This window comes from Pinus tabuliformis, chromosome 2_2, assembly GCF_031772625.1.
Source record: "Pinus tabuliformis cultivar Carrire ecotype Pingquan chromosome 2_2, CPIR1, whole genome shotgun sequence".
Classification (NCBI taxonomy): Eukaryota; Viridiplantae; Streptophyta; class Pinopsida; order Pinales; family Pinaceae; genus Pinus; species Pinus tabuliformis.
The window spans coordinates 1071922150-1071994238 of record NC_142300.1 but is presented as its reverse complement, the minus strand read 5'-3'; the positions used below and the strand labels follow the sequence as shown (position 1 = coordinate 1071994238).

Below are 72089 nucleotides of genomic sequence, written 5' to 3'. Positions count from 1 at the left end.
AGTTTGGGTGAGATTGCTAAGCCTACCCTTGCATCTCTGGAATCTCTCCTCGCTAAAGGCCATTGGAAATGCAATTGGGAAATTTTACTGCAGGTGCCCAGAAACAGAGGAATATTCCAGAACCACCTATGCATGCATCTGTGGAAATGGACTTCAACACCGAATTCCGAGCGGAAATAAACGTAACAAGTAAATACTATGTGTGGAACTAGAAACTCAATTATGAAGGTGTCCTCTTCAGATGTCGATCCTACTTTGAGACAGGCCATCTAGCCAAAAATTGCCCAAAAGCCTCCCAGAAAAATTTTGCTAGAAAAAACCACCATAGATCTACATGGTGAAAAGGAGCACAAAAAGAACACTACACTGTCATCAAAGAAGAATACTCTAGAGAAAAATCTGAATCACAAGAAATCGGGCAAGAAAGAAACAACTCTTAAGGCAAGAATGAAGAAAGCCCCGCCCCCTCAAACATCAATAGTTATGAGGATTCGAATATCGCACAAAATAAATCTTCATTTAAAAGCAAAGCAGATCTCCTAGACCAAACTTCTTCTCCAACTATATTCAAAAGGACGAACACAATAGATCGCGAAGCTAAGACACCAATGTCCCAAGAACCAGTAGAGATGAAGGAGATGCAAGATAAAGGAAGTTGGAAGACCGTAGAGAAAAAAAGAAAGCTATAGCATCAATCTCGCCAAGAAAGAAAAGGAGTCAGACAATTAAAAACTAAGAAAATTATAGGTCTCATAGACCAATTTGGTCTCAGTGGACGTTAACCACTATCATCATCATCATCATTATTCATGGTGATATGGGAAAGTTCAAAGAAATTTTGAGTCGAAAAAGTTATCATGTTACGAAAAACCAATGTCACATGGTTCGGGTTCAGAATTTTTTTATGAGGTTCGTCATTAGGTTCGTCTACATATATTAATTTAAAATGATTTATAGGATAAAATATTAAGAAATCAACAATAAACATCAAAAATGCTATCACGGACATGGAAACTACAAGGATGAATTAGAAGCTTCAGTTGTAACATGAATTTATGAGTTTTGATCTATGGATTTGATCAATGGCTATGAGGTTCGATGAGGTTTTCCGAACTTCAACATTTTTTTAAGGTTCGCCAAAATTCGAACCTCAAGGTTAAAGTTCGACAAACCTTGTGACATAGTGAAAAACTATCGGAAATTATTTTACCTCTTTAACACCCTCAAGTCACATAAAATCACTGAAGTTACTAAGTTGATTTGTGTTAAATGTTAATTTAGATTTTATTACATGTTGATGATTGAATATTGACTGACTGAGGCTAGAAAGCTAAGAAACATGTGTTGTGTTTTCCAAAATTATTGGTAATGGTATTTTAATAAAATAGCCATTGTTTAAGGCCCAAGGTACTGATTGTAACTGGACAATAAGCTCTCTGATAAATGCATATATTTATAAATTCCAGATAGCAAATCAGAAAGTCTAACAGTAAACATTTTAATAATTATCAGACCCATTATCAAATTTTAATTTTTGTATAGATAACCTAGCCACAGATAAATATATTTATAGACAAATTAACAAGCTTGCAAGAAACTATATGTTCATGAATAGAAAGGCAGACAAAACAATTAAGTAAGATATAATAAATTTCTGTAAGTAGAGTACAATTCGGAAAGTAATGCTACCGTAAGATTTATTGATTGTCATAAGTAAGTAAATATTTAAATGCTAAGACAGAGTATAGTCTAAGATGAAACAGTTAAATCACAGCCTCAAACTATAACAAACAACGCATGCGAATGCTACCCTTGTCGAGGGTATTTCCTCTATACATATGTTAATCATGGAAACTATAAAGATCTTATAGAAATCTCGAACTTTATAGCCTGTACTATCATTATTATTTTCCACAGAATTCTTGAAGAAGTTACTATCTATATCATAGAGTTTCTGACCCTACTCTTTATAATCAATAATTCCAGTCGGCCAGCATGATTACTCAAATTGAATACCACAAAAATAGGAGCAGAGAAGCATTGAAAACCTTCATTCGATTATGTAAATTGCAAGCTAGAAAATAGAAATTGGAAAATTCATTAAAGAAACCAAAGATATACACGGTATATGTTAACCGTCGAATAGGTTCAGAATAGTATAGCATCTTGGCCGTGTAGGGAAAATATAAAAATAAATATAAAAGTAATTCTCCCCGGCCTTCGTTGTTCGAGCTAGTAGCTACACTCACCACACCATTATATCACATACATATCTGCATTCACCACACCACGATACAACTTTACAATGTAGCTCTCAAAATTCTCATTTTGGATGCTGCCCAACTAGATCCTTCAGATTTACAGGGTTTAAAATATTGGTATTATTTTTTAAGATTTGCTCTTTTTGCTTTCCAATTATATATATTCCAAATGTTTGCTCTTTGGTATTTCTCAAAACATAACACGACTTAAATTTTTCTTCATAATCTTTTTTTTTTTTTTTTTTTTATTTTATTAAAGAATTATTGAAATCAGAGATATGAAATTGAGATATTTAACGTATAAATGGTTAAGATTGAGATGACATAATGAAATTATAATATAAATGGTTAAGATTGAGATAGTATAATCAAATTATAATTAAAACTTTTAAAAATATTAAATCTATTTAATACAATTTTAAAAATGAATTTTTTTAATTCCAATCATTTTTCTTTAATACTATATTCAAATAATAGTTAAAAATAAAAATCTAAAATATATAAAGTTTAGATTTCACCTTTTAGGTATGAGTTTGTAATTTCATTTTAGTTGAAAAGGAAAAATCAAAAGCAAAAAAATACTAAAAACTATTTTGATATTACTAGAAATAAAAGTTGATGGTTAATTTTTTTACATTGAAAAAAAAAATAATAAAATATTATTAATGATAATATTATAAATATTATTATAAAGATCATACATATATTATTAATGACTGATATTATAAATATTATTATTCATATTAGAGATTCAATATATCAATATTATATTATGTTATATATATGAAATTTTAATACAATAAATATGTATTTTTAGATATATGTTGTCAATAGTTTAAGTATATATAGATATAAGTCACGAATAATTTAAGTGATATTTTCTAGAAAATTATATATATATATATATATATATAGTTTTAAGTTAATAATTTTTAAATAAAAGTTATTGCAATAATTTAATTTAATAGATGTTATAATTTAATAATTTATTTATTTTAATATTATAAATAAATCTAAAGGTTATTAATTTTATAAATTGAAGGGATTAGTTATTTGAATGGATAAATATAAATATTGTGAATGAAAAGGATTGATAGTTAAAATTCAATGGATTAATATTATAAATTATTGTCATTAATATTATAAATCGAAGGGATTATTAATATTATAAACGTAAGGGATTCATAAACCAAATAAATTAATATTAAAAAATTAAAGAATTAATATTATAAATCTAAGGGATTAACATAAAACTCAAGCGTTAATATTAAAATCCCAAGGATTAAAAACCCTGGGGATTGTTAATATTACAAATCCAAGTGAGTTATATTAAACCCAAGGGATTAATATTATTAACCCTTGAGATTAATATTATAAACCAAAGGGATCAATATTATAAACCAAAGGGTTTAATACTAAGTCTATGATATTAGAGTTTTATAATCTTAGTTTTATAATATTAAAAATTAATATTGATTTATAATTTATAATATTAGGGTTTATAATATTAATCAATTTCACAATCATCCTTCTAATGTTTATAATTAGTTGGGTTTATAATATTAATCTTAGGGTTTATATTCTTATGGTTTAGTATTGATCCTAAGGTTTATATTATTAATCCTAGGGTTTAGTGTCAATCCCCTGTGTTTATAATCTCTTGGGTCTATAATATTAATATTAAGGTTTATAATCTTAAGGTTTATAATGACAGTGTTTATAAAGATTGTCTCAATATGAAAATGAACGATTGTAAGCCATGACCAACCATGTTTATTTTAGGGTTTATAGTATTTATCTTAAGGTTTTATACCCTGGGTTTATAATATCTATCCCTTCGTTTTAATATTATTCCTTTGGGTTTATAATCCCTTGGGTTTTTAGTATTAATCCCTTGTGTTTTTAGTATTAATCCCTTAGGTTTATAATATCAATCCCTTGGGTTTATTAATCTAAGGGTTCATATTCCTAGGGTATAATATTATTCATAGGGTTTATAATATTAATCTTTGGGTTTAATATAAATCCATTGGGTTTATAATCATGGTCAACCATGGTCCAATGTCACATTGTGACAAATATTTTCTTAATAAGATAATCAACCATTGTCGCATTGTGACAAGGATTGTTTCAATATGAAAATCAACCATGTTCAACCATGTTCCAACGCCTCATTGTGACAAAGATTGTCTCAATATGGAAATCAACCATAGTCAACCATGGTCACATTGTGACAAAGATTGTCTCTTGGTCCAACGTTACATTGTGACAACCATGGCCATCCATGGTCAACCATGGTCCAATGTCGCATTATGAAAAAGATTGTCTCAATATGAAAATCAACCATGGTCAACCATTGCCCAACGTCGCATTATGACAATGGTTGTCTCAATATGAAAATTAATCACAGTCAACCATAGTCCAACGTCACATTGTGACAAATATTGTGTCAATATGAAAATCAGTCGTGGTCAACCATGCTTATTTTATGGTTTATAATATTTATCTTAGGGCTTCACGGGGGTTTCACTCAATGAACCTATGACATATCACATGAGTCTGTGACATACTAAAAAAAATCCTTAATTTGACTACATATTGGAAAATACCTCTAAAAATCACATTATTTAACCCCCTACCAATACTAACTCAATAAACCTTATCAATTAAAAAAACCCCTACTTTCTCTAGATATGGTAAGTATCCAATTTTTCATTAACATTTTTTATACGCCTTTATGTTTTTTCATTAACTTTGAGCTACATTTTTTATACCTACCAATATAAGAACCATTTAACCCCTATTATATGCTCAATATATTATGTCCTTTTTCCCTCAATATATACCCCCCAATATGAATGCATGTGGTATGGTATTTCCCCCCTAGTGAAGCCCCTGTGTAAGGTTTATACACCTTTGGTTTATAATATTTATCCCTCAGGTTGATATTATTCCCTTAGATTTATAGTCCCTTGGGTTTAACATTATTTCCTTGGGTTTATAATCCCTTGAGTTTATAATATCAATCCCTTGGGTTTATCAATCTAAGGGATCATATTCCTAGAGTATAATATTATTCATAAGGTTTATAATATTAATCATAAGGTTTAATATAAATCCCTTCGGTTTATAATGATGGTCATCCATGCGCAACCATGGTCCTATATCACTTTGTGACAAAGATTGTCTCAATATGAAAATCAACCATGGTCAAATGTCGCATTATGACAAATATTGTCTCAATATGAAAATCAACCATGGTAAAACATGGTCAACCATGGTAAAACATGAACAACTATGTTTATTTTACGGTTTATAGTTTTTATCTTGGGGTTTATATACCTAGGATTTATAATATTAATCTCTTGGGTTTATCCCTTGACTTTATAATCCCTTGGGTTTTTAGTATTAATCCCTTGGGTTTATAACATTGATCCGTTAAGTTTATTAATCTCAGGATTCATTTTCCTAGGGTGTAATATTATTCATAGTGTTTATAATACAAATCCTCGAGTTTAATATAAATCCCTTGGGTTTATAATCATGGTCAACCATGCACATTGTGACAAAGATTTTCTCAATATGAAAAATCCACCATGGTCCAACGTCACAATGTGACAAAGATTGTCTCGATATGAAAACCAATCATCAGCCATGGTCCAACATCGCTTTGTGACAAAGATTGTCTTAATATGAAAATGATCCACTGTCAACCATGTTTATTTTAGGGTTATAATATTTATCTTAGGGTTTATATACCTTGCATTTATAATATTAATCCAGTGGGTTTACAATGAGTTTTAGAATTAATCCATTGGGTTTACAATATCAATCCCTTGGGTTTATTAATCTAAGGGTTCATATTTCTAGGGTATAATATTATTAATAGGGTTTATAATATTAATCCTAGTGTTTAATATAAATCCCTTGGGTTTACAATCATGGTCAACAATGGTCTAATGTCACATTGTTCCAAATCTTTTCCTCAATATGAAAATCAACCATGGTCAACCATGGTCCAACATCGCATTGTGACAAAGATTGTCTCAGTATGAAAATCAACGATGGTAAACCATGGTCTACCATGTTTATATTAGGGTTTATGATATTTATCTTAAGTTTTTTATACCTTTGGTTTATAATATTTATCCCTTGGGTTTAATATTATTCCTTGGGTTTATAATCTCTTGGGGTGTTAGTATATATCAATCCCTTGGGTTTATAATATCAATCATTTGGGTTTATTAATTTAAGGGTTCATATTCCTAAGGTATAATATTATTCATAGGGTTTATAATATTAATCTTTGGGTTTAATATAAATCCATTGGGTTTATAATCATGGTCAACCATGGTCCAACGTCACATTGTGACAAAGATTTTCTCGATATGAAAATCAACTAATGTCGTATTGTGACAAGGACCATCTGAATATGAAAATCAACCATGTGCCAATGTCACGTTGTGACAAAGATTGTCTCAATATGGAAATCAAACATGGTTAACCATGGTCGATAGCCTTGGTCACATTGTGACAAATATTGTCTCTTGGTCCAAAGTCACATTGTGACAAACATGGTCAACCATGGTCCAACATCGCATTGTGACAAAGATTGTCTCAATATAAAAATAAATCATGGTAAACCATGACCAACCATTGTCCAACGTCATAATGTGACAAATGTTTTCTCAATATGAAAATCAATCATGGTCAACTATAGTCCAATGTCACATTGTGACAAATATTATGTCAATATGAAATTCAACCGTGGTCAACCATTGTCAACCATGTTTATTTTAGGGTTTATAATATTTATCTTAGGGTTTATATACCTTGGGTTTATAATATTTATCCCTTGGATTTAATATTATTCCCTTGGGTTTTTAATATTAATCCCTTGGGTTTATAATATCAATCCATTGGGTTTATTAATCTAAGGGTTCATATCCCTAGGGTGTAATATTATTCATAGGGTTTATCATATTAATCTTTGGGTTTATAATCATGGTCAACTATGGTCCAACGTCACATTGTGACAAATATTTTCTCAATATGAAAATCAACCATGGTTCAATGTCACATTGTTACAATGAAAACCAATATGAAAATAAATCATGGTCAACCATATGAAAATCAATCGTGGTCAACTATGGTCTAACATCGCATTGTGACGAAGATTGTCTCAATATGAAAATCAACCATGGTAAACCATGATTGGTTTAGGATTTATAATATTTATCTTTGGATTTATATACCTTGAGCTTATAATATTGATCCATTGTGTTTAATATTATTTCCTTATATTTATAATCCCTTGGGTTTTTAGTATAAATTTCTTGGGTTTACAATATCAATCTCTTAAGTTTATTAATCTAAAAGTTCATATTCGTAGGATATAATATTATTTATAGGGTTTATAATATTTTTCCTTGGATTAAAAATAAATCTCTTGAGTTTCATTAATTAACAATTATATATATAAATAATAATAATAATAAGTAGTTAATTATTATTATGATTTATTAATTAATTATTGATAATGAATTATTATTAATATTTATTAATTAAAATATCATTAAATTTAATTAGCAATAAAAATAATAATATTAATTATTAATAATAGCAATATTAAATAGTAATAATAATTATTTAGTAATAACAATAATTTTAAAATGAATATAATAGTAATTAAATTAATAATAATAATAATAATAATTAAATTAATAATAATAATAATAACAATAATAATAATAATAATATTTTTATTAAAATAGTTGTTTTTATATTATCATTATTATTATGTATTTATATAAATATTAATATTAATATTAGACGTATATCATTAAGATTTATTGGTTTTTTTCAACCACATAATTGTGCTAATTATTTCTTAATTTTAAAAATATTTAAAATATTATCTTAACCATTTAAATTATCAATTTAAAATAATTATTTTATTTTAAAATCTATATTTATATAAATCTATAATATTGTATAATAATAATATATACGAATTATGTTTAAAAATTTAAAATTCTATTTTGATGAGACTATCTCACGGGAGAGCCCACAAATTTCTTAATATACCAGAAATGTAATTTAAAAAAAATTTAAATCAAGGCATGCTTAAGAATAGATGAAAATTCATGTTCCACGACAATAAGGATGAGGGAAAATGGCTTTCTTTTCATTCAGTCTCTTCCGTTAGTTATATTAACATTTTCTCTTTCATTCATTCAAATTTGAAAGAGGTATTAATTATGATGTTTATACTTATTAAATTTTACAAATTTAAAATAAAATAATGTTTTTTATTATAAATATGAAACACATTTTTTTGTTAATATTTTTTATTATAAATATGAAAGAAGGAAATTTGTCAAATAAAAAAATTAAATTTATAAAAGAAATTCATAACACCATTTATTTTAGAAATTAACAAGAAAAAAGCAAATAAATATATATCTTAAATGATATTAGCCTCAATTTTATTTAAAAACAATATCGTGCTTATTAACTAATATCAAAACATCCAAACCAATCTCCCTCATACCTTGACAAAATGTTGAGCTTCATACATGGATTGAGGCTAAACCAAATATTATAACAAGTGTAAATTATAACTTATTTTACATGGTGGTCATCTCATTGACATCATATGCACTTAAAAGTGAAAGCACAATTTCTAAGTTATGTCCTATCAGTGTTATACTCAACCTCTTATCCTATAATAATATTCTTAATATTTCTATTATATTATTTAATATTCTCATCTATAAAACTACAAGAAATATAACCATAAAAATATAAAAATATAGATAATATGAAAGAAAAATTCTCTTTTAGTTAAAAACACAAACCTATAATAACAAAAATTAAAAATAACATATTCCTTGTAAATAAATTTTAAATAGAATTTCAAAATACATAACTACTTTACACGGATATAAATCTGTACTCTAAACTCCTTTTTAATTATTCTAAAAGAAACATATTCTCATTAGATATAACATTTTACTGAATTTTCCAAAAACAAAGCCAAACATATAATGCCAAAATTCTCTTGTTTTGTTTTGGAAAAGTAACATATTCATTTATATAACTTTTTCCATGGATTTTCAAAATATATATCTACTCTCTTTTTCCATGGATTTTCAAAGTATACATCGACTTTATGAGTTTGTTGCCTTTGATTTGACACAATGACTACTTCCCGGTGTTTATCTTTAGGAAGACCCAACTCATACCTAAATAACTTCCCTAAAGATTTTATTTCCATGCTTTGTAATGTTAAAAAATCGAAAACGATTATCATTTTAAACAAGGGGAGTTGCCCAGTAGCAAGTCCTTGCTAATATTTTTAAAAAACTATTATTAAAAACCAATGTACTTAAAATATTATTATTATAAACTATTTTATATTTATGGAAAACGATAAACTATTTTATGTTTATGGAAAAAGATTTAAAGGGTTTTAGGAAAAGAGCATTTTCCTTTATCTAATGGCATGAAGTTTCAATAACCTCAATAAGTTTCAAAATAAAGTTGAAAAATAACTCAAGGGCGATCTAATTAATTCTAAGGGAAATATGATATTAGTTCAACCAAAAATGTAATAGGATTGTAACTCCTCGAAATTCACTGAAAATACTTCTAAGGGGAATTTGATATCAGTTCAACCAGAAATGTAATGGGATTGTAACTCCTTGAAATCCATTGAAAAGACAATGTTAAGGGAGTATACAATATGTTCCTTATTCACGAAATAAGACATATTTTTTGTAACATTCTTGCAAATCGTAGCATGAGCATTAAACCACAAGTTTGGTAGGTATCCCTCAAGTTTTGATACCCCTTGGAGGTGGAAAGCTAGCAACAGGGTATACTGATATACACCTTTGATTATAAGGGTTTAAGATAAAATGGAAGATATGAGTATGCAACTAACACCTCGTAGGTCCCTGTGACTATTTGGTTGGCTTGCAGATTTTTCATACTAGGAGTATTGTTGATGTCCTCTTTCGATGACAATGTCTGTCAAGCCAATTCTTGCAAATAAGCTTTGGGCGGTTATGGTTCATCAAGGTGTGTTTTTCGCAGTCAAAAGTTGTTTGGTTACTCCAACTGATGTTCTCGGTGAGAATCTGTTGTAGCAGCTACAACCACCCTCCAAATTTTTTCCTTAGCTTTGTTTTCAAGCCTCCCTACCAACCATCCTCAGCAACATGTCTTGCACTATCAAGTACATAAGCTTCAGTGGTTTTCTAGCAGCATAACTACCTGTGCATGAAATCTTATTGCATCCCCCACATAGGTTGTTTCCCCAGACTTGGTTTAGTTGCAGGCTGAACAACTCCCTCAAGAAATTGCGCAATTCTGGAGGGGAACCAACCTTCCCTCTAGAAATTGTGCAATCCTGACTGGCAGCCTGTTGGCCTCAGGAATTGCATAATTCTGCCTGTCAACCTTCCCTGGAAAATCTACGCAATCTGGCCCAGCAGGACTGCTCATCCTAGAAAATGTGCAATCATGGGCAGCAATGAGGTATTGAGCCTAGAAATTGCATAATCCTTTTGGGCAGCTAGCCTAGCTTCCTCCTAGAAACTACGCAAAAGCTTCCCTCAATTAGGTAGGTTGTTGCATGTGCCATCGAGTTGAAAGGTTCCACCTGGGACCGAGAAAACTTGACTTGCATGTATGGGCTACCTTTTCCCAAAATAGCAAAAATCAACATGCAAAAAGAATCCCTAGATTTTAGGGATCTATTTTTAGCAACTGGAGGTTACATGCAAAGATCATTTTAGATTTTTTCCTAGATTTGTGGCATGCGCATCGAGCCTCAAACTTATTTATTTGATGCTTCATAACTCACTTATTCACATTGATATTGGAGCTCTGACATCCCACAACACATCCAAGAGTCTTCGACACATCCAACTCAATTATTTACGGGTAAGTCCTCTTAACTTGTCTTTTGCAACATTTCTATCACGTTTTGTGTTTTGGCTTGTGTGAGTGTTTTCTGTTTGATTTCTATGAACGCTTGTTGTCATTTGCATGCATATTAGCTTGTACTAGCATCATTTCAGTTTTCGTTAGCATCTCACTGTTGTCGCATGCATGACACTGTTTTGCACGAACGGTCGCTGATTCGGTGACTTGCTTCACACACATGCATGTTGTTCCATTTTCTGAATCTTTCATTCATTGTTTGCATGCACGATCATTCACTCCTACTTACACTCAGTATTGTGATGCATTCACATTTACATTTTCTTTCAATTGCCCGTCAGCGAGTCTGGGCAGCCTTGGCCCAGACTCTACCTCACCAAGACAGCAATGCGTAATCCTGAGAGGGAAGGATCTACCTTCCTCCCTAAAAATGTGCATTTATTCCGAGTGAATGTCCTCCAGTCTTGAATTGCACAATTCTAAGAGGTAGTGACTACTGGCCTAGAAAATTGCGCAATGCAGTCACTTGGCCTGCAACCCTTGCCAGTTGGAATTGCGCATTGCACAATCCCAGCAGCCAGCATGCCAGTATGGATTATGCATTGCACAATTCCAATAGCCAGCTAGCCTCCCAGCAACCCGGTCTACCTTTTGTGCAGTTTCAAAAGCCAGTCTCCTAGCCTCCCAAACAAAATTGCACAATCCTTGCCAGTCAATCCCCACACATGTTGCATGTCGTTCCTCAAGTTTTCTTTGGTTTTAGCTGACATATTTCTTGCCATGCATGTCGCTATGTCTCCAAACCTAGTAGGTGTTCGTTTGCTTCTCAGCAGTTCAGGATCAATGGCCTCCAAGAGAGTAGGATCAAAGGACACTAATGGAAGTGCAACTGGAGCAGCAGTTGAGTGAGTGTCTACAAGTTTACTGATCTATGAAGACACCAAGTTGATTTTAGACAAGGACATCAAGCAGAAATGGTAAGTGGTCAATGATGCATTTTCAGGCACATTCGGGGAAGACCTTGAAGACCGGCAAGTCTATGTGAACATCCACAAGTCCGGTTTGCATCGGATTGCATGCAGGTATCCCATGTTCCCATCTGCGAACATGATACATTGGATCATCTCGTACATTGATCCCGAGAGGATGAAATTGAGCAGTGTCAGTGAGACGAAGATTGCTACATTCAGGGCACAGGATTATGAATAGATTCATCATACATTGAAGCTAGTGGTCACCATGGAAACACCCTTCAGCATACCCAACAACAATTCCAACTCGAGAGATATCTTGAAGAACTAGGTGAAGGAGCCGACCAAATTCAAAATGACACCCAACCAGATATACAAGACGAAGATAATGTGGAAGGCGTATCAACACTTGGTCATCTTTGCATGTTGCTTATATGGCCAAGAGAGCACAGAGACCTTCCCGCAGAGTTGGGTGATCGCGTTGGACCAACTGGCCAGTGAAGGTAAAGCATGCAATCAGTCCGACATGTTAGCTCACAGGTTGAAGGAATAGGTAACAAGAGCTCGATAGCCGCCCAAAGGTCAGAAAGCAGAAATTTACATGTCCTCTTACATATTGGATGTAATTTGTGCCTGTCAGGAGTTCCCGGGCTTGATGTTGGGTGTGGAGCCTGATTATGTTCTTTATTTAGAGGTATCATCACATAGGACCCCAGTTCATAAGGTGGGGGAAACACCACCCGTAAATGTGCACCACCAGGGGGGTCCAGGAGGGGGTGGCGACGATTATTTGGAGCCCCCCCTGGTGAGGGATTGGGGGCAGCGCCCCCGAAGCTGAAAATAGATGTAAAATTTCCTTATAGAATGTTATAATTTAGTAGTCAATATGGGCTGTTCATTAGGTGGAGATTTGACAGTAGAAGTTATGTTTAATTTATTTTTTTTTTGCCTAGAAGGCAACCCCTCACTATATATGAGGGAATTGTATTGTGTCTATGTAGATCTGTATTTTGAGCGAGAAAGAGAGAGGAGATGGTGCAAGAGAGAAGCGAGAATTATAGCAGATCTTCTGTAGGTTGTATCTCTTCATTTTGTTGGATAATATAAAAGGAAGGACTAGCTATTTCTTCGTGGACGTAGCCCAAATTGTGTGAACCAGGTATATCTGTGTCTCTCTTGTTTTATGTATTTTCTGTGTTTATATTTCTACAATAATTTTATGTGTTCCATTGCTCTGTAATGTATAATTTTCTAACACTTGAAGTGGGCATGGACATTGGCGGAGACCTCTGTAGTGTTCTATCTAGGGTACTAGACTAGACCATATTTATTATCGACCAGGATGCGTAAGCTTAGAGGCATGCGTCTAAAGTATATAGACATAAAGGATTATTAGCTAAGTGGTTATGATGTAGGTCACAGAACTTCTTTATGGAAGATTGGGGTATGTTCCCTATCATCCAAACACTTAGGTCACTCTACTAATATACCTGATTACAACACTGTCATTAAATTCATTTACCGAATTAAGCACTGTGTATCACTGCAAACGAGGATTTCAACCTCCTTACAGAGACATTATACATAAAACCCTTGTTTAGCAAATACCCAGCATTCACTAATATTCATACAAGATAAAAATACACAGAGATCATAAACAGATTTTGAAATGAAAACAAAGTTCATTACATTGCTTTAAAAGACAACACAGGGATTGAATCCCTTACAGGACACGATTCACGATCTCAGTGATGGGCTGTTCAAGCATTATCACAAACACAAACCATATGCATTCGATTGAAATCAACAACCAATCTTAACTATTGAAATTGGAAACCAATCTTAATTACTGTGCATGTTATGTAATACCCTAAGTTGCGAATAAAATGAAAATGACAGTATACCAGTTTAACGCAGGGCCCGTCCACGTTCCAGAGGTATACTGGACTGTATTCAACCGGTTATCAAATCAACGCAACAAGACAAGGGTCGTGACTGTAACTGGATTCTTGATATTAAGTTCAAAACTATGTTTCAAATGATACAACGATTAACCATTCATTGATTACCCAGACTCTATTTACATATGTCTTTTTACAACCCTTACATTTCGAAAACGAATGTACATTCATGATATGGTTGTTGCCGCTTTTACTACGTCGAGATTTTAAAATGTTTCCATCCTAAACTGATTTCAAAAAGGAACAAAAACTAAATCAATTTAGAATGCTCTGTTGTTGCTGCCTTTGTCGCCAGCATGCCATACTTTGACCTGTGTTGACCGCGCATGTAGGAGGGTCGATTCTGCTATAGGATAGGTGTTCGTCCATGCTTGGACATTCTACTTTTCATCCCCGCCTTTCGCTCTAGCCTAGCTGTTGTGCCACATGTCAAACAATGAGCTAATTACAGGATGTTGGAACTTCCTGTAACCATTTTACCAAAAACTTCTAATTCTTTAACATAAAACTCCTAAATCAATTTCAATGCATTTTAATAACTATAGGACTATTAACTAATCAATTTTCAAGGAATCTAAGAGATATATGATGAAAAGAAGTAGGCAAATGATATGTTTTAGGAGGAAAAAGGAGGTCATGGGATGGTACCAACATCTCTCCCCGACTTAAGGAATTAGCATGTCCTCATGCTAGCCCCGAAGTGCTTCCCTTGAACTCTATCCCTGCCTGGATCTCTGATGCCTTTAGCAATGTGTCCACATTCTTTTTCACCTGGGTATCTTTCTGACCCTTGAGCTCCTGCTTTAATCTTTTGTATTTTTCTTTGAGGGTCTTCTTCTGATTGTACCACTTAGTGGCCCAATTACAAATATCTGTTTGCTCAGCCTCCAGTTCACTGATTCTTTCCCTTAACTTTTCATTCTTCTTTTGAGTTTCTTTACTCTGCACTCGGAGCATTTCATTTTCTTTCTTGATAACTTTTTCTAGCATATTAGCCTCCATGAGATCTTCCTTTAATTCTTCAATTTGTTTCTCCAATTTCTTCTGTCTCTTAATGGGAGGTGGTGAACATTTTTCCTGCCTGTTATTGCTTTCTACCTCTATATCAACTCCTGGCCCTGGTGGTGAGTGGTCACCACTCTCAACATCCATTGGTATAGGTGCATTGGATTCAAGCTGGTCTTCTTGTAACTGGGCTTTTGGTGTCCTCCTTGTTCTTCGTGAGTAAGTGGTGAAAATTTTATCTTGTTCTGCACTCTTAGTATCTTCCTTTCTCATTTTCCTGGTCCTTATGCTGCTCACAGGTAGAGGTGCCTTGCTGGCTTTGGATACTGGGATTTCTTCATCAATATCCTTCATGAACCCTGAGTCCTCCTGCAATTCTTCTTTGTCTTCCTCATCTCTAATTTGGTTAGCAGCTAAGAACTCCTTCCACATTTTCCCTCTTATTTGCAATTCATGCTCAATAAGAATTTTAATTAAGCCAAAGTGGTATAGGCTCTTGTCTTCATTGCCCTTCTGCTTTTGAATGGTCTTCGACATCTTAGTTAGGCTTTGTAATAGAAAATATGGTAGATTGATAACACATTGTCTTTTCAAGTGGAGCAGTAATTTAATATGGTATAGATAGACAATACTGTAACGGCCTTCGCAGGTTATGAATTTTTGAAGGATATAGACCATCTCATCCCAGGGATGCATCAACCAACTTCTTGGAACACCTTTCTTCCAGTTAACTGATGAGACTCTGGATCTAGACATAAACTACGTCCACGATTTCTCTTTAAATTGCTTTGTTTTAAAGTACTTCTCCCCTTCTGGGCTAATCCCTATTGACTGGGCTATAGTGTCCTTTGAAACCCTAAATGAGAAGTTACCTATCAGGGCTTTCTCTCCATTGAATGTGAAAGCAAATTGTTTGGTAACCTCTTCATTACTTCCATGAAATTTTTCTAAAAAGGGTAACCACTGTATCTCTCTGAGAATGGAAATGCAATCTTCATGATATTGAGAGCTGTCAAACATGCTCGGTTCGACCCTATTAGTCATCTTGGCAGAGGGTCGTGCCCTAACTCTTCTTTGTTTATGTCTTGCAATTTCAACAAAGAAATTTCAATTTGTTACCTGGTGGTGTCGCTCCAATATGATGCTCGGTTGACTGTCTTATGACTTTGGTGGGAGTCGAAACCGAGTGGTTATATTTCCCTCTTGTGGCGCTCACTGCTTCCGATTCTTGTCAAAACCAAATGGTAATATTTCCTTCGGCGCTCACTGCTTCTGATTCTTACTGTGGAAGTCACGGGAATCAAATGCCAGCGTAAGATAACTGAGAATGATGGTGGGATAACCAGCTGTACTTACTTCATAGCGTATTCATTCTTTTAGAACAGAGGAGTGTTGTACCGGTTGTATAGATGTCATCATAAGAGCGCTGAAGGCGTATATGCAATACTGGGTATGATTTCAGGGAGTCCTCTGAATCATTTGGCTACGTCGGGTGGTGGAGTCATAATTCGGCCGTGTGGAATACAATGAATAGGCCGCTTTACATTTGTTTCTTTCCCTTTTATTTTTTAAAACACAATCCACCACGTGTCCTGTTTCGGTTGGCATTCGGTCAAATGGAAGATGTTGGTATGGCTGTAGGATGCATTTAGCATAACAAGGTTGATGTGTTGGTAATGGGTTTAGAGGTATGAATAGGTTGAAGTATGAAAAATGATAAGAATCGGTGGAATAAGGGATGATGGAAAATGTAGGTGTCCTTGAAATCGATCATAACAGTCACAGTCATTAAATTTACATTAAAAATTAATCTAAGAAATTAAATGTTAAGAATAAGAAACATATTACTCTTTTGTTGGTTGTTGTTGTACTGACATGCTGAGTAGGACTAGTCCCTTTTGACTGTTCTTTTGCTTGTTGTAACAGGTCCCCTGAGAAAGATTGAATGCAACAGGTCCCTTGAGAAAAATTTGAAGATGTTCATGCAGCTCCTTATATGTATACAGGTTCTTTGAGCTTGGGTATTTGATGGAGTCTTAGTGCCCAGCAACCTGTGAATGAAGCTTTGTTGAAGTAACCCTGAAGTAACAATTTCTTAACAGGTCCCTTTGATGTGTCTTAAACAGGTCCCATTACTGCTGGTGTTAATAGCATGGTCTTCTGGACAGAACAGGTCCCCCTGCATAATGTTTATAACCAGGTCCCTCTGAGATAAAACAATGACAAAACAACTTATTTATTGAAATCTGGAATGCTGGAACAAACTGCTGTGGAAATTTACAGTCAGGAGATGAGATAGGAAATCTTTAAGAATTTACAATGGAGAGATAAAAGAATAAAATGCTGATGCCTCTCTCCCCGACTAAAATTTTGACTTGTCCTCAAGTCATGATTCAGTTGATACATGAAACAGTGAGCAAAAGAAAGAGAATTCTTACCCGCCAACGAATTGGTTTTCAAGTAGGAATTCGGGGTTAGAGTGTGCCAGAGGCTAGTTTTCACATCTAACCCATTGTTATTAAATTTTTTTTTTTTTTTATATTTTTTTTAGTTTTTGTTTTGTGTGTGTGTGTGTGTGTGTTTTTTTTTTTGATTTTCTAAATTGAAAGGAAATGAACCAAGGCAGGGATACTGCAGTCAAGGGCTGCAATATCTCAACCTCTCTTTGCTGAGATACTGTATGGAGAAAATCTTGCTTGCTAATGGGCTTGGTGTATAGTTTCAGGCGATGACCATTGACAGTAAAGGAGTGACCTTCTCCATCAATGGTTTTGAGCTTGACTGAACCATTGTCATAAGCCTGAACAATTTGGTATGGGCCCATCCAATGGGTGGTAAACTTGGCTTTATGATCTCTGAATTTATAGTCAAAAAGTAAAGCCCAGTCACCTTCCTTGAACTGCTTCTTCTTGATATGTGCATCATGCCACTGCTTCCTTTGTTTTTGCATGAGGATTGTGGTTTCCTCTGCCTGCTGCCTCATTTCATCCAGCTGGTTCAACTGCTGAATTCTTTCTTGTTGTGCTTGGTCCAAGTCAATTTGCAAATCTGCAGCCAGTTTAAAAGTATGTATTTGAAACTCAATAGGAAGCATTACCTCTTTGCCGTACACCAATTGATATGGTGTAAATCCTGTAGTATCTTTCCACGTAATTCTGTAAGCCCAGAGTGCATCTTTGAGCTTCTCTTCCCAATTCTTCCTATTCATTGCAACAGTTTTAGTAATGATCCCTTCCAAGGTTTTGTTTGTGGATTCCACCTGCCCATTGGCCTGTGGATGGTAAGGGGTACTTTTCCTATGCTTGATTTGGTATTTGTCTGTGATGTCCTTCACTAGCTTTGAGGTGAATTGAGTACCTTGATCAGTCACAATTTCCCTTGGTATTCCATACCTCACAAAAATCTCTTCAAAAAGGAAATTTACTACTGTGTGTTCGGTGGCTCTAACCAGTGCTTTTGCTTCAGCCCACTTTGTGACGTAATCAGTACATACTAAGATGTACTTCTTACCATTGGAGGTTGGGTTAATGGGTCCTATAAAGTCTAGAGCCCATTTGTCAAATGGCTCTAGGTGAACTTGGGGCTAAAGGGGCATCTCATCGGTAGCTGTTGGCCTGCCCATTCTTTGGCAGCTGTCACAACTCTTTACATACTTCTTGGCATCCTTGAAAATGGATGGCCAGTAGTATCCAAGAGTAAGAACTTTGAATGCTGTCTGCTTAGCTGCAAAATTCCCACCACACGGTTCATCATGGCAAGATTTTAAAATATCAATTACCTCATCATTTCTTACACATCTTCTAATGATCATATCATAACCAATGTAAAATAAATCGCCATTAAGCCATGAATATCTAGCACTTTTTTTGAATAGTCTCTTCCTTTCCTTTGCAGTAAAGTGTGGAGGTGTCCTTCCTGTAGACAAATAATTGGCCAAATCAGCATACCAAGGAGTTACTATGGAAATTGCAAATAGATTTTCATCTGGAAAAGAATCTTCAACCGGAACAACCTCACCTAGATTTTGTAGTCTAGAAAGAAAATCTGCCACCTGGTTCTCTTTGCCTGGTCTATCTAACACTGTGATGTTAAATTCCTGTAACAATAATAACCATCTGGTAACTCTGCCACTAGTTATTGGTTTATTCATTAAATGTCTAATGGCAGAATGATCAATATGTACAAAGACTTCATAACCAGTTATGTAATTTCGGAATTTATTCACAGCATATATGATAGCAAGTGTTTCCTTTTCTATGACTGTGTAGTTTAACTCTGCAGGTGTTAGATTTTTGCTAATGAAATAAATGGCATAAGTACAAGAGTCCTCTTTTTGGCCTAATGAGGCACCCACTGTGGTGTCATATGCATCCTTGAAGATATGAAATGGTAGGCTCCAATTAGGCCCTCTCAAGACTGGTGCAGTTGATAACTTCTTTTTGAGTTGTTCGAATGCTTGTTGACAGTTCTCATTCCAGTTGAAAAGTACATCTTTGGTTAGAAGTTTAAACAAAGGTAAAGGTATTTTACTAAAATGTTTAATAAATCTTCTGTAATAGCTTGCATACCCAAGGAAACTTCTTACCTCTCTCTGATTCTGTGGAATTGGCAAATCAGCAATGATCTGGATCTTTGCTGGGTCAACCTTGATGCCTTGAAAAGAAATATAGTGGCCTAACACTATCCCTTCGTTTAACATCATAAAGCACTTTTCATTGCTGAGGGACCGATTAGCTTCAATACATCTTTTCAAAACTCTCTCAAGGTTTTCTAATGCATGTTCAAATGAATTTCCATATACTGAAAAATCATCCATGTAAACTTCAACAGAATCATGAATTAAATCAGCGAAAATAGCTAACACAGCTCTCTGAAATGTAGCTGGAGCGTTGCAAAGTCCAAATGGCAAAACATTGTAAGCATAAGTGCCCCAAGGACAGGTGAATGTGGTTTTGTCCTGGTCTTCGGAGGCTATCCTGATCTGGTTGTAGCCACTGAAACCATCAAGAAAAGAAAATGATGATTTGCCAGCTAGGGTGTCTAACACTTGGTCAATAAATGGTAGTGGGAAATAATCTTTGAGCGTTGCTTTGTTCAGCTGTCTGTAATCAACACAAATGCGCCACTTACCATTTTTCTTGGGCACTATAACCAATGGGGATACCCACTGACTGTCAGAAATAGGATATATAAAATTAACTCTCAAAAGATTTTGCAATTCTTCTCTGACAATATCTTGGAGCATGGGGTTCATTCTTCTCTGTGGTTGCCTCACTGGTTTAATGGTGCTATCTGTATAGATATGGTGAGTGCATGTGTCGGGGTGAATCCCATGCATATCGGTGTAGTCCCAAGCAAAGGCTTTTTGGTATTTTCTCAAGAGTCGAATCAATTTCTCTTGCTGAGATGAGTCTAGGTGATTGCCTATGTTCAAAGTTTTCCCTGGACTAATCTCTATGATCTGACTCTGTGTGTTGGTGATGGATTGAACTGGAAAAATGTTGTAAAATGTGGTTTGCAAAGATTGAATGGTGCATGTTTCCTGAAAGTTTTGGGCCAAAAGTACATCTGCAGCATGATATTGTTCATTTCTCAAATTTTCAGACATATCAGGTTGAGAAAGGAATAATTCTACCAAATCATTATGGTCTTGTTCTTGGAAATCATAGATTTGGTCAATGCTAAAAACAGATTGTACTTCTTCTTTATCATTAAATTTATCATCAAGCCACAAATTGTGTGTTACTGCTGGTGATTATGCCGATGGATAATGGGTGAGTTGTTTTCTTTCGATCCCTCTTGAAATGATCATGTTGCCCGATCGACATCCTATGAATGCATCAGCAGTCGCTAACCATGGTCTACCAAGGATGATAGGGTGTCCTCCTAAATTGGATTTGGGTTGAAGAACTAAGAAATCCACTGGATACTCCCAAGAGTCGAGTGAGACAATTATGTCCTCCAAAATCCCTTCAGGAATCACTTTAGACCTATCAGCTAGTTCTAGAACAATCGGTGTATGTTGCAAATTTATGAGAAGGAGTGTTCTCATGGTTTCAAGAATCATGACATTGATTGCGGCCCCGAGATATATCAAAGTGTTTGGAATCCGTATGTTGTTAATGATGGTGGTCACTCTGGGGATGCCAGGATCAACATACTTCTCCATGGAGATGGTATTGGTCATAAGGCCTGCTAAATGTCCTAAAACATGAATGGTTTGAGGATCAATCCTTTTTCTAGCAGGCTTCTTGAGGCACATGTCTTTGATGGCTTTGGTATATATGGGAATGTCTTTTATAGCTTGCAGCAGTGGAATTTTTATGTAGACATTCTTGAGTTCATCTAAGACATCAAATTGTGGTATAGACAGTGGAGGTTTTATTTGGACCAATCGGTTTGGAAAAGGTGGATGCAGTGGTTGCATCTGTTTATCTTTGGTATCATTGTTTGGTTTTCTTTGATTTGTCATTTCATTTTCATTTTCTGTGTTTTCTTCTTGCTTATCTGTTATTGGAGAATCTTTGTGGAGTACCCTACCAGACCTCAAGTTAATATTTTGCAAAGGCAGTGTGGAATATGAGGTTCCCTCTTCTACATTGTAGGCTGGCCTCTCTGCTCTATTATTTGGATTTGGGACAGTTTGAGCAGGAATTTGAGTGGGTCTGGGAGGTTGTGAGTTAGCTGGAAATTGCAGTTGTGGTGGATTTATTGGTGGAGGAGCAGGCAATGCTTGTTGAGGAGGTTGGGGCTGATAAACAACTTGCTGAGGATACTGCTGATATGGTTGAGAATGTGATGAATACGACTGTTGGTATTGTTGATATGGTTGTGAGTATGGTGGGTATGATTGAGGATATGTATGATAAGATTGAGAGTACTGTTGAGACGGTCTCCATTGGTGTTGTGGTTGGTTTTGGTGCTGCCATGGCATGGGTACATTCCATGAGTTTTGTGCATACATTTGATCATTCATAGGAAATTGCAAATTTTGATTTGGAAACATACCTTGAGGTGCTGGCCTTGGCTGCCATGGTCGCTTTGTGCCCATGTAATACACGTTTTCCATCTTTGTATTGGCTGCCATATTACAGTTCTGCAAAACCTTAACTTTGGGACAGTTAAACATATCATGATGTTCAGTACAGAAAGCACAAACTTGGATGTTTTCTAGAGGGCAGTCTTTTAATGCATGTTTCTTCCGGCATTTTGGGCAGAAGATAGCCATTATCTGATCTTCATCTTCTTGTTTCTTCTTGGCTTTTAAAGTGTCAATTTGGTTCCCTAGAGTGCTTAACAGATCTGTTTTAAACTCTTCTAAAAGATTCCCTATTTCAGCCCTTGTGACACTTGCAGAGGCAGATTTTGTGACTTTGGATGACAGGGTTCTCTTTCCCATTTTAGCTTTACTCCTTGAATACTTTTCGCACAACTCAGCGATTTCTTCAAAGGGTAAGGCAAAAATGTCACCTTTGCCCATCAAATTGAGATCATCCATGTATTCCTCTCGGATACCTTTCAAGAATATTGTGCGGATCAGATCAAGAGGCATAGTTCGGTGTTTAGATTTTTGTAAGTTGTAGACAAACCGTTCTAAATATTCCTCTAAGGTTTCATCCTCTTGCTGGCTCATTCTAAAGATATCATCTTTAGAATCTTTGGATCTGCAATAAGGCTGATATTTCCTAAGAAATATTCTCCTCATGCCATCCCAATCAACTATAGCATGCTCACCAAGCCTCATGAACCATCTTAAGGCTGATGCCTTTAATGTCGCTGGGAATAGTCTAAGCCTATGAGCATCATCTGTATAGCCATATGTTCGACATACAATGTCAAACTCGAACAAGAATGAGTCTGGATCCTCCGAAGACATCCCATAGAAGTTTGGTAGCACGGATGGGGGTATGTTTTTCATTTTGATCTCATCATCTTCCTGTGGTTCATGTATAGGAAACTTAAAAGTTGACTCCTCTTCATCTCCTTGACGTGGTACTGATCCAGATCCTTCCTCAGCCATTCCAATAGGTCTCTCTGTGTCAGTGTCACTTGTTTGAAAAAGGAGATTAAAGAAAGATTGTTCGGTCACTGTGCTACTTTCTCCTTGAGTGGAAGTTCTAGGAAAGTGCTTCTTCTACGATTTATGTGTGAATAAAGTTTTCCTTTCAATAAGAGTAAGTCTCTGTCCTGACTTTTGTTTTTCTTCTAATGCTTGGATAACTTCCTCAGCTGGTGTTGTATTCCCTAGAGAGTCTGCTCCTGATGATGATGGGTTAGTTTTTAGATGGTGGGGGGTTTTTACAAATCTACCATGACTGTCTCTAAATCTAGGCATAAATGAACATGATTTCTAACTGTGTTTTTGCTTGTTTTTGTTTATTGATTTTTTTTTTTTTTTAATCCTTTAAATACGCCTCCCCGGCAACGGCGCCAAAATGTAGTGTTTTATCTAGGGTACTAGACTAGACCATATTTATTATCGACCAGGATGCGTAAGCTTAGAGGCATGCGTCTAAAGTTTATAGACATAAAGGATTATTAGCTAAGTGGTTATGATGTAGGTCACAGAACTTCTTTACGGAAGATTGGGGTATGTTCCCTATCATCCAAACACTTAGGTAACTCTGCTAATATACCTGATTACAACACTGTCATTAAATTCATTTACCGAATTAAGCACTGTGTATCACTTGAAACCAAGATTTCAACCTCCTTACAGAGACATTATACATAAAACCCTTGTTTAGCAAATACCCAGCATTCACTAATATTCATACAAGATAAAAATACACAAAGATCATAAACAGATTTTGAAATGAAAACAAAGTTCATGACATTGCTTTAAAAGACAACACAGGGATCGAATCCCTTACAGGACACGATTCATGATCTCAGTGATGGGCTGTTCAAGCATATCACAAACACAAACCATATGCATTCGATTGAAATCAACAACCAATCTTAACTATTGAAATCAGAAACCAATATTAATTACTGTGCATGTTATGTAATACCCTAAGTTGCGAATAAAACGAAAATGACAATATACCAGTTTAACGTAGGGCCCGTCCGCGTTCCAAAGGTATACTGGACTGTATTCAACCGGTTATCAAATCAACGCAACAAGACAAGGGTCGTGACTGTAACTGGATTCTTGATATTAAGTTCAAAACTCTGTTTCAAATGATACAACGATTAACCATTCATTGATTACCCGGACTCTATTTACATATGTCTTTTTACAACCCTTACATTTCGAAAACGAATGTACATTCATGATATGGCTGTTGCCACTTTTACTACGTCGAGATTTTAAAATGTTTCCATCCTAAACTGATTTCAAAAAGGAACAAAAACTAAATCAATTTAGAATGCTCTGTTGTTGCTGCCTTTGTCGTCAGTATGCCATACTTTGACCTGTGTTGACCACGCATGTAGGAGGGCCGATTCTGCTGTAGGATAGGTATTCATCCATGCTTGGACATTCTACTTTTCATCCCTGCCTTTCGCTCTAGCCTAGCTGTTGTGCCACATGTCAAACAATGAGCTAATTACAAGATGTTGGAACTTCTTGTAACCATTTTACCAAAAACTTCTAATTCTTTAACATAAAACTCCTAAATCAATTTCAATGCATTTTAATAACTATAGGACTATTAACTAATCAATTTTCAAGGAATCTAAGAGATATATGATGAAAAGAAGTAGGCAAATGATATGTTTTAGGAGGAAAAAGGAGGTCATGGGATGGTACCAACAACCTCTGTGAATAGTTATTGTAAAATGTTGTCCGAATGCAGCTTTAAAGGAGTTATCACATAGCTGACCGATCATTTTGTCACCCTGGTGTACAAGATGATATTTGAATAGGATCCATCTTGCATGTCGAAGGAAGAAATGGAGGCACTAATCGATATCGCAGATTGGTATGCCTCACCGCCTGACACCTTGATACAGATGTACAATGCGGAGAAAGCTCCAGTTCTGTTAGCTACCTATACCAATAGGTTTCATATTTCATGATTGGAAATGAAAAGGTCCAAATATGCTCTGCTTTGATGATGCAAAGATCACATATTTCCATAAGAATACAATCTGTGCTTATAGCTTGATGGGGACTACATTTTGATGGATGGTCCAACAGTCTAAGCTGGATCATGTCATGTTTTAAATTTTCAGTTGTAGAATAGAGAAAGGAGTCTGTCCAAACTGTTTAATCTTGGCAGACAGGTAGTTTAGGTAGAGAAGAAAAGGCTCCCAACAGCTTAATCTGGGACCTTGGAAGAAATAAGGGTAGAAGTAGATAGAAAAACAAAAGAAAAAGCCAAAGAAAAGAAAAGGCAAGTAAGGGTCTGCAAGCCTAAATGCACCCTTCAAGAAGAAACAAAAAATGCTAGGCAAAGTAGCTGGGTAAGTAGATGGGGTTGCAGAAGTGGTATTCATTTCAGATTTAACCATGATGGTCAAGATGAGAAAAGAAAAACAAAGAAGCATGTCTAACTTCCCAATTATCCCTTTTTCCCACTCATTACTAACATCCCCTCATCAATTGAATTGCTTAGAAAACTTGAGGTTTGATGCTGGTTTTATTCATTGAAAAGCCACATTTCTTGTCTAAATTTCTTTTCATTTTGATCTACTCCCTAAAAACTAAGTAAGTTTCAAATAAACTTAGTGATTTCCCCCTTCATTCACATTTTCCCCCATATTAACTCTAACTCTACTATGTAATTCCCCTATGTTACCCTTCCCTTACTATTATTAACACCATGGTGTATAAACCCCAAATTTTGTATATATATCCCTCCCCTTGGCATTATAGCCAATAAGTCCTCTGTCAGGGATCAAATTGGCATCTGGTCACTTTGATGAACCTAAAACCTCACCCTTCTCCCTTCTTTCAAGTCATTCTACCCATTAAACCTCCGTTTGTAAAGAAAAACCTTATAAAAACCCCCTCTTACCCATAAACCCCTTGAAATTGTGAAAAAAACCCAAAAAACCCACATTATGCCACTTATCCAAAGTTTCGGCGCATATGTTTGATTTTCCAAAATACATTGAAAAAACTTTACAAAAACCCATATCCTAAGGTTTTCCATCGGGCGCATATTCCAAAACAAACAATAAATTAATCCCGCCCCCCATCCGTATTGTTCGTTCACATCACCCTTCCGTCAACCGTCGGATCGGACCCATGAGATCCGACGGCCCTCGTTGATATCGGAGCGGCCCCGACGTCCGACAGATACCTTCCGATATCTGTCAGAAGGTGACGTCAGGGGCCCGCCACGCGCCTTCTCCACAATACATCGGAGGTACGCTTGACAAATTTCACCTCCGTAGCTATAGCAGTGCGATATAAAACCACCAACCGTTTCCGGTTTCTGTCAATCCGCTCATCCAACGTCATCCCCACGTCATTGCCACCCCGCCATCGCGTCAACCTTTTTGTCCGCCCCCGTGCCAATGTGTCTGCCACCGCATCATCCCCGTGGACCAATAGCAGCTCGCCACCTCACCCGATGACGTCATGCTGACGTCATCCGTCTCCGACCCCACCCGATGACGTCATGCTGACGTCATCCCAAAACGCGCCAATATTGCCAAAAATCCATTTTTAGCCCAAAATCTCATGTTTTTTCCACTTTTGGCAAAAAACACTATTGTTTCTTCTACATGCTGCTCACGTCCAAACCAGCACCAGCTTGCTAAAAGACGATTCCGAGACCGCCAGAGCCTCCATTGCACCTGCATTCGCAACTCTTGCCGACGAATTCACCAGGTGTTTTCACTGCCAAGCACACAAGTGGGAGCAGTTACATCCTCCTCAACTGCAAACCAGCAACCACCCAAAGACACTGAAGATATATCTGGCAAGGGCAAGGAAAAAGAAATGGATACTGAACGGCCACAGCATGAGAAGGAGCAGCAACAGCAGCAACAGGTACAGCAACAACAACAGGAAATGCAGCAAGAAGAAGGGCAGCACAATAAAGAGCAGCCCACACAGCAAGAAGGGACAGTTGAAGCCCCCATTTCCACAGAACAACAGGCACAAAATACAGTGCCTCCAAGGCAAGAAACATCAGTTGATGCCTCAATCCTCCAAACTCCACAAAAGGAGGATACTAGCAGAAAAAGGGACAGAGAGACTCCCTTGACCACATCAGAAAGTCATGGTGAGAAAAGACAAAGAATGAACCCTTTCTCTGATGAGGAAATGCCAACAGGGCAGTCTCTGGGCATGGGACCACCTAGCAGGGAAGTATCTGCAAGTTCCTTCCAAGGGGAACAGAACAGAACTGTGGGAGGAGAAGTCAGCTCCTCTAGCCAGCAGAGGAAGGGTGAACTGAGCATCAAGCAGCAGTTCATAGACATAAAGAAGAGGAGCGAGCCCATAAAAATACAGCTGTATAATCACTTGCTGAAGATGGCTCCCACCAACTAGCAAAGACTGATGTCTGCTTTTGATGTCAGTGAAGGAAAGATAATCATGAGTCATTTTTTACCAGCTGTAGCACAGCCCCAAACTCATGCAGATTATATAAGGACCAATCTTGAGGTCCTTGCCAAAGACATCCACCCAATGGATAAAATTGAGTTGCACAAACAAACAGGTGAGATGGTCTATGCCTCCTTGGCAGACAAAACCTTGGACAACTACAGGCTGGAAAATAGCCTTAATAATACAGCTGCCCAACTTGAGTTGGAAAGGGCATCATCACAGGCTAAGGACAACAGAATTAGGTCCTTAGAAGATATAATTATTGAAATTGGGCATGATCCCAAAGATATCAAGGGCATCCAGGAGATATTGAAATTAAGGGATGCAGACATGGCTGCCTTGAAGAAAAAGATAAAAATGCCAACCACAATCCACCCTCAAACAGATGAGGTTGCCCAGCAGAGGCATGATAAAGAAGCCACAGATTTGCTGGTGTCTCTCTACAAACAGCTCATCTAGGCACAAGAAAAGCTGGGAGAATCAGAGGTTGCACAGGCAGCATTACAGGCAGCTTTGAAACAAAGAGAAGAAGGACAGACCTCCCAGCCTCCTCCTGAAGTAATAAATCCTGAGGAAACTTCTCCACCTACTGTTCCTCCTCCTCAACAGCCAGAACAAGTAGCAACATCCACCTCAGCAGCACCACCAGCAACAGAGCAGGCCCCAAGCCTGGACATGCAAAAGCTGAGGAATGAGATCCAGGCCCTAGAAGCCCAAATGACAGAGCTGAATGAGACCAGAGATAAATTGGCCAAAGTGAATGACAGATATGATAAATCCAAGCAGTCTGTGGCAGAAAAGGGCAGGGAGATAAAAGCCCTCAAAGATAAAATCAAAGAGCTAGAAAATGAGCTCAAATTAGATAAAGTGATGGCTGAGCTAAAAATAGTGCTGTGGGCTAACATTGGTCAATCTATCAATGAGTAATGGCAATTTATTGAAACCATCCATGAGTAGTTGGACCTCATTCCAAAAGCACACACTGAAATTCAGAGAGCAAGAGCTGCTCTAAGCAACATGCCTGAGATAGCCACCAGGATGATCAATGTGCTTAACAATAGGACAAGCACTCAGTTGGCTGCCATGGGAATTCCAAACAGAACTGAGCACATTCAGTTGATCAAAAGGGTTCTCACACCGAGAAACTTAGTGCAGACATTGGAAAGAAGAACCCAGGATATGCAGACTGAGGTGAACAGGTTTTTGGAAAAGTTTCAGGTGTTGGAACACAGAGGGCTCCCTAGCTTACTAAACAGCGCAGGGAAATTGTTTACACATGACCAATATGCCAAAAGAGTTAACACATTTTCCACTAGTCAGATCAATGAGAAGCCCAGCACCTCAGAGGAAACGGGGCCAGCCACAGGACAGACTCTCTATAACAGAGTAGAGAATTTATTTTTTATAATGAATGAAATCAAACACCTGTTTGAGGCCCCTCCCAATTTTTATAAGTATACAGAGGCAGAGGAGACTATAGATGCAATCCTCAGGCATCAATTACCTACACATGACTGGTGGACCAAAGCGATAAAAACAATTTTGTAAATGGTGAGCCATTCACCAAATTTTGTTTATAAAAATATGAATTGTTATGCAAAGCACAGTTTAATAAAATCAGCATACAAAGGAAAGATGAAAAGGCTGAGCCAACTCAGCAGGGCTATTCGGTCACCACAGCAGCAAGCACAGTCACAGGTGGCAGGGCCGAGAAAATACAGCACAGCAAACGTAAAGGCACATTTTCCAGCATTAAAGCAAAGCGTTCCAACCGACCCAGTGACCTCCAAAGGTCAAAATATCCTCTGACAGACTTAAAGAGCAGTTATGTTGCATTCAAAGCTGCAATAACTTCTTTTCTACTTTTCTGTACGAAGTAATGAAGATATTTCTCTCTCAGATGACTCAATGCCTGAGATATTTTGTATAAACATTTCTATAAAGTCCCCTTCGCATGTTTTTGCAAAGGGTTGTTGTTGATTTCTCCTGAAGAAGTTCTTAGACTGTAATCCTTTCAGAGTTTAATAAAGAAAGTGATGGAATTTCTCGGATTTCTGGAGTGTTGAATGCGTTCTGGTGTCTGTTGAAAACTGCAGGATTCCTGTGTACTTCACAATACAATAAGTTTCTGTAACTCTCTTTGTTATGTGCTTTAATCTTTTACAACCCATATATGTTTCTAATTTCTAAGTGTTTAGCAACAAGGAAAAATAATAACCTTCAGGACTTATTCAAGGAATACCCTGACTTCAATCTGTGTTGTTAATGAATGTTTTTCTTCAGCTGTATTCTTGATAAGTGTAATTCTTAATTGCTGCACTTTCAGGATATATCTTTCACAGTGAGCTTTGTTTCAGGAATTCAAGTTTGCTCCTGTGCAACATGTTTCACTTTCATATCACCAGCTCAATAGAGAATTCTTAATTGCTTTCTGTTGGCTGACCATGCTTCACCCCTTAAGTTTAAATTTGTTTGTTTAAGATACACAATAGGCCCTGCAGTCCGAACATCACCAAACCTGCAATTCAAATCATTTCACAACTCCAGACTCCATTGCCCAATGATATACTATTCTCTGAACACTACACCTTAAGCCCTGAAAGAAATCCTTCAACCAAAACATAAACCAAAACCTGAGCATAATAACTAGCCTAAAACACCATCAAAACAGAGACAAATTATAAAGAGAGAGCCCTCTCTGATTACAGTTTGGCTAGGAACTGTGATCCAAAGATTGGTTAGTGGTTACCCCGGCCGTATTCCCTTGGGAGTCAAAGGGAACAACCTGGGTGTTAACATAATTGGCGACTCCGCTGGGGACCTCTTAGGATTTTCCAATTTCTATACATCTCTCAAAGCTACAGATCAAGCCTGAAATCAGTCAGGAGGCCTTCAAAGTTGTTTCTGTGTCACATTGACAGCTTTAGGGAAGAGCGTTTTCAGTGAGTCTTCATCTCAGCTTTGAAATATATATAGCCATTCCAAAATCTCTATCCAGTCCTTGAAGATATAAAAATTTCCTATAAAATCCTAAAAACAGTTAGAAGCTGGCTCCCAAGAAAAATCCACGGCACACTAGGGCAAATCCTGACCCTAATCCACCCATCATTGTTGACAATCCAAATACCATCCCTAGAAACATTAGGAGGCAGCAAAGGTAGGAGCAACCTGCTGATCTAACCTCAGATTCAGATCATCCCAGCCTTATCTCTACTCCATGCAAGGTCCTTTTCCGGTCTACCCCTAATTCCCCTAGTTCACCATCCACATCTCAAAGTCCTCCTCTCACATCTTCATCCACTGCACATATCCCCTTGACCAACACTCTAGGTTCACCCCTACTTATCACCCCTGTGGTACCCACTGTTCCTATTATCCCAGCTGCCCCTGTTAATCCTCTAAACCCTGTAAATATGGCTAACAGATATGCACCCTTGCAGATACCAGCTAATGCTGCAGCTCTACCCCAAGATTACCAAACCAAAATCTCATATTTTGACTCCAATGGCCCTCTGACAGCTGTCCAGCATGCCAAAAGGATGCAAGACCATTTTGAGACCTATGAAATAGATGATGACAGTGTCAGAATGAGGATGTTTGTTCAAAGCCTAACTGGGGATGTAAGAACTTGGTTTAGATCCCTGAATGCAAATTCCATCACAACTCCTGATGAACTGTATCAAGCCTTTACCAGCAGATGGGAGAAGAAGAAAGATCCTCTGCACATACTTGGGGAATATGACACTATCAAAAGAGGTCCCCAAGAGACTGTTTTGGAGTATTGTGCAAGATTTAACAATGTATATAACGTGATCCCACAAAATTTAAGACCCCCTCCTGATTTAGCTTTGTACAAATTCCCTGATGGTTTTGACTCGGACATGGCCTATCAGTTGAAGGAAAGAGATCCTCAATCCCTTGCAGAGGCCCAAAGGGTTGCTGTCACAGTGGAAGCCAACCTAATTGCCAAAAGAAACAGGGCAAGGTTGGAAAAGAGGACTGTTTTCAAAGAGGAACCCTCTGCCTTTGATCAAAATCTAGATGCAATACTTAATGGAATGAAAAGATTAGGTGACAGAGTGGAATCGGTTGAAAGAAAATCATCATGGGAAGCACCACAAAACAACCCTCCTAGGAATCCAAATTTCAGGAGAACTCAAAACCCAGGCATTGGGAAAGCCAGTGCTGATCAAGACATAAGACCCCCTTTCCAAGAAAATTATGCAGAAACTTCCACATCAACAGAGCCCAATGAAGATCCTGAGATTAATTTAATGGGTCTAGATGGTGAAAGTCAAGTTTTCTTAACACAAGAAGATCATGAGGATGATGAAATCAAACTGTTCCAAACTAAATCAGGTGAATCCTTTGACTTCAAACAAGGCTATGATACTGCTGTCTATGAAGTCCATAAACAGTACAAGCTAAGGAGCAGAACTGTGAATGTAAACCAGCCTGAAAAGATAAAGGATAATCAGCAGCCTGAAAGAGTCACAGTCACAGAACCTAATGACAAAACAAATTCACCTGCAGAAGAAGTGATTATTGAAGAGATCACTGAACCACTGTCCTTAAAACAACAACCTGTGGCCACTTCATCCTCTCACCCCAATTCAACTATTACTCCTCAAGAGATGAGTAAAAAGGATAAGTCCCAAAGTCAAGATAAAAATCAAGAAATAGATTTAATGAACAAGGAAAGGACTGTTATCCATAACCCCAAGACCCAATCTGAAAAACCCTTTGACCTAGAAACTGAAATTGGCAAACTAAAAGTAGCAATCCCTCTCTCAGAACTAGCCAAGCATGACATCTACAAACTACAGATCAAAAAGTCCCTTCAACTCACTGGCAACAAAGATGATGTCAATGTGCTGGATGACACCCCAGAATTACTGTTTGGCCCAGAAGTGGATGGAAAAACGGTAGTCACAGGGGTATTACCTTTCTATGTCAGTTTACATATTCATGATAAAATATTACATAATGCAATGTTTGACTCAGGTGCCTCTCACAATCTCATGCCAAAAGCAGTCATGGAGAGATTGAATCTAGATATAACAAGACCATACAAAGACCTGTTTTCCTTTGACTCCAGCCAAGTCAAGTGTCTGGGTCTCATAAAATATTTATGTGTGTCTCTGGTTCAATACCCAAACAAAACAATCCTAATGGATGTGGTAGTTGCTGATATCCCACCTAAGTATGGGATGCTGTTATCAAGATCATGGGGAGCTAAACTCCAAGGTTCCCTACAATTAGACATGTCATATGCCACCATCTCTGTTTTTGGGCAACCAAAAAGACTGTACAGAGAAACACTCATGAAATATATGGTCAGCAGTGAAGAAAAGCCTCAAAACTTTCCCATATATGCTGTCCATTCTGACATAGACTCATACATTCTCTTCAATGATAACACAACTCCCTCAAAAGGTGAGGTTGAAACCAAGATACTCATACAGGAGAAAGACTCAAAGGAAAGAACTACCACTCATGAAACAACAGTCAATCAAACACTAGAGACTGCTGCTGTTCTAAATATCAAGCATACCCAATCAAATGATGAAACTGTCCTAGAAGAGAAGCTAGAGGAAAAACCACAACTTCTACTCACATTGCCAGCCCATGAACAGATCATTAAATCTCCTTCCCAACAGGACATTCTATGGTTCCTTGAATTTGATGGCTCAGTCAACAAGTTAGGGGCAGGAGCTGGAGTTTGGGTACACAACAAAGAAAATAGTCATGCGGAAGGCAGAGCCTATAGATTAAACTTCAGATGTACTAATAACATGGCAGAGTATGAAGCTCTTTTACTAGGCCTCAAGTTAGTAAAGTTCTTACAAGCTGCCAGGGTTTCAATCATGGGTGATTCAGATCTAGTTGTTCAACAAGTGAAGGGAAACTTTGTCACCAATGACAAAAGACTAAGGACTTATAGGTCTGCTGTCGCTGAGGTACTAAACTTTTTCTCTGAATTCCAAATCACTAAAATTCCTAGAACCCACAATCTGCACGCTCATAGTTTGGCCACCTTTGCAAGTACCTGCAAACTGCCTTTTGAGCCCCATCATTGTTTTACAGCTGAGGTAAAACACAGACCCTCCATTCGAAACAATGTTAATGATTGGCAAGTATTTGAGGATGACAAGCAAATAAACCATTTTTTGACTCTGCAACAAGAATTTGCAGGATTAAATATTGACACTGATACAGCAAGTCAATCACAAATACTTGATACAACAAGTCAATCACAAATACTTGAAAGAGCAAGTCCATCACAAATACAGTTTCAGAAAACTACTCACCCAATATCACCCAGAACAGCAAAACAAATGCTAAATCCAACTATTTTCAATAAGGACAACATTCAGCAAATTCAATCAACCAATTGTGAGGAAGTGGCCAATGCTGAAACTGAAATCATAGAGCTGAAAGACAATTTTCTACCAACAGGCCTAACTCCACTAGAAGACATCTTTGACTCAAATGATATCCCCAGAAAACCAAAAATGCAGCCCTTAAATGCAGCCATTGAAGAATGCAACATAGGTACAATTGATAAACCCAAAATAATTAAATTGTCTGCTTCTTTACCTCCTGACCAAAAGCCCAAATACATTGACCTCTTTAAAGAGTTCCAGGATGTCTTTCCATGGAGTTATGAGGACCTAAAATCTTATGACACCTCTGTTATCCAGCATACAATCCCTCTCAAACCTGATCAAAATCCCTTTAAACAAAAATTGAGGAGAATCAATCCTATGCTTCTCCCAGCAATGGAACAAGAAGTACAGAAAATGTTCAATGCTGGCATCATAGCACCAATCAGATTCTCTGAATGGATCTCCAACTTAGTCCCTACAAGGAAGAAGACTGGTGAAATAAGGCTGTGTGTGGATTTGAGAAATCTGAACCAAGTATCCCTCAAAGACAACTATCCATTACCCAAGATGGATCACATTCTCCAAAGAGTGGTAGGGGCCTCAAGGATCTCATTACTGGATGGATTTTCAGGCTTCAATCAAATCCTGGTGCACCCTGATGATCAAGACAAAACAACATTCACTACCCCATGGGGAACTTTCAAATATGTAAAGATGCCTTTTGGATTGAAAAATGCAGGGGCAACTTTTCAAAGAGAAATTGATATTGCTTTTTCCAAAGAGATTCATGACTTCCTTGTCATTTGCCTAGATGACCTTACACCTTTCTCAAAATCAGACCAAGAACATATAAAACATTTGAGACAGATCTTCCTAAAATGCAGAAAATATGGAATCTCCTTGAATCCCAAGAAGTCTCTATTTGGTTTGGAGGAAGGTAAGCTATTGGGCCACATCATTTCTAAAGATGGCATTAGAATTGACCCAGATAGAATACAGGCTATCCTACAAATGCCCCACCCAAGAAATGTCAAAGAGTTGCAAGGATTCTTGGGAAAAATCAATTTCTTGAGAAGGTTTATCCCAAACTTAGCAGAACTAATCAGATTATTAAATAATATGCTAAAGAAAGATTCAAAAGTCAAATGGACTGTTGAATCCAATCAAGCCTTTGAAGGTATAAAACTGGCCCTTACCCAAACCCCAGTCTTGACCAATCCTCAGTTTGACAGAGAATTTATCATTTTCTCTTTTGCCTCACAGCATACTATTGCTGCTGTTTTATTGCAAAAAGATGACCAAGGAAATGAGAAGCCATTTGCTTTCTTTAGCAAAGCCCTTAGAGATGCACCTTTAAAGTATCAAATCATGGAAAAGCAAGCTTATGCTTTGGTCAAAGCCATTAAAGACTTTAGGATTTATATCCTTTATTCCCATGTTATAGCATATGTGCCAAGTCCTATTGTCAAAGACATTCTCACCCAAGAAAATTTAGAGGGCAGAAGAGGAAAGTGGATTGCCAACATCTTGGAATTTGATATTGAGATAAAACCTACAAAACTAATAAAAGGGCAAGGCTTGGCCAAACTAATGACAGAAGCAAATTTCCAAGCCTTAGACATTAACCAGCTGGACAGTGAACCGGAGCTGGCGACTCCAAAGATCAATGTAGCCTTTGAACAATCCCCTTGGTACTCTGATATAAGTTATGTATTGCAAAACCTGTGTGCTCCCCTAGGATTGTCCAGAACTAAATGTAGGTTCCTAAAAATGAAAGCTTCTAAATTTTGTGTTATGGATGGAAATTTATTGTGGAGAAACCATGAAGGAATATTGCTAAACTGCCTAATTGAGAATGAAACTGACAATATCATAAAGGAATTTCATGCAGGTGACTGTGGTGGACACGTGTACTGGAAGTCCACTGTGGATAAAATACTAAGGGCTGGGTACTACTGGCCTACCATGTTCTCTGATGTCAAGAAATTCACCACCTCATGTCATAAATGTCAAGTGTTTGAGGGAAAGAGACAATTGCTGCCACTTCCCTTAAGGCCTATTGCAACAGAGAGACCTTTTCAACAATGGGGCTTGGATTTCATTGGGGAAGTTCATCCCTCATCTTCAGGCCAACATAGATGGATCTTAACAGCCACAGACTACTTCACCAAGTGGATTTAAGCTGTTCCATGCAGACAAGCAAATGATTCCACTATCATTCAGTTCTTGGAGAACAACATATTGGGTAGATTTGGTTGTCCTGACAAAATAATAACAGACAATGCTACTGCTTTTAGATCCAAGAAAATGGTGAACTTCTACCATAAATTTCACATCACCTCGGGCCATTCTACTGCATACTATCCCCAAGGAAATGGCCTTGCTGAGTCATCAAATAAAAGTCTGGTAAACATCATAAAGAAAGTACTAGAAGAGAACAAAAAGAATTGGCATAAGAAGCTTGTGAATGCCCTATGGGAAGATAGACTGACAACCAAAAGATCAATTGGGACCAGCCCATATGAGTTGGTTTATGGATTAGAGGCCAAATTTCCTTCATCACTAGGAGTGCCTGTTATGAAACTTCTTCAAGAAAGCCAAGCTGAACCAAATGATATGCAAAGAAGAATCAATCAGATCATATGTTTACAGCAAACTAGAGACCAAGTTTTCAGCAGAGTTCAAGTTCTACAAGAAAAATTAAAGAAGGCCTTTGATAGAAGAACTAAGGCAGAAGATTTCAACATTGGTGACAAAGTCCTCAAGTGGGATTCAAGAAGAGAGGATAAGGGAAAACATGGAAAATTTGATTCCCTTTGGAGAGGACCATTTGCTGTCCAAGAAGTACAAGGAAACAACACTTATTTCCTTAAGAGTCTCAATGAAACTGATCTGGATGAAGGTCCTGTGAATGGCAGGATGCTGAAGCACTATTTTGAATATCACCCATAAGTGCAGCCTCAGTTTTCCCTTGTACATATCCAGATGTATATATTATTTTTGTCAACATGTAAAAATGCAATTTCTCAAAGTTTTCTTAAACTGCCAGCAAAAGGTGAGTAGAATCAGAGGTCTACCAAGAAGAGAAGCACACAATTTTGGCATTTCAAAGCAACAAACTTCAAGATTGGCAAGAGCAGTCAAGGAGCAAGGCAATCTGACCTGCTGTTCTTGGTCTTTCAAATGAAACACCATCCCCATGTGGAGCCACTGTTAGCTACCTATACCAATAGGTTTCATATTTCATGATTGGAAATGAAAAGGTCCAAATATGCTCTGCTTTGATGATGCAAAGATCACATATTTCCATAAGAATACAATCTGTGCTTATAGCTTGATGGGGACTACATTTTGATGGATGGTCCAACAGTCTAAGCTGGATCATGTCATGTTTTAAATTTTCAGTTGTAGAATAGAGAAAGGAGTCTGTCCAAACTGTTTAATCTTGGCAGACAGGTAGTTCAGGTAGAGAAGAAAAGGCTCCCAACAGCTTAATCTGGGACCTTGGAAGAAATAAGGGTAGAAGTAGATAGAAAAACAAAAGAAAAAGCCAAAGAAAAGAAAAGGCAAGTAAGGGTCTGCAAGCCTAAATGCACCCTTCAAGAAGAAACAAAAAATGCTAGGCAAAGTAGCTGGGTAAGTAGATGGGGTTGCAGAAGTGGTATTCATTTCAGATTTAACCTTGATGGTCAAGATGAGAAAAGAAAAACAAAGAAGCATGTCTAACTTCCCAATTATCCCTTTTTCCCACTCATTACTAACATCCCCTCATCAATTGAATTACTTAGAAAACTTGAGGTTTGATGCTGGTTTTATTCATTGAAAAGCCACATTTCTTGTCTAAATTTCTTTTCATTTTGATCTACTCCCTAAAAACTAAGTAAGTTTCAAATAAACTTAGTGATTTCCCCCTTCATTCACATTTCCCCCCATATTAACTCTAACTCTACTATGTAATTCCCCTATGTTACCCTTCCCCTACTATTATTAACACCATGGTGTATAAACCCCAAATTTTGTATATATATCCCTCCCCTTGGCATTATAGCCAATAAGTCCTCTGTCAGGGATCAAATTGGCATCTGGTCACTTTGATGAACCTAAAACCTCACCCCTCTCCCTTCTTTCAAGTCATTCTACCCATTAAACCTCCGTTTGTAAAGAAAAACCTTATAAAAACCCCCTCTTACCCATAAACCCCTTGAAATTGTGAAAAAACCCAAAAAACCCACATTATGCCGCTTATCCAAAGTTTCGGCGCATATGTTTGATTTTCCAAAATACATTGAAAAAACTTTACAAAAACCCATATCCTAAGGTTTTCCGCCGGGCGCATATTCCAAAACAAACAATAAATTAATCCCGCCCCCCATCCGTATTTTTCGGTCACATCACCCTTCTGTCAACCGTCGGATCAGACCCATGAGATCCGACGGCCCTCGTTGATATCGGAGCGGCCCCGACGTCTGACAAATACCTTCCGATATCTGTCAGAAGGTGACGTCAGGGGCCCGCCACGCGCCTTCTCCACAATACATCGGAGGTACGCCTGACAGATTTCACCTCCGTAGCTATAGCGGTGCGATATAAAACCACCAACCGTTTCCGGTTTCTCTCAATCCGCTCATCCAACGTCATCCCCACATCATTGCCACCTTGCCATCGCGTCAACCTTTTTGTCCGCCCCCGTGCCAATGTGTCTGCCACCGCATCATCCCCGTGGACCAATAGCTGCTCGCCACCTCACCCGATGACGTCATGCTGACGTCATCCGTCTCCGACCCCACCCGATGACGTCATCCCAAAACGCGCCAATATTGCCAAAAATCCATTTTTAGGCCAAAATCTCGTGTTTTTTCCACTTTTGGCAAAAAACACTACTGTTTCTTCTGCATGCTGCTCACATCCAAACCAGCACCAGCTTGCTAAAAGACAATTCCGAGACCGCCAGAGCCTCCATTGCACCTGCATTCGCAACTCTTGCCGACGAATTCACCAGGTGTTTTCACTGCCAAGCACACAAGTGGGAGCAGTTGCATCCTCCTCAACTGCAAACCAGCAACCACCCAAAGCCACTGAAGATATATCTGGCAAGGGCAAGGAAAAAGAAATGGATACTGAACGGCCACAGCATGAGAAGGAGCAGCAACAACAGCAACAGGTACAGCAACAACAACAGGAAATGCAGCAAGAAGAAGGGCAGCACAATAAAGAGCAGCCCACACAGCAAGAAGGGACAGTTGAAGCCCCCATTTCCACAGAACAACAGGCACAAAATACAGTGCCTCCAAGGCAAGAAACATCAGTTGATGCCTCAATCCTCCAAACTCCACAAAAGGAGGATACTAGCAGAAAAAGGGACAGAGAGACTCCCTTGACCACATCAGAAAGTCATGGTGAGAAAAGACAAAGAATGAACCCTTTCTCTGATGAGGAAATTCCAACAGGGCAGTCTCTGGGCATGGGCCCACCTAGCAGGGAAGTATCTGCAAGTTCCTTCCAAGGGGAACAGAACAAAACTGTGGGAGGAGAAGTCAGCTCCTCTAGCCAGCAGAGGGAGGGTGAACTGAGCATCAAGCAGCAGTTCATAGACATAAAGAAGAGGAGCGAGCCCATAAAAATACAGCTGTATAATCACTTGCTGAAGATGTCTCCCACCAACCAGCAAAGACTGATGTCTGCTTTTGATGTCAGTGAAGGAAAGATGATCATGAGTCATTTTTTACCAGCTGTAGCACAGCCCCAAACTCATGCAGATTATATAAGGACCAATCTTGAGGTCCTTGCCAAAGACATCCACCCAATGGATAAAATTGAGTTGCACAAACAAACAGGTGAGATGGTCTATGCCTCCTTGGCAGACAAAACCTTGGACAACTACAGGCTGGAAAATAGCCTTAATAATACAGCTGCCCAACTTGAGTTGGAAAGGGCATCATCACAGGCTAATGACAACAGAATTAGGTCCTTAGAAGATATAATTATTGAAATTGGGCATGATCCCAAAGATATCAAGGGCATCCAGGAGATATTGAAATTAAGGGATGCAGACATGGCTACCTTGAAGAAAAAGATAAAAATGCCAGCCACAATCCACCCTCAAACAGATGAGGTTGCCCAGCAGAGGCATGATAAAGAAGCCACAGATTTGCTGGTGTCTCTCTACAAACAGCTCATCCAGGCACAAGAAAAGCTGGGAGAATCAGAGGCTGCACAGGCAGCATTACAGGCAGCTTTGAAACAAAGAGAAGAAGGACAGACCTCCCAGCCTCCTCCTGAAGTAATAAATCTTGAGGAAACTGCTCCACCTACTGTTCCTCCTCCTCAACAACCAGAACAAGTAGCAACATCCACCTCAGCACCACCACCAGCAACAGAGCAAGCCCCAAGCCTAGACATGCAAAAGCTGAGGAATGAGATCCAGGCCCTAGAAGCCCAAATGACAGAGCTGAATGAGACCAGAGATAAATTGGCCAAAGTGAATGACAGATATGATAAATCCAAGCAGTCTATGGTAGAAAAGGGCAGGGAGATAAAAGCCCTCAAAGATAAAATCAAAGAGCTAGAAAATGAGCTCAAATTAGATAAAGTGATGGCTGAGCTAAAAATAGTGCTGTGGGATAACATTGGTCAATCTATCAATGAGCAATGGCAATTTATTGAAACCATCCATGAGTAGTTGGACCTCATTCCAAAAGCACACACTGAAATTCAGAGAGCAAAAGCTGCTCTAAGCAACATGCCTGAGATAGCCACCAGGATGATCAATGTGCTTAACAATAGGACAAGCACTCAGTTGGCTGCCATGGGAATTCCAAACAGAACTGAGCACATTCAGTTGATCAAAAGGGTTCTCACACTGAGAAACTTAGTGCAGACATTGGAAAGAAGAACCCAGGATATGTAGACTGAGGTGAACAGGTTTTTGGAAAAGTTTCAGGTGTTGGAACACAGAGGGCTCCTTAGCTTACTGAACAGTGCAGGGAAATTGTTTACACATGACCAATATGCCAAAAGAGTTAACACATTTGCCACTAGTCAGATCAATGAGAAGCCCAGCACCTCAGAGGAAACGGGGCCAGCCACAGGACAGACTCTCTATAACAGAGTAGAGAATTTATTTTTTATAATGAATGAAATCAAACACATGTTTGAGGCCCCTCCCAATTTTTATAAGTATACAGAGGCAGAGGAGACTATAGATGCAATCCTCAGGCATCAATTACCTACACATGACTGGTGGACCAAAGCGATAAAAACAATTTTGTAAACGGTGAGCCATTCACCAAATTTTGTTTATAAAAATATGAATTGTTATGCAAAGCACAGTTTAATAAAATCAGCATACAAAGGAAAGATGAAAAGGCTGAGCCAACTCAGCAGGGCTATTCGGTCACCACAGCAGCAAGCACAGTCACAGGTGGCAGGGTCGAGAAAATACAGCGCAACAAACGTAAAGGCACATTTTCCAGCATTAAAGCAAAGCGTTCCAACCGACTCAGTGACCTCCAAAGGTCAAAATATCCTCTGACAGACTTAAAGAGCAGTTATGTTGCATTCAAAGCTGCAATAACTTCTTTTCTACTTTTCTGTACGAAGTAATGAAGATATTTCTCTCTCAGATGACTCAATGCCTGAGATATTTTGTATAAACATTTCTATAAAGTCCCCTTCGCATGTTTTTGCAAAGGGTTGTTGTTGATTTCTCCTAAAGAAGTTCTTAGACTGTAATCCTTTCAGAGTTTAATAAAGAAAGTGATGGAATTTCTCGGATTTCTGGAGTGTTGAATGCGTTCTGGTGTCTGTTGAAAACTGCAGGATTCCTGTGTACTTCACAATACAATAAGTTTCTGTAACTCTCTTTGTTATGTGCTTTAATCTTTTACAACCCATATATGTTTCTAATTTCTAAGTGTTTAGCAACAAGGAAAAAGAATAACCTTCAGGACTTATTCAAGGAATACCCTGACTTCAATCTGTGTTGTTAATGAATGTTTTTCTTCAGCTGTATTCTTGATAAGTGTAATTCTTAATTGCTGCACTTTCAGGATATGTCTTTCACAGTGAGCTTTGTTTTAGGAATTCAAGTTTGCTCCTGTGCAACATGTTTCACTTTCATATCACCAGCTCAATAGAGAATTCTTAATTGCTTTCTGTTGGCTGACCATGCTTCACCCCTTAAGTTTAAATTTGTTTGTTTAAGATACACAATAGGCCCTGCAGTCCGAACATCACCAAACCTGCAATTCAAAGAATTTCACAACTCCAGACTCCATTGCCCAATGATATACTATTCTCTGAACACTACACCTTAAGCCCTGAAAGAAATCCTTCAACCAAAACATAAACCAAAACCTGAGCATAATAACTAGCCTAAAACACCATCAAAACAGAGACAAATTATAAAGAGAGAGCCCTCTCTGATTACAGTTTGGTTAGGAACTGTGATCCAAAGATTGGTTAGTGGTTACCCCGGCGGTATTCCCTTGGGAGTCAAAGGGAACAACCTGGGTGTTAACAAGTTCTATCGAAGTTTTCCTTGGACAAGCTCATCATTCAGGAAGTATCATACCACATCTTGGCAGGACTATCATCTAGGCTGCATGGGAAGAATAAAGCAACTTGGCCTGCTCTTCCTTTCCAGATCAGGTTATACAAGATACAGAATTTCAAGCATGCGTATGTCGAAGCAGAGGAGATCAATAAATATCCATTTGACGTCCGAAGCTACAATCCGTATGACCCACATTGTCTTGTAAAGGATCATTGCACGAGAGTACAGTTTCAGTGGATCCATAGGGCATGTCATTGGGTGGAGGAAGACCCATGGAGATATTGTTACAACTTCTCCATGCCTAATGAACCGGTTGACATCGTTGTGGAATGGTTAATGAAACAATGTGAAGCAGCATCCTGGAGAGCACCAACAACAACAGCAGCAGAGGTAAACATACCGGCACGCGACAAAGGAAATAATCTATTGCAGACAGTTACCAAAGAATGCTTAATTTCATTAAAAGAGTAATCTAATGAAAAGGAATCAATCTGCAAAGGAAAGCACTAACTATGTTGTACCAGAGAACAGGACCCTATTCCCAAAGCAGGAATCTTCAGCACTTGTTTCTGATTACCATGCTTTCCAACTCACTCTGTAAACTCAATTGCCAATGAAGCACTCATGAATTAATTGTAGATGAACTAAATAATGCAGCAATCAATTGGAAAAACAGAGTTCAACAATAATGCATAAGCAATATTCAGTAAACAGAACTTTTAACAAAGTATGGATAAGAAACACACTTAACGCACTGCAGAAATATAATGGGTGAATCTTGTGATGAAGGTGGGCCCTGTCCTTCTCACAAGATTCTGTTGGAAATAATACTGAGAGGGGGGGTGAATCAATATTATCAGATCAATAAAACTTTTTCAATACTCAGAAACATATACGCTACTTCAGTTAAGTGAACCAGCGTGTACACGCTACTGTGTCTAAAGCAACCAGCGTATAACCAGAAATCTTATGATTCAGTTAGTTTATCTTCAGTAAATGCATCATGACATTATTAACCATATTAAAAGTAAATAGGTGCAGTGTAACAGAACAGATCATCACACAAAAGCCACACACATGAACACCATGATATAAGGTGGAAACCCAATGTGGGTGAAAACCACCTGCTGCAAGTCGTCTCTATCTTTATTTAATAAGAAACTTTAGTTTACAATCTTTTGTACTGGTGAAGCCTTATACCAGTACGCAGGCTACAACCTGCAGAAGGCTACAACCTTCTCTCGTTTTCCAAACTCTCCTGGAAGGGAGCTTCAACCCCCTTTGCTCTTGTACTAGCTAAGATACTAGTACGTAGGTGTTGGCCTACAATCTTCTTTCCTTCAGGTACCACTTTTCATCAATTTTCAGACTGGATACTCCTGAAGCACAACATTTCAATCTGAAGACCATGATTCATTCACTTTTCATAGCAAATCATAGAAGCACAAAACAACCAATACTAGCATCATCAAAATTTGAATCACTGAACCACTGAAACCCTATCAACACCCAGTCACCAGAACACAGAGCAGACTACAGAACCCTCTAATAATAGACAGACCCAACTGCAACCCAAAAATTAAGCTTCAAAAGATATACGCTGCTTCAATGAAACAAACCCGCGCATACAAGCTCTTTTACCGAAGCCAACCTGCGTACAGATCTAAAAATAATTTCTCATAACTTGCAGCTGTACCAGTCATCAGTCATACTCAGAACATAACATTGCGTCAGTATGCAGATCTAAAAATATGCGTAATCAACCATATACCGATAGTTCATTTCAAACAATTTGATCCCGATCTATCCTTCCATCAACCGATGTGATCTCTCCTTAGCTCAGATCAAGCAATGTATCATCAACCCAGAACCTGCATACTAGATCTCTTTCTTCATTAGATATTCAAGACTTCTTCAATGCCCTAGCCTAATGATCTTCTTCTCCTTATATAGCATTAGGCCCTCCTCAATACCACAGGCCAAAACCATAGTAATACAATACCATCAACTTCAAAACTCGGGATCAACACGACTGTCGAGATACCTTGGTCCAAAAACATAGGCTCAAGTACCGAGGACTAACTACCACGGACCAAAGGGAAGCTTCTCAACATGTACGCTCTTTTCTGTTCATGAAACTGCGTGTATACGTGACTTCGTATATAGCAATCCTGCGTATCCGCAACTTAGTATATAGCGTACCGGCGTGTATACGCATCTTGGGCTTAATGAACCTGCGTATATGAAATTTCTCTTCATTCTTGTAGTCTGTACTGAGATCTGTCATCAAAGAGAGTTTCCATCAAGGACAACACATGTACCGTAGCGCCACACCTGTGCCAAAATGCCAACAATCTCCCCCTTTGGACTTGATGGCAACCCCAAGATCCTTAGAATCATTCTCCCCCTTTGTCATCAAGGGCAAAGGGTTGTGCTCCCCCTGTGAATGTGCTGATATCTCTGCTCTGCTGTGCTGAACATGCTCCCCCTGACTGTAGGCAAGATCTGCAAAAGATGTTCTTCAAAAAGAACCAAGACTTATACATCATAAAGGATCTTCCTATCACCAAAAGACTCAATACATACATCCATACTCCCAACCAAGAGGGGATACATCAGAAATTTACATATAACAACCAATTACATTACATCATTCATCCCACGCATAGTGGGGAAACCAACATAGGCCGTTACATGACCTTGACACCATAGAAGAGATATCACAAAAGAGATACATGACATAGAGACGAAAGAACTAGACCAAGACTTATGAAAGCCACCAGCAGCATCTGATAATCATCTTTTTAGATCAGCAACCAAGATTTCCTTCTGTGCTCCTTCTTCAACAATAGTTGTGAACTAGGACCAAAAGCATCTAAATGCCAACAATGCTTTATTAGACTTTAAGCTGCTCCCCCTGAAACTGTGCCTGCTGCTCCCCCTGAACTTGTGCCTGAAGGACTCTGTCATACCCATCTCAGACCTTCTCCAATCAGAATCTGCCCTTGCTGTTCAGAACTCCATATACGCGACTTCACCTGCATAAATCAACGTATGTACGCGGATATCCCTTATACAACACGCGTACACCAACTTTTCTTTAGAGCAGACAAGCTTCAACAGCAGGATGAAGCATCAACTACTCCCAGCTTCTGTCTGAGATATTCAAAAGTCTCCCTGGGCAGTGGTTTTGTGAGAATATCAACAACTTGTTCTTTAGAAGGAACATACTCCAACTTGACCTTTTGTTCAAGCACTTGTTCCTGGAGGAAGTGATACTTGATTGGTATGTGCTTGGTCTTTGAATGGATGACTGGATTCTTTGAAATGCTGATTGCACTTGTATTATCACTTAAGATAGAGACAGGTGGAGTGCAAGTGATTTGAAAATCCTGCAAAGTCTGCATCATCCAAAGAATTTGTGTGCAACAAGATGCCGCAGCCACATATTCTGCTTCAGCTGTAGATAAAGCAATCGAACTCTGTTTCTTGCTGAACCAAGATACTAATCTGGAACCCATGAAGAATGCACCACCACTTGTGCTTTTCCTGTCATCCACACTTCCGGCCCAATCTGCATCTGTGTAAGCATGAAGAGTGAGATCTGTATCTCTAGGATACCATAGGCCATAGTTTTGAGTCCCTTGAAGATACTTGAAGATTCTTTTGACTGCTTGAAGATGAGTTTCCTTTGGGTTGGCTTGAAATCTTCCAACAATTCCTACTGCATGCATAATGTCTGGTCGGGTACCTGTCAAATAAAGCAAACTCCCAATCATGGATCTATAAGTTGGTTGATGAACTGCTGCTGATTCATCATTTGTACTGAGGCTGCATCCTGTAACCATGGGGGTACATACTGGCTTTGAATCTTCCATGCCATACTTCTTCAAGATCTGCTTGAGGTACTTGGTTTGAGACAAGAAAATACCTCCTTCATTTTGTTGGATTTGCAATCCAAGAAAGTATGTCAATTCTCCAAGTAATGACATTTCAAATTCTTTCTGCATAACCAAGGCAAAGTTTTGACTCATAGCCTCTTCATTGCTGCCAAAGATAATATCATCTACATACACAACAAGTATTAGCAATTTGTTATTTTCAACTTTCATATAGAGATTGCTATCTGCTGATCCTTTTGAAAAGCCTTGTTGGTGAAGATATTTGTCCAACCGATAGTACCAAGCCCTTGGAGCTTGTTTGAGACCATAGAGAGCCTTTTTCAATCTGCATACAAGGTTTGGATCATTCCCAAGAATGAAACCATCTGGCTGCTCAATGTATACTTCTTCTTCTAAGTCTCCATTCAAGAAAGGCTGATTTCACGTCCATTTGAAATACCTTGAAGTTTTGAAAACTTGAGAGAGCAAGGAACATTCGGGTGGCCTCAAGTCTTGCAACAGGAGCAAAGGTCTCTTCAAAATCTATTCCTTCTTGCTGTGCATACCCTTTACAAACAAGTCTGGCCTTGTTTCTAATTAATTCTCCATTTTCATTCAATTTATTTTTGAAGACCTATTTTGTCCCTATGACATTCTTATCTTTTGGTCTAGGAACCAATTCCCAAGTGTTGTTCTTTTCGATCTGCTCAAGTTCTTCATCCATTGCTTTGACCCAACATTCATCTTTGCATGCCTCTTTCACATTTTGTGGTTCAGTGGAAGAGAGTAATGCCAAATAGCTTGAAGCTTCTGCAATTGTTCTTCTTGTTTGTACTTCTGCTTCTTTCTGTCCCACAATCTGAGATTCTGGATGATTCTTCTGGACATATCTGGATGGAGTCTTCTCTTCTATTCTTGTCTGCTCCTCTAGTTCTTCTTGAGGTTCTTCTTCTTCTTGAGGTTCTTCTTCATCATTCTGTCTTTGAGGGTAGCCTTCATCTTCTTCGATGTCTTCATGATGAACTTGCCTAGGAATGTATCCCTTCTCATCAACCACAACATCAATGCTGTCAACAATTCTGCCAAGTCTTTTATTGTAGCACTTGTATGCTTTGCTATGTGGAGAATAACCAAGAAGAATGCCTTCGTCTGCTCTTGGTTCAAGTTTGCCAAGTTACTCATCAGTATTCTTAATATAACATTTTCTCCCAAAGATTTTGAAGTGCTTCACCGAAGGAGTCTTACCACACCAAAGCTCATGAGGAGTTTGAGTGATGTTTACTCAGACATTTGTTTTGTTGAGAATAATAACCGCAACATGTGCAGCTTCACCCCAGAAAGTTGCGGGAGTACTTGATTAATCAAGCATAGCACGAGCCATTTGTTGGATTGTTCTGTTCATTCTTTCCACAACTCCATTTTGCTGAGGAGTTCTAGCTGTAGAGAATTCTCTTCTTATCCCATGTTCTTCACAGAAATCGAAAAATTCATTTGAGGTAAACTCCCCACCTCTGTCAGATCTAAGGCACTTAATATTGTGTCTTGATTCATTTTCAGCCAAGGCTTTGAAGGATTTGAATTTTTCGAATGCTTCATCTTTGTGCTTAATAAGTCCTAACCAGACAAACCTGGAGAAATCGTCAATGAATAATATCAAATATTCTTCTCCTCGAGGTGTTCTTTTTCTGAATGGACCACATGTATCTGTATGTACTAGCTCAAGAGGCATGCTAGCTGATCCTTCCTTCTCAGGAAAATTAGTTCTGGTTTGCTTTCCAAACTGACATGATTTGCATATGGTGTTGTCTGGAATTTTGATATCTGGAAGATCACGAACTGCCTGATATTTGCATGCTTTCCTTATTTGTGGAAAGCTTAGATGCCCCAACCTCCGATGCCATAGCCAGTGTTCATCATTCTTGCTCAAATAACATTGTTGTTGTCTTTATTCAAATATGTATAGATTATTTGGAGTCCTTCTTCCTTTGATCACTGTTTCACCTGTATCAAGATCACGAACACAAAATCCATTTGATCTAAATATTACCTCTGTTCCTTGATCGCACATCTGACTGACACTCAGAAGATTATGCTTCAATCCATCAACATACAGAACATTTCCAGCTTTGACCTTCTCTTTCAACGGAGCAACGCCTTTTCCTTTTATGGCTGCAGAGATATCATTTCCAAAAGAAACTTTCTTTCCCTTTTCTAATGCGGTATATGATTCAAGTTTTTCTTTGTCCCCTGTCATATGCTTCGAACATCTGCTGTCAATGTACCATAGACTTTCTTGACCTTCTGCATAAAAGGCTATCCCACATCTTTCTGGTTGCGGTTCCTTTATTCTCCATGTTCTGACATTTGAGGTTTGTTCCTTCTGAGTTGTCTTCCAGAACCTGCTCCTGCATTCAGAGTCTTCATGACCAAAGTTATTACAAATAGAGCATTCAACTTCATTTTCAAGAACCGAAAAGTTGCTATAAGTCCTTTTCATGGTTCCAGTCATACTTCTTTGCTTTTCAGCTTCTCTAGTCATGATTGTCTTGTAGGCAACACATTGAGCTGCTTTGTGACCGAAGTTATGGCAAGAAAAGCATTGGCCATTAAAGAAATTTCTCCGATAATCAGATCTATCATCCAACCGATTGTAGCTTCTATTGACATCCATTCTTGGGGCAAATTGGGAAGATTTTACCTGTGGCTGATTGTAGCTTCTATTTGTCCTTAAGGCCGCTTGTCCCCGAACTTCTTTATTTGTTCTTGAGGTAAACTATCCCTGATTCACCTGATGACTTTTATTTGGTCTTTGTTCGCTCCTCCTTGCTGCATCAAGATAACTTTTAGAGGTAGAAGCTTGAGATGTTTCTCCATTATATCCCAGACCTGTCTTGATCAGAGGAGAACGCTGCACATTGATAATCTCATCCAAGGTTTCAGATCCTTTAACAAATTTAAGATTAATTGCTTTTGTTTTCTCAATCTCCTTTCTAAGACAAACAATCTCACATTCCAATTTTTCAAGATGTTTTTCCTTTTCTGCCAGTTGACATTGTAGAGAATCAATAATAGCACTTTTCTCTTTTAAGCAAACTTTGAGATTATTCATTTCTTCATAAAAGCCTTCTACATCTATAGCATCCATGTAGTCATCATCTTGAAAAGCCATTAAAAGTTTATATCTATAACCCTGTTCATCTTCGTCACTATTTGAAAGACCATCACTATCTTCATGAGTGTAATAGCTTTTCTTCTTTTCATTCTGTTTCTTGTTCCATTTAACAGGTTCCTTTCCCTTGTCATTCTTATCTTTGTGAGGACATTTGGCAGCATAATGACCTACTCTTCCACAAGCAAAGAATTTAAAAGGTAACTTACCTCTGAACCTTCCAGAACCCCTTTGAAGATTTCTGACAAAATTTGATACTTCTTCTTCATCTTCTGGCACGTGACTTGCTTCATAATAATCTTCTTTGCCTGAAGCCTTGAAAGCAGCTTCTCTTCTGTCTGATGGACCTCCTTTTCTCATTTCATAAACAGTTAGAATTCTGTGAAGCTGAGACATAGTAAGAATTCGTAGATTTTCTTTTTCTTCTATTGCAGACACTTTAGATTCAAATTTGGGGGACAATGATATTAGAACCTTTTCAACCACAATAGCCTCTTTTATTTCTTTACCCAAGTTTTTCATGCAATTAACAATCTCATCTACTCTAAGGAAATAGTTAGCCACACTTTCATCATTATACATTCTGAGAGTCTCATACTTAATCCTGAGAGTTTGAAGTTTAGCACGCTTTACCTGTTCGTCTCCTTCATAGCTCGTGACAATTTTGTCCCATATTTCTTTTGCGGATTTATAGTGCATTACCTTCATGAATTCCGATTGGGATATACATCCTAATAGGGTACTGACTGCTTTCGCATTTGTTTCATACTTCTTTTTCTCGGATGCATCTGTAGGAGTAGCTGAAGGAAAAGTGTAGCCTGTCTCTACAATGTCCCAAACTTCTGTACCAAGAGATTGAAGATAGGCAGTAACTCTTACCTTCCAATAATTGAAGTTTGTCCCATCAAAAACCGGTGGCCTGATTGATGCTTCTCTCTCGTAGTTGCTCATGATGAACGATCTACCTTCAAGCGATCAAGCTTCTCTGAAGGACCTGCTCTGATACCAATTGTTGGAAATAATACTGAGAGGGGGGGTGAATCAATATTATCAGATCAATAAAACTTTTTCAATACTCAGAAACATATACGCTACTTCAGTTAAGTGAACCAGCGTGTACACGCTACTGTGTCTAAAGCAACCAGCGTATAACCAGAAATCTTATGATTCAGTTAGTTTATCTTCAGTAAATGCATCATGACATTATTGACCATATTAAAAGTAAACAGGTGCAGTATAACATAACAGATCATCACACAAAAGCCACACACATGAACACCATGATATAAGGTGGAAACCCAATGTGGGTGAAAACCACTTGCTGCAAGTCGTCTCTATCTTTCTTTAATAAGAAACTTCAGTTTACAATCTTTTGTACTGGTGTAGCCTTATACCAGTACGCAGGCTACAACCTGCAAAAGGCTACAACCTTCTCTTGTTTTCCAAACTCTCCTGGAAGGGAGATTCAACCCCCTTTGCTCTTGTACTAGCTAAGATACTAGTACGTAGGTGCTGGCCTACAATCTTCTTTCCTTCAGGTACCACTTTTCATCAATTTTCAGACTGGATACTCCTGAAGCACAACATTTCAATCTGAAGACCACGATTCATTCACTTTTCATAGCAAATCATAGAAGCACAAAACAACCAATACTAGCATCATCAAACTTTGAATCACTGAACCACTGAAACCCTGTCAACACCCAGTCACCAGAACACAGAGCAGACTACAGAACCCTGTAATAATAGATAGACCCAACTGCAACCCAAAAATTAAGCTTCAAAAGATATACGCTGCTTCAATGAAACAAACCTGCGTATACACGCTCTTTTATCGAAGCCAACCTGCGTATACACGCTCTTTTACTGAAGCCAACCTGCGTACAGATCTAAAAATAATTTCTCATAACTTGCAGCTGTACCAGTCATCAGTCATACTCAGAACATAACATTGCGTCAGTATGCAGATCTAAAAATATGTGTAATCAACCATATACCGATAGTTCATTTCAAACAATTTGATCCCGATCTATCCTTCCATCAACCGATGTGATCTCTCCTTAGCTCAAATCAAGCAATGTATCATCAACCCAGAACCTGCATACTAGATCTCTTTCTTCATTAGATATTCAAGACTTCTTCAATGCCCTAGCCTAATGATCTTCTTCTCCTTATATAGAATTAGGCCCTCCTCATTACCACGGGCTAAAACCATAGTAATACAATACCATCAACTTCAAAACTCGGGATCAACACGACTGTCGAGATACCTTGGTCCAAAAACATAGGCTCAAGTACCGAGGACTAACTACCACGGACCAAAGGGAAGCTTCTCGACATGTACGCTCTTTTCTGTTCATGAAACTGCGTGTATACGCGACTTCGTATATAGAAATCTTGCGTATCCGCGACTTAATATATAGCGTACCGGCGTGTATACGCATCTTGGGCTTAATGAACCTGAGTATATGAAATTTCTCTTCATTCTTGTAGTCTGGACTGAGATCTTTCATCAAAGAGAGTTGTCATCAAGGACAACACTTGTACCGTAGCGCCACACCTGTGCCAAAATGCCAACAGATTCCCCAGGAAACGAGAACTAGAAAGAAATGTTCAGAACAGTATTTTATTCATCCATCAAGATGTCATGTTACAAAAAGATTTCAGTTCTTTTCCTTCAACTAGACCTTCCCGCAGTCTGTCCGTCCCCCTTCTAATGTAGATGTCTCCTCTTTTTAAAGAGGAGACATCTATTACAATTGATTACATTGTAAGTCCTATCTTTAACCCAATATACCAAAATAGGGAAATCAGTTTTCCCATTAACAAAATGTTGTTACAATGGTTATGGTAATGCTGACTTTGGATTGTGGTCATTACATCCAGTGTAGCAGCTCCTTCGATGATCTTCTTCTGTTGCTGTCAAATCTAGAATGCAAATCACGGTTGTTTCAGCAACGGGATTTGTGCATCGTTCTTAACTGTTTCAGCAACTGTAAAAGTAATCTTGTAGTCTCCAGGCTGTTTCAGCAACGTGGACTGCACATCGTTCTTTAACTGTTTCAGCATCTGTCCGATTCAATGATTAACTATGAAGATAACGTAATTATATGTAAAATATTTTAAACGTATAGTAATGAGAAGAAATATTGTATACCTTTGGACAAATGGGTTAAAGTAATAATATGAACTTTAAATATAGGTTGGAAAAGGATGAAATAATAGCAAAATATATGGTCAAAAAGGGACAATGCGGGGTCCTAACAGGGGTGTGGCCTGTGCGTGGCCCCGTTTCCTAGCTAACACTAATGCGATTTTAATTTGTTTCCTCAACTGTGAGTATTTGATGCACTGACTGTGTTAATTTTTTAGTGTGCAACTATGTATTGTTGCATTTCATACCACTCCTTTGTCTGCGCTCAAACAATAGTGTGATGATAAATCACGGTTGTTCTAGAATTACGACATCACACTGCTCTTCCCACACCACCATTCCATTACATTGTGTTACATCATTTCCTCCTCTCCGTGGCATCACACTGTGGCTCAGTGTTGCGGCATCGTGGTGCTGGTGCTCTTCGTGATTGGTGCTATCCATACCACTGCCATATCCCATTTTATGAGCTGCTCTCCCCACTTCACAGCGGAACCAGGGAATTACCCCTCTACCTTCTGCACTATGGTTCAAATAAAATAATGCAAATTTAATACAACTCTACTCTCGATTCATATACCACTCTTCTGACTCAAGTATGCTCAGTTATGTAAACACCTGGTCATCCGCGTGGTAAAACTCCGCTGATAATACTCCTCCTCCCATGGTAATACCTCCCCCCATATGTTGACTCGCCCATAAACCCCCTCCCGCAAATACTCCCTCCCCCACATAATCCCTCTCCCATATAACAACTACCCCATATAATACCTCTGTCCTCAAATATCAAATTTCATTTTTTACACCAGAAGTGCATTTTTAGCCACCAAAAGTGCATTTTTTTGCCACCAAAAATACAATTTTTTTTACATAATACAAATTTCAAAATTCATTCATTGATATCTATTGTGGGAGTGGTTCTCACTAGGAAGGAGAACTATCCCGATTGATCTTGGAAGATCAAACGCACTCTCATTTTCAATGAGTTGTGGAAAGGAGTTTGTGTAGGAGAAGGAGATAATGAACCTGCAAAGTCTACCTTAGACAAGGAATTCGCTATTTGGGAAAACAAGAATAGCAAGGCATGTCCCTTGATTGTAGCATTTGTAAATGAAGAGGTGAGTCGCCATATTTCACCATTTTCAAATTCTTTTGAAGCCTTACAGAAGTTGAAGTAACTCTATGACTCACACTCTTCGCTTGAAGTTGTCCAATTGATGATTAAATTGTTCAGTCTTGAATTACAAAATGATGATCCTCTTGCTCTAGCATCAGAAGTAAAATCTATTATGCATGATATCGAAGTCACTAATGTTGAACTAGACATTCCTCTAATATCCTTTTTCAAGGAACTTTATCCCACTTATTCAAATTATCTTGAATCATTGCAAGAAAATGGAAACCTCAAAGAGATTACCTTTGTCTCCCTTGTGAATAAATTTGTTGAAAGAGATAAATTTTTTGGGAAGAAGATAACTCCTGAGTCTTCTGAAGAAGTTGTGTGTCTTGCAAATAGAGAGAATAATCATGCTCAAGATTCTTCCAGAGGAAGAGGTGGTTGAAGAAGAAGAGAAAGAAGAAATTTCAGAGGCAGGGGGGAAAAGTCTGGTCTTCATTGGATACGTTGCAATAGAGATGGATCACATGATGCATCCACATGCAAGTTGCCTTAGGAAAAAATTGAGCAGGAAATAAATCAAGCCAAAGGTAAAACCAATGACAAAGAGAAAGGTAAAGCACCTGAATCTGCTCACTATGTTTTGGCACATTGTAATATTGGAGTAAATAAAGACTTGTTTAATGCTTCACTTGCTTCTTGGAAAAATGAATTGGTTGCTTGATTCAGGATCAACTTGCCACATGAATTTTAGAAGAGATTTGTTTGAAGAATTTACTGAAAATGTTGATGGAGCAATATACTTTGCAGACAAATCAAAACTCAAGCCATCGGGGCTTGGTACAACCAGGCTCCAATTGCCTGGTCTTCCAGACTTTCTTCTGCATGATGTTTTATATTTCCATAGTTGAGGAGAAAATTGTTGTTCTTGGTCCACGTCTGTTAGCAAGGACACTCCATTCATATGTTTGATGTTAAGGTTGAGGTGAGAAAAACATCATATCACTCACTTGTCATGACGAGGATAGAAGAAGAAAAACTTCTCAAGCTGCAAGGTATCTCTGCTCATGCACCAAATTTCGCATAAAGTTCTCATTATGATGAAGGTACATTTCCATCAAGTCTATTATGGCATGCTATATTTGGACACTTGAACTATGACATCCTTCGTTTGTTGAAGAAAAATGTTGTTACTGGTTTGCCTACAATTCCTAGGAAACTTAAGCAATGTGATGCTTGCATTCTAGGAAAGCATAGCAAACAAACTTTTCATGATTCACATTCCAAAGCACATAGAAAAATTGAACTCATTCATTCAGATTTATGCAGTCCAATGCTTGTTCCTTCTGCAAATGGAAATAAATATATGATGACATTTATTGATGACTACACCAGAATGTGTTGGGTTTATTTATTGAAGAACAAATTTGATGCTTTTAAAACATTCAAGAACTTTCATACATGGATTGAAAATGATGCAAAATCTCATATTGGCTCTATTCACATTGATAATGGAAAATAATATACTTTAAATGAATTTGAAAGCTATCTTTAGCAACATGGGATCAAACATCAAACAACTGTGCCTTATAATCCCCAACAGAATGGAGTAGCTGAAAGAATGAACAGGACAATCTTAAATATGGTACGTTCCATGATGTTCTTCAAGAATGTAAAATTGATGTTTTGGTCTGAGCCAGTTCTATGTGCTGTATATGTAAAGAATAGATGTCCATCTAATGCTATTAGAAACAAGGCTCCTTATTAAATGTGGTATGGCTACATTCCTTCGGTAAAGCATCTCAGGGTCTTTGGTTCCACCTATTATGCCTTAATACCAGAGGTGCATAGAAACAAACTTGTTGAAAGGAGTCGTAAGTGTATCTTCTTGGGGTATTCAAATACCTCCAAATCATATTGTCTATATTATGAAGTTAATAAAAAGTTTGTTGTATCTAGAGATGTAATATTTCTTGAATCTTCCAAAGCTGATAATATTGTTGAGCGGCAACTTGATCGCTTGGTTAGATTTGGGCATGCAAAATCATTTCAAGAATTTGATAATCAGATACCACATCTTGAAGGGGGAATTCCTATACTGGATCAATATGTAGAATCTTCTTCTAAAGCACTCTCTCCCCCACATGAAACTCCAACCACTGATGATACTTTGAGTGATGTGATTAACATAATTGGGAGACTCAATCTTGATTCAGTACCAAATCAATCAATTCATCTGCCTAGACCATGTCAGAAAGGTCCCCCAAAGTGGCTGACAAGGACACTTGAAAGTGTTCATCCTGATGAGGTTGGAAAGACAGGAATAAGAAATTCAACCAGGAAAAATGGAGGTGATATAGATGATTCTGATTCACCTGTTGATATGGATGTTTCTTACGTTTGTGAACTGAATTTATCTACATATTTTGAACCAACTTCCTTCAAAGAAACCGCTTCTCATGATGAATGGAAAGAAGCGATGCAAAAAGAGTATGATGCATTGATAAAGAATGACACTTGGAAGCTGGTTGATCCTCCATTGGGAACCAAACCAATTAGCTGCAAGTGGGTCTACAAGAACAAGTATAAAGCTGATGGCTCACTTAACAAGCACAAAGTTAGGTTTGTGGCAAAATGTTTTGCATAGAAGGAAGGGGTCGATTATGAGGAGACTTTTGCCTCCACAGAAAAATGGGCTACCATCTGGACACTCTTTGCCTTAGCAGCTCAGAACGGTTGGAAAATCCATAAAATGGATGTAAAAACTGCTTTCTTGAATGGGAATCTGAAAGAGAATGTTTTTATATACCAGCGTGAAGGATTTTCTATGAAGGGACATAAACATAAAATATGCAAACTTGTGAAATCCTTGTATGGCCTCAAGCAAACACCGCAAGCCTAGTATGAAAAGTTAACTGAGCATCCTCTAAAATTCAACTTCAAACATTATGATCTTGATGATGGAACTTTGTTTGTCAAAAAAGTTGGCAAAACAGTTGTATATGTTGTGGTATATGTAGATGATCTTTTGATGACAATGAACAATGAGACCTACATTGCATCCATAAAGAAGGAATTGAGGAGAGGTTTTGAAATCACTGACATGGACTATGTTCACTACTATCTTGATATTGAAGTAACTCACCATCCGAAGTCTATATTCATCTCTCAAAAGAAATACATTGGAGATCTGTTGAACATGTTTGGCATGGCTGAGTGCAATCCTCTGACTACTCCAATCGAACAAAACTTAAAGCTCACATCCATTGAAGGAAAAGAATTTGTAGATGGAACAAAGTATAGACAACTTGTAGGAAGTCCCAACCACCTGACTACTACTAGACGAGACATTTTGTTTGTTGTTGGAATCCTCTCGAGGTTTATGCAAAAGCCTTGTGAGGGACATTGGTCTATTGCAAAAAGAGTTCTAAAGTACTTGAAGGGAACCTAAGACTTTGGACTCAAGTATACACAGGTGGGCGACTTCAGCTTAATTGGATGCTCTAATTTAGACTTCGATGGAGACAAAGAAACTGGGGTATCTACTTCAGGTTATTCTATGAGTCTTGGATCAGGAGCTATCTCTTGGAGATCACTCAAACAATCAGTTCTAGCAAATTCCACAATAGAGGCAAAATATGTGGCAACAACAGAGGCAATAAAAGAAATTGTGTGGCTCAGGAAAATTCTGGAATATTTGCAAGTAAAACAAGTACATTCAACTCCACTCATGATTGACAACACTTCTGCAATAAAGTTGGCCAAGGACCCAAAGTTCCATGATTGAACGAAGCACATCAATATAAAATACCATCTGATTCGACATCATGTTGAGGCCAAGACAATCCATTTACGTCATTGTTCCACTAATGAGCAAATTGCAGACATTTTCACCAAAGCGTTTGGAAGAGAAAATTTTGAAAGATTCAGAATGATGCTTGGAGGTGAACACTTGTAAATAATGTAAATAGTAAATAATGGAAAATGAAGAGTCATTAGGAGGTGAAGCCCAAGAGTCACTTCCTCATGTATATAACCTCTTGGCTTGACAATATGTGTATATATAAAAACCAGCGTAAAGCCACTTCCTCATGTATATAACCTCCTCGCTTGACAATATGTGTATACATAAAAATCAACTTAGATCCATCTTAACCTCATATCTATCAATCACCAAGAGAAATCAAATCTTTTGAAATACAAATATTTTTAAAGTAAAATCTGATTCCTCTCCATACTTTATAGAATAAAAATACACTGATATAAATAAATAGTGCAAATAAAATTCTCATACATTTTAATATAAATTTATATTATTATAAACCATTTATAACTAAATGTTAATTCGATCACATAATTTGATTTCGATTTCGTGTACTCGATTGCCTTCAATATATTTTCCGGTGCGCACCTTTATATATGTGAAAGGAATCTCAATGACATCGTCGAAATACTAAGGGGTAGGTCCCGCACCCTTCCCTCATACGGGGCGATACGTCCTACCGCTTTTACGCTAGGATGGAGGGCTGGTCCTACATCTTACGTGTAAACAGAGCCTGTCGGATTAATAATATTAGCGTTCTATTCTTTTTCAATTTTAATTTTCTTTTGAATTTTATTCAACCATTTATGTCTTGCTGAGTATGACGCATATGTGTAGTCCCCGCACCCCTTACCTCACACTTTTGCCAGGGCAATAAGTCCCACCGCCTTTACGCGTGGATGGAGGGTTGTTCCTATCTCTGACGCGCAGACAGAGATAGTTGGATTAATAAAATTAGTGTAAAATAAAATTAAAATTTTATGCATCCAATTAGATGCGGAGTCCTTAGTCCAACGCATTTTAAATAACCTAAATTTATAATTTGTTTAAAAATTTTAGTTGTTTTTTGTGAATTTTTGGAAGGATTTTGGTGGGTTTTTTGGTTTAATTTCTCTAAAATCTAGCAGGAATTTATTGAAATCACACTTTTGATGGGTAATCCCTACATGCCTGAAGTGCATTGGGTGTTTTTTAGGGTGCTGAATCCATCCATATATACAGTGAAAAAATCAGTTTAAATAACAAAAATCAAGATTTTACCTCCAATTTTTCTAAAGAATTTGCCACGGAAAAAAATTGTAATTACCGACTTTGGATTAAAAAAATAATAAATTAATATTTGCAAAAATTATTTTATTAAAAAAATACAATATATTTTTTTTGATCTGAAGTGAAATGATTAATTTCATGGTGTTTAAAATTGAATTGTAAGAAAAAAAATAAAAATAAAAATAATAATATATATATATATATATATATATATATATATATATATATATTTCTTACAAGTACCTAGGAATTGATATCCATCACAAGCTCAACTGGAACCATAGCATTGAGAAAATGATCAATGGGGGATGGAAAGCTTATTTTGGTCTTGAAAATAATTGTAAAACAACAAACCTTGTAATGTGGGATAAAAAGAAGTTCCTCTTTGAAACTTTAGTCACTCCTGTTATCTTATATGGCTGTGAAGTTTGGGGCTGCAGCATCTCCAGAGAATCATGGAGGAAGATTGAGCAAATCCAGAAGCGTTTTATAACTTATAACCTGAAAATTAAAAGTAATACACCCTATCCTATTCTCCTTATAGAAGCAGGTCTTTCTCCTATTGAGAGCCTAGCTATGCTCAGGTTTCTGTTGTACAAGCACAAGCTCAATAACATAGACAATCATAGACTTCCTAAGCTAGCTTTAAATTCCAGCCAAAACCACCTAAGGCTTAACCGAGGATGGCATAAGGACACAAGGGCCTGGCTAAACTATTGGGAGATCAATGAGAATGATGCTTTGCAAAACATAAATAACATTAAAGATATTGTTACTTCTAAGTTCAAAGAAAAATTGTGGTGCGAGAAAGATTTAGCGTCTAAAAGAAAATTAAGTTATTATAAGAAGGTCATCAACCCCACTCTTGAAGATCAAAAGTATCTCTCTATTCTAACTAGCTCAAAGAAGAAAATTAATATAGCAAAGATTAGAACGAATTCTCATGAGCTCCATAGTGAAACTGGCCACTGGGCAGTTCCTAAAACGCCATGGATGGAAAGGATCTGCCATATTTGTGAGAATAAAAGCATCGAGGATGAAAACCACTTCCTCTTAGAGTGCCCTGCATACAACCACATTAGATCTCAATTTCACAACCTTTGTTACAATACTGACCTTCCTAGCCTTTTACAATGCCAAAATTATAGTGAACTCGGGAGGCTTCTCTCCAAGCTTTTTGAGCATAGGAATAAAATCTTAAATCAAAATAAATAATTTGTCTTTTTAGGTCCGATAGATCATTATTTGGTCTCAGCGGACGTTAACCATCATCATCATCATCATCATATATATTTTATTCAGCATTTAAGAAGGACTACACTTATCCAATCTAAATATTTATGAAAATTAATTGTCATTGTACGAAGTACCAAACCAAATGTCAAAATACTTAATAAATAATACACCTATAAAATCTATGCTGAGTAATTTATTTTTACACTTTACTTTTTCAATATTTATTTTTACTACATTGTTTTAGTAATAACACTCTACAAGACAATAAATATAGTCATTCATATATTATATTATATTAATTTTAATTTGACAATTTTTAAATTTTAAATTTTATTCTTTTTGGTAGGTGAGAAAAGCTATCATATCTTAGTTGTCAAATTTTTAATTAATAATTAGATAATAAATTTAATATAAAATAAATAAGAACATATTTTTAAGTTACGATATTCATTTTAATTTATTTGCATAAACCATTTAAGTTTATTTTTAAATATAATTTATTTATTTAGACACTGTTTAATTTATTTAGGTATTTTATATGAAAATTATTGATGTTTCATTTTAAAATTTATATATTTTTAATTTTTAATACATTTTTTTAAATAATAATAATAATAATAATAATATTTCAATTTTAAGAGATATAAATATGATATTATATGTAAGGCTATTTTAAATTGAGTTTATTATTACTATATATGTGTGGTTTTGGAGTTTTTTACTTTTATAAACATTTAAATTAATCTCAGGCAGCGATCAATTGCATGGTTTTGGAAGTTTTAACTCTAAATATTTAAATTAATTTAAAGTAAATACCAAGCAACATACTAAAGATGTACTAAGCAATAATGTTGCATATTACACTTCTTATATTATAATTACTTAAACTCTTTACCCTATGTATATTTTCATAATTACTTGAACTTTTAATTTTAAGCTATATGCATTTATTACATTAATTCATTTTTAACTCTAATTTATATGAGTTTATTATATTAAAACATTTGTTAGACACATTTATCATTGACTATTAAGTGTGATTCATGACAAGATAAACCATAATTAATTTAGTGTGGTTTATTTTGATGATAAACCACACTGGATAGTTCTAAACAAGTTAATTTATGATGATGTAACTTAAAAAGAAAATTGCTTCACATTTATCATATTAAATAATTTAACCTATTAAATCATTTAAGAGAAATTGTTAAATAATTTAACATATTAAATCGAGAAATTTAGAAATATGACCGTTAATTTCATGTATTAAAGATGTTTGAGATGAGGAAGGGAAGAGCGGGTTCTGTAGGTCAACATCTCGTATGCTTATGTGATCTTCCCACAACTATTGTGAAGTAGACTGTTTTCTACGGATGTGGAAGGGAAGAGTGGGTTATGTAGGTCATCATCTGGTATGCTTATGTGATATTCCAACAACTATTGTGAAGTGGACTGTTTTCTGACTAGCGGTTTTTTGTTTTCCAGTCTTATCCCATGCTGCTATTTGGACTCTCCCATGCGTTTCTGCCCCTTTCAGACTTATTGTCTTGGCTGTTGTGTGAAGTATTATGTGCTTCTTTATAACTATGATGCTTACTAGAGGTACAAGGTGGAGAAAGTTTTTGCAACTCCACTGAAGGGGAGACATAGCTATAAGAAGCAAAAGACAAAGTGGAGAAAGTTTTTGCAACTCCACTGAAGGGGAGACATAGCTATAAGAAGCAAAAGACAAAGTAATCTCTGCACTAGAACTGTTATAATAAAATGTTTGAAGGCAAGATTCATATCCATAGTGATGATGAACGGACGTTGCCGCAGGATGTAGTGCCTCATTTGGACAGTGATGATAGACGGATGTTGCAGCAGAGGCAACTGATACTGCGAAATTGGATCAGCGAAGATGAATGGATTAATTATCTTCAAGCGGATCTCAATGTTTCTTTCGGACCGCAGTTTGTGCCCACGTCCATATATCCCTAAAAGACACAAAAAGGGAAGCATATGTCCCTCGACGAGTATCGTTGGGCCCATATCATCACGGAAGTGCAGAGGTTCGTTCAATGGACCATCACAAGGGAAGAGCCCTGCGTACAATGATGACCAGGAGCAATACCAATATGGATTTCGCCAATTGTGCAAGCGATGAGATCCTACTGCTGTAGAATGAAATCAGGTACAGCTACGAAGAAAGCATCCATTGCAATGGAGAGACCCTCGCTCGAATGCTGAGTGTTAAGTGTGAAGCCAAATTCATGAATCACATGCAGGATTCTAGATTCTTCTACATCGCCATGAGTTTCTAGATCTTCAGGATTTTAGATCTTTCTACACCGCCATTAGTTTCTAGATCATTCTAGATCTCCATCTGAATCACATACAAGATTCTAGATCCTTCTTCAACCTCTATAAATTTGTAATTTCTCTGGCCAAGGAATGCAAGCCAAGGCCCAAGCCTGTTATGTAATGCAAAGTGATTTCTGTTCTCCAGTGATTGTTTTGTCTATTTCGCTGTTTCTGACTGAGTAATCTTGTTGTTTCTCCATTTGTCTGTCTCTGTGAATTATTCTCTGCCATTGTCGTCTAAGTCTCTGAGTATGAATCCGCTATGTGTTATGTATGGTCTAATCTAACAACCGGTATCAAAGGTAGGGTCTAATATCCACTGTGCAAGCCGCTTAGTGCCATCGCCTTGCTCTGGAAACGTTCGTTAATACGTTGACTGTTACCTCTAGAGCTGTTGAAGGATCTATCCAGGAAATAGCTGAGGAATGCTGGAACTAAAAGACAGATGCTGCAAGAAAAACAAGGTCATGGATCTATGTTGAAACGTGTTGCTGGAGTTTGAAATGTGGAGATCCGTGGAGTTTAGAGTTGAAACGTGGTGTTCGTAAGTTTTTTTTTCACATCAAGCTTGCACGTATAGTGAAGTTTTTTCTCAAACCAACATATGTATGTGTGAAATGTGAAAAGGTTAAAACATTATATATGTTTTTATATTTATTATGAAACATATATAATTATATGTTGGAATTTTGAAAAGTATATTTTAAAAAGGAGCAGGAATTTTGAAAAGAGTATTTTAAAAGAAAGAAGGTCATTATTACTAAATTTTAAAGAGTAATAATTAAAGTTTTATTTTTAAGTGGAGCTTTTTGTGTTTTGGGGTGTGAATTTGATTGAAAATGGAGACAACAGTTACAAATATGGAGAAGTTGAGTGGGGCTAATTTTTCCCTATGGAAATCACAGATGGAGGATATACTGATTTTAAAGGATCAATATTTTCCGATTGAGGGCACAACAAAGAAACCCTCATCGATGACAAATGAAGAGTGGAATAAGCTAGATAGAAAGGCGATTGCAACAATCCGCCAATATTTAGCAAAGAATGTTTATTTTAATGTGTTTGGAGAAAAGACGGCTGAAGGATTATGGAAGAAGCTCCATGATCTATATGAGAAGAACACGACATCAAACAAAGTGTTCTTGATGAAGAAGCTTTATAATCTCAAAATGAAGGAGGGTGCTTCAGTTGCTAAGCACTTGAATGCATTTAATATTATTACTAATCAGTTTGCCTCTGTTAAAATCATTTTAGATGATGAAATTAGAGCTATTTTGATAATGTGTTCTATTCCAGACAGCTGGGAAAATTTAATTGTATCTATGAGCACTTTAACAACTACAGGGACCCTGAAGTTTGATGATGTCAGCAGCAGTTTAATGAATGAGGAGCTGCGACGCAAGTTAATTGTGGAAAACCAGGGAGGAGAGGCTCTAGCTCTAGCTGATTGTGGTAGGAGAATGGACCAAGGCCGGCAAGGACGATCAAGATCGAGAGGCCAATGAAAATCAAGGAGAGGCAGAATCATCTGCTTTCATTGTGGCAAACCCAAGCACATGAAGAAAGAATGTTGATTCTGGAAGAAAGGACAAAAGGATCAGAGACCGTCCAATACAAATCAAAACTCATCCAGCACAAATGAAGGTGAGACTACTGTTGTAGCCATAGATGGTGATGTGTTTTTTACTGTTTCAGTAGAGGATGCATGTGTATATACATCTATCAGTAGCTTTGATTGGATCCTTGACTCTGGGGCATCTCACCATGTAATCCCATGCAAAGATAGTTTTGTTTCATATAATCCTGGTGGTTATGGTAGAGTGCATTTGGGGACTAATCATTTTTGCAGTATTGTTGGAGTGGGAGATGTCTAGATCAAGATGAAAGATGGACAAGATATATTGTTGAAACAGGTCAGGCATGTACCAGAAATGCGCATGAGTTTAATCTCTATGGGACGACTGAATGATGAAGGCAATTTGATAAGCTTTGGAAAAGGAGGCTGGAAAAATAGCAAAGGTGCATGCCAAAGGACCCAAGACAGGAACATTATACACATTGAAAACACTGCTAGGAAAATCAGATTTAGCTGCTATCACAAAAGAAGGAAATTCAGCAGATCTGTGGCATAAGCGTTTGGGTCACATGAGCGAGAAGAGCTTAAAAATCCTTGTTGATAAAATTTTATTGCCATGTTTGAAATCCTACAATCTTGATCTTTGTGAGCATTGTATATATGGTAGACAAAGAAGGGTTTCATTCCTTAGAGGTGGCCATGACAGAAAGAAAAATGTGTTAGAATTGGTACACTCAGATGTGTTTGGGCCTGTTAGCATCAGATCATTAGGAGGAGCATCATATTTTGTAACATTTATAGATGATGCATCCAGGAAAGTTTGGGCATATCCTATGAAAAATAAAAGTGAAGTGTTTGGAATATTTCAAAAATTCCATGTTGCTGTTGAAAGAGAGACTAACAAATTGCTGAAGTGTTTAAGAATAGATAATGGTGGAGAATATTGCTCAAATGCATTTAAGGAATATTGTAATAAGTTTGGCATAAAGCATGAGAAGACTGTGCCTGGTACTCCTCAACAGAATGGTGTCGCAGAAAGGATGAATCGCACAATTATGGAAAAGGTGCAAAGTATGTTGTCCAATTCTGGTTTAGAGAAGAATTTTTGGGCTGAAGCAGTTAGGACCGCTTGCTACCTCATAAATAGATCTCCAACTATAGCCTTGGATGGCGGTATCCCTAAAGAAGTTTGGATTGGTAAGAATTTGAATTATTCTCACTTGAAAATATTTGGATGTGAAGCATTTGTACATATTCCCAAAGAAAATAGAACTAAGCTAGATGATAAATCTAGGAAATGCATTTTTTTGGGATATGCGGATGAATATTTTGGTTATCATCTATGGGATCCAGTCAAACATAAAATTATTAGAAGCAGGGATGTTATATTTAATGAGTCAGAAATGTTCAAGAGGACTGTAGGTGAGTTGGAGTTCAAGAAGGTTATTGACAGGTTTGAAGAGCAGCAGGAAAACATACCACCAATACAAGAAAATGAACACAAATTCAGGAGCATGAAGAACAACAAGTGGAAAATGATGAACAACAAGAAGAAGGAATCTTGCAGGAACCTTTACAGGAGATTCAAGCTGATAATGCACCACCACAGTTGGTTCGCAGATCTTCTAGGCCTCATAAGCCTTCACAAAGGTATCCTCCTTCAAACTATATTTTGTTGACTAATGAAGGTGAACCTTATTGTTTTCAAGAAGCTTGTAAAGTGAAGCACAGTAAAGAATGGAAGAATAAATGAACTTTTTGCAGGAAAATAAAACTTGGGAATTGGTAAACCTCCCAAAAGGTAGAAAGGCTCTACAAAACAAATGGGTTTATAGGATTAAGCATGAAGGTGACGAAAAGAAGGAGAGGTATAAAGCAAGGCTGGTGGTGAAAGGTTTTGCCCAAAAAGAAGGTATTGACTTCACTGAAATTTTCTCACCTGTTGTTAAAATGTCATCCATTAGAGTCATTCTTGGTGTGGATGCTGCTTTAGACTTAGAATGTGAACAGTTAGATGTAAAAACTGCTTTCCTTCATGGTGAATTGGAGGAATAAATTTATATGGAGCAACCAGAAGGTTCGATAGAAAAAGGCAAAGAAGGCTTTATTTGTAGGTTGAAGAAGAGTCTCTATGGGTTGAAACATGCACCTCGACAATGGTACAAGAAATTTGATTCATTCATGTTGGAACATGGTTTTTAGAGGTTGGAAGCTGACCATTGTGTCTATATCAAGAGGTATGATCGAGGAAAGTATATCATATTATTGTTATATGTGGATGACATGTTGATTGTTGGGCATGATAAGAATAAGATCATTAGGTTGAAGAAAGATTTGGGTAGAAAATTTGCAATGAAGGATTTGGGACCAACACAAAAGATATTGGGCATGCGTATTATGCGTGATAGGAAAAACAAAAGGTTGTGGTTGTCACAAGAAAAATATATCAAGAAGGTGATTCGCAGGTTTAATATGAAGGATGCCAAGCCAGTTGGTACACCCCTTGCAACCCACTTCAAGCTGATTACTGAATTATGTCCTAGTGATGACAAGGAGAAAGAAGAGATGAGCAAGATTCCTTATGCTTCAGCAGTTGGCAGTTTGATGTATGCCATGGTATGCACATGACCAGACATTGCATATTCAGTGGGAGTAGTGAGTAGGTTCCTTGCCAATCCAGGCAAACAACATTGGCAAGCAGTAAAATGGATTTTGAGGTATCTCAAGGGTACTAGTCATTATTGTTTATGTTTTGGTCATGATGAAACCGTGCTTGAAGGATTTACAGATGCAGATATGGCTAGAGATATGGATACCAAAAAGTCCACTACAAGTTTTTTGTATACATTTGCAGGTGGAACAATATCTTGGGTGTCAAAGCTAAAAATAATAGTAGTCCTCTCTACAACAGAAGAAGAGTACATAGCTGCAAAAGAATCTTATAAAGAGATGTTGTGGATGCAGCAATTCCTAGGAGAGATAGGAATAAAGCAGGACAAGTATGTGTTATATTGTGATAGTCAGAGTGCCATTCACTTAGCGAAAAACCCAATATTTCATTCAAAAACCAAGCACATTGACTTAAGGTACCATTGGATTCGGCATTTGTTGGAGGAAGAACAATTATCCTTGGAAAAGATCCATACAGATAGGAACCCTGCTGATATGCTCACTAAGATTCTACCATGAAATAAACATGAGTTATGTAGAGGGATGGTAGGACTTGGTGTGACTTGATGACTCTTATTTGGCTTCAAGTGGGAGAATGTTAAGTGTGAAGCCAAATTCATGAATCACATGCAAGATTCTAAATCTTTCTACACCTTCATTAGTTTTTAGATCATTCTAGATTTCCATCTAAATCACATATAGGTTTCTAGATCCTTCTTCACCCTCTATAAATTTGTAATTTCTCAGGCCAAGGAATGCAAGCCAAGGCCCAAGCCTATTATGTAATGCAAAGTGATTTCTGTTCTCCACTAATTGTTTTATCTATTCCGCTGTTTCTGACTGAGTAATCTTGTTGTTTCTCCATTTGTCCGTCTTTGTGAATTATTCTCTGCTATTGCCGTCTAATTCTCTGAATATGAATATGATGTGTGTTATGTATGCTCTAATCTAATACTGAGTTTGAGTTTGAATAGTTGTTTTCTTCTAGAACTATTGAGAAGCTTGGGTGAGAACGGACTTGCCAGAGACGTAGCGTGGGAATGGTATAGCCATCTTAATAGGGAAAATAAGATAATGTTTTCTGTGTCCGAGTAAAAGATATTTTGATGCTTGAAAATCAGATTCCTTTCGTTGTTCTCTTAAAGCTACTAGAATTGGAGCTCAGCTCGACCGTTCATGTCGAGAAGATGCTTTTGGGTGTGCTGGTGAAAACTACCTGGGGTGTGTTCAAACATTTCGACGATCGAATATTTCATATAGGCGAATGGCTAGATTGGTTAGAGTGGTCAGTTAAACAAGATTCAGCACCAGTTAAAGAAGAGTCAGTATCAGCTAAACCATTTCATCATCTTCTAAGTTTCTTGCACAGAGTCATTGTATCTCCACCAATATTCTATCGACGTCACCGTTTAGATGGAGGTGAGTGTAGCATCAACATTAAACTTTGTTGTTGGCAATGCATTAAATGTTGTTCTAGCCGATGCATTATGAAGCTCCAAGACAGATTCAAAAGAGCACGAAATGACGTCTAAAAAACCCGCCCTGCAGTGGAATTAAGAAATGTTGGGATCAAATTTAAACCATGCGAAGGAGGCATCGAGGATATTGACTTTGGCGAGAACAACGCCACAATTTTTCTTCCTCTGATCCGTGTCACAGATATCACAGAGGTACTGTTCCGTAACTTGATCGCTTTTGAGATGTGCCAGCCATTGGAAATCAATTACGTGAGCTATTACATGAATCTCATGGACAACTTGATCGACTCGGAAGAAGACGTGGCTTTGCTGATAAGAATGGGCATCCTTGGAAACTGTGTTGGGAGAGACAAAGAGGTTGCGGACCTTTTCAAGGGTCTAAGGAAGGCTGCCCCTGTGAATTTGTCAGATGCCTTCGACCAACTAACAAAAAGAGTGAATGACCACTACGAAAACAAAATCAGGGTCCAGCTCCAGTTTCCAGAGCTTGTGAGGGATTATTTCTCATCGCCGTGGAAAGCTTTAGCTTCGGTTGCGGCAATTGTCTTATTGTTGCTCACCTTGGTATAGACGATCTTCTCAATTAGATCGGTATATAAGAATTAGCCCCTTCGCTGTTTTATTCTTCCACATGTAACTAGTCCCTTCTCTTTTTAATTCATCCAGATATAAGTATTCCCTTTGTTTTTTCTGGCATATAAATAAAGACCAGTAATTGATTACTACTCGCTTGGCAATAGCCAGTATTATAATGCGAGGAGCTTTCTTGATAGTTTAAGAGATCTGTACTCGTTCAGTATGAGATAGTGAGTTTTTCTATGAATGCAAGTCCTATGCCCCCATTACCATCTCTTTAATTTTGGTATTACAGTTTTTAAAATTTTGGTATTTGAAATCAATTTACACATAGTTCTACCAATATTATTGGGTCAGCATAAATATCAAAATTTTCTCTCCAGCTTTGGAACATTATTCATTTTCATTTTTTGTATTTTTCATTCCCATTTTAAACATTTTGACACACCCCCTGAAAACTATTATTGAAGGCACATATTCACTATCTGCATGTTATAATATTTTTGAGGCATATCACCACTTTGTATTGTTTTTGGTTTTTTTTTAAACCATTTCCATTTTGCACAGTTTGACACATTCTATGAAAACTACTATTGATGGCTCATATTGGTACCACTATATGGATGTTGTTATAATATTTTGCGAGGAACATCACTATGTTGTATTAGTTTTTGATATTTTTTTATTAAACTGAGTTCAAGTTGTGGAGACATAATGGGATGCTTATTATTATCAAGATCTTCCAATGTGATTTCCATGCGAACCCGCCTCATGAGTCTCATGAGGTTTGAACTTATGATTTTGAGCTGATAAAATTTTATACAAATCAATTAGTATCTACTTCATAGGCATATCATTTTATATTTTGACTCTAATTGTATTAATAACTCTATGCCCGTAGCAGGTTGTAATTTAAAAAAAAATATTTTTAAATAATATATATATATATATAATTTCAAAATTATGTTATTGAACTTATGATTTTGGGCTGATAAAATTTTATACAAATCATTTAGTATCCACTTCATAAGCATACTACTTTATATTTTGACTCTAATTAATAACTTTATGCCCATAGCAGGTTGTAATTTAAAAAAAATAAAATATTTTTAAAATATATATATATATATATAATTTCAAAATTATGGTATTGAACTTATGATTTTGGGCCGATAAAATTTTTATACAAACCAATTAGTATCCACTTTATACAAACCAATTAGTATACACTTCATAGGGATACCACTTTATATTTTGACTCTAATTTTATTAATAACTTTATGACCTTAGCAGGTTGTAATTAAAAAAAATAAAAAATTAAATATTATATATATATATATATAAAATTTCAAAATTACATACCATAAAATTAGTTAATTTTGTGATATAAGAGGCTGAATAAAAAAACATTTTTTCTTAAAATAAATATATCTAAATTAGATTTATATTTCAAATACTTCTAAAGAAAAAAACATTCTTTTATTTTAGTCAGAATTGAATACAACAATTCTGATCTTTACGAATGTTAATCTCATGAACCTTTCAATTACCTTTCTAAGTCTTCATAAGAACTATGCATTTAATTGTTAGACTAGAGCTTGCAAATTCCTTACATAAAGTATATATACATATTACACTCTTTATTTTCATTAGTTTATTTTATGGTTGTAATATTAATCATTGCTTTTGCAAATGATGTATAGACAATTTACAAGGTTGACAAGGTTTTATAAATTCAAAAGTAAAATGACTAAAATTATTTGCAAAAAAGTAAACACACTTGTAGAAAACTAAATTTGTTTGTTGGAAATTAAATACACTTGCAATAAAGTAAACACACTTGAAGATGGACTACTCATGCGAATTAAAAGAAACACATGATGAAAAAAAAAGACAACAACAACAACAAAAACAAAACATGTTTACATATTTGAAATAACACACTTCTACCTAGTGAACTAGGAAGTGTATTGTTGTTAGAACAAACCACATAGAAAATAAATCACACATATAAAAATGAATGGAAGGAATAAATGGTTCCTATTTTTACTGAGCCCAACATCATTGTGTTGAATGTATTTATTTAACAATGTAAATGAACTAGGAAGTGTATTGTTGTTAGAACAAACCACATAGATAGCAAATAAATCACACATATAAAAATGAATGGAAGGAATAATCTTTGCTAAGATGGTTCCTATTTTTATATAATCGTTGTGTTGAATGTATTTATTTAACAACGTAAATGAGTGAAAACCAATGCCAAATTATAAATAAATAAGAATAGTCAAATATGTATATAAATAGATAAGTAAATAAATACAACCATGTTCCAATAATTAATTGCAGAAATAAATAAAAGCACACAACCAAAAATTAATTACATAAGTAAATTTCATGTGAATTTAAATTAAATAACTAGAAAAAAGAACTACCTAAAGTACACAATGCTATAGTCCATTGGAATAAGCTCTACTTGCATAGAGAAAATTATTAATATTTATGAAAAATTATTATATTGACAACATAAATTAATTTAATTAACTAAGGTAACTAATAAATAAACATGCAAAGGAAATAAGTATTAAAAAATGAAAGAAAATAAATTATAAATTATAAATTACAATTAAAATAAGAGCTTAACAATTAAATTATTTTATTATGATTCAAACATTGCTCTTAAAATCCTCCAATAGAATGAAAAGAGGAATTCCTTTTATACATATTTTTTTGATTAAAATAAAATAACAACCAACAAATGAGATCTTGAGATCTACAAGTTTCTCATATAGTTCGCTAACAATTAGCAAACAATAAATATGCTTTTGTAAGTTTATCATGTGGTTTACTAATAATTAGAAAACAATAAACAACTCATACATAATTCCAAAATTCTTATTAACAACTTAATTAATCATGTTTAATATTGATCCAAATTGAAATAATAGAACAACAATTATGTAACAACATTAGTTCAAGTTTCTAATTTTCTCAAGGTTTTGTTGGCTCATGGTTTCTTCGTCAACTCACAATTCTAAGAGTTGCATCAAAAGAATTGTAGAACCAAAGTTGCAGCAGTAGGTTGTGGCACCAAAGTTACAATAGGGAGTTGCTACACTAGAGTTGCAATACTATGTTGGGAAGGGAGTTGTAGTAACAATAAGGCTTCTAATTGGTTATTTTGTAACAATAATAG

At 36.9% G+C, this 72089-nt stretch overlaps 1 protein-coding gene across 1 annotated transcript; it reads left to right on the top strand.

The window, feature by feature from the left end:
• Positions 1-27046: 27046 nt before the first annotated feature.
• On the top strand, positions 27047-68887 carry LOC149197103 (putative UPF0481 protein At3g02645). Its single transcript, XM_089408562.1, has 3 exons — positions 27047-27097; positions 67961-68258; positions 68388-68887. Exons 1-3 carry the CDS (start codon positions 27047-27049, stop codon positions 68885-68887), a joined length of 849 nt encoding a protein of 282 aa, XP_089264688.1.
• The last annotated feature ends 3202 nt before the right edge of the window (positions 68888-72089 follow it).

Bases quoted from the DNA above. Each gene is read 5' to 3' on its own strand.
- LOC149197103 (XM_089408562.1), top strand. From the start codon at position 27,047: ATGGATACTGAACGGCCACAGCATGAGAAGGAGCAGCAACAGCAGCAA. The intron at 27,098-67,960 runs GTACAGCAACAA...CTTGAAAATCAG, and splicing joins AGCAGCAACAGCAGCAACAG to ATTCCTTTCGTTGTTCTCTT. The intron at 68,259-68,387 runs GTGAGTGTAGCA...CCCGCCCTGCAG, and splicing joins ACGTCACCGTTTAGATGGAG to TGGAATTAAGAAATGTTGGG.